This window comes from Anomaloglossus baeobatrachus, chromosome 2 (assembly GCF_048569485.1).
Source record: "Anomaloglossus baeobatrachus isolate aAnoBae1 chromosome 2, aAnoBae1.hap1, whole genome shotgun sequence".
Lineage (NCBI taxonomy): Eukaryota > Metazoa > Chordata > Amphibia > Anura > Aromobatidae > Anomaloglossus > Anomaloglossus baeobatrachus.
In genome coordinates, this window is record NC_134354.1 from 375,654,973 (window position 1) to 375,727,061 (window position 72,089).

Sequence of the window (72,089 nt, forward strand, 5' to 3'; positions counted from 1 at the left end):
CGCTACACCATTTACGAATCAGGTAATTGGTTTGATATTTTGATAGATCGCTTATTTCTGAATGCAGCAATACCAAATATGTTTATATTTTTAATTTTTTTTAACCCTTTCATTTTCAATGTGGCAAATGGGGGTGATTTGAACTTTTAGATTTTTTTTAATTTTTTAAACTTTTTTTACATTTTTAATTTATTTTACTAGTTCCATGTGACTAGTAACTACATTTGATGAAAAGTTGAAAGCTCAGAAGAGAAGGAGCGCAATGTTAGACTTCAGATTTTGCTGAAATAGTTTGCGGGTCTCATGTTACATTGGCAGAGCCCTTGAGTTACCAGAATAGCAGAAATCCTCAAGTGACCCTATTTTAGAAACATCTCCCCTCAAAGAATCAAAGAAACCACGATGAACACATTTTGGAAATTACACCCCTCTGGGAATTTATATTATCTATGGGAGTAGTAATTATTTAGTCTTTGGAAAACACCCAAGAAGTCAAACACAGAAAATGTTGCAGAATTAAAAATTGCAAATTAACCCTTGTAGTGTACGTACATATTGCTCAGCTCGTGCTTCTAGAGACAGTCATACAGTAAACTAAGCTGTCTTCCTCACTACAACAGTATTAAATGTGTATGTTAACTTTGGTTTAGACACATTGTAGGACTCAGACTGGAGGGTGGTATTTGAATTTGGGAGCGCAGATTTAGCCATTTTTTGGAGGGGATGTTACGGGGGGCTGTCTGATAATAAAACCCAAAGGAATATCAGACAGTCAGGGTCCACCGTGCAAAGACTCTGCTGCAGACTATGGCAGAGGATAAGGGGTATATAAGTGTGCCACTGTAAATAGTAATAGCACCAGTGCAGAGTGCAATACCTCTGGTAAACTCACAGAGGAATATAATTAGAAAATAAAGAAATTCCTCCCTTACTTGGAGGGTGTGTGGTATGGTCTCTGTTAATGGTCACAGAGACAAAAGCAGTGAGTGTGAAATGGCACCTACCTAGGTCCGTTCCTCTAGCGGTGCCAGGAGACGGACAACAGCATAAGCCGCACAAAGCTCCTACCTGCGTTCGCTCCACTAGTGTGCGAGGACACGAACCACTAGATATGGCACCTGCCTAGGTCCGCTCCCCTAGTGGTGCAAAAGAGACGGACAGCAGCATAAGCCGCACAAAGCTCCTACCTATGTTCGCTCCCCTAGTGTGCGAGGATACGAACAACTGCCAGACGCAGTATAAGGAACGTTACCCTAGCGGCAATGTCCACCTACGAGTAGAATCATAAGGTCCAGCCGGACCATGTGCCTCAGGCACCTGCCTATGTCCGCTCCACTAAGAGGTAAAGATACGGACCGCAGCCGAAGCTGTAAGGTATAAGAACGCTAACCTGCCGGTAGCGCTCACCTATAAGCTGAAAAATAGCCGGTAGCGCTCACCTAGCATAGACAGAGAGATGCCTAGAGGGACGTGCACAGAGCATCTACTCTCATGCATGAACCAAGAGGACTGAGCGCCGGGCGGCATGCGTCAGGTTCTTATATAGACTCTGTGCCTCATCCAAGATGGAGGACACCAGAGTCAATCCGCTGCCAGAATGACAGCAATGACGTCACGCTGGCCTATCACCGAGCAAAGCGTCACAAGCACATGACCAGCGACCAATCGGCATAGAAGGTGTCAGAGACATGTGACCACGTGTCAGCGATGATGTCACCATCACATGTGCAATGGCTCCAAGATAGGACTAAAGGCTACTTTACATGCTGCGATATCGGTCCCGATATCGCTAGCGTGGGTACCCGCCCCCATCTGTTGTGTGACACGGGCAAATCGCTGCCCGTGCCGCACAACATCGCGCAGACCCGTCACACATAGTTACCTGCCCGGCGACGTCGCTGTGACCAGCGAACCGCCTCCTTTCTAAGGGGGCACGCCGTGCGGCGTCACAGCGACGTCACTGAGCGGCCGCCCAATAGAAGCGGAGGGGCGGAGATGAGTGGCCGGAACATCCCGCCCACCTCCTTCCTTCCTCGTAGCGGCCGGGAGGCAGGTAAGGAGAGGTTCCTCGTTCCTGCGGCGTCACACATAGCGATGTGTGCTGCCGCAGGAGCGATGAACTACATCGTTACTGCTGCAGTAACGATAATCGAGAATGGACCCCCATGTCACCGATGAGCGATTTTGCACATTTTTGCAACGATGCAAAATCCCTCATCGGTGTCACACGCAGCAACATCGCTAATGCGGCCGGATGTGCGTCACAAATTCCGTGACCCCAACGACTCCGCATTAGCGATGTCGCAGCGTGTAAAGCCCCCTTTAGTCTCCAGCGCTTGCACATGTGCAGTAGAAAAAAAATCCAAACATAGTCTCCAGTGCTCGCACATGTGCAGTAGCAAGAAATCCGAACATAGTCTCCAATGCCACAGCAACCGTAACAGGGGAGCCATAGACCAGGACATTACACTACCAGCAATGTGGAAACCACGTAAATTTCTTAATTTCAGAGATTTGGACATAATCTGTACTAAAAGCAGTTGAGGAAACTGGGGAATTCATATGTGGTTGCAGGCACACCATGGATGTTTTCCGTTTGTAAACAGCTGGGTGTTTTAGAGACAATTATTTCTTTTTTTTAGAAATTCTCAGAGCACGATTGATTAGATGTTGTTTTTACCCCCATTCTGTTAAGTTTATTTTTATAATTTCATTTTCCGCTTTGAAACCCAACTCAATGGACACACAACTGAAGGGCTCTTATGCATTCTCCTACAGCAGGGGTGGGGAACCTTTTTACTGCCGGGGACCATTTGAAAAATTCTACCAACCTTCAGAGACCGCACAAAATTGTCAATGTAAAAATTATCTGACTATATGTGATCAAGCAATTAATTAACTCACCCTTACTGTGGCAGCTGGAGCGGCTTCTCTTTGGTTCGGTGGTTAATTTTCAGTGATATTGATCCTGTACTGTTGCTTTTCACAAGTACTTTTCCAGGATCATTTCTGTCTGGAGCGCAGTCAACTCTTTGTGATAATAAGATTGGTAAGTCATATATATATCACATAACAGATGCTGGGACTGCTGCATATACATCACATAGGAGATGTTGGGACTACTGTATATACATCACAGAAGACATTAGGGGCACATGCATCATGTATATGCCCCAGTTCCTCCTGTGATGTATATGCCCCAGCCCCTCCTGTGATGTATATGCCACAGCCCCTCCTGTGATGTATATGCTCCAGTCCCTCCTGTGATGTGTATGCCCCCCAGTCCCTCCAGTGATGTGTATGCCCCAGACCCTCATGTGATGTACATGCCCCCAACCACCCATGTGATGTATATGACTTGGCATCTCCTGTGATGTATATATCACGGGAAGGGCTTGGGCATACACATCACAGAAGATGCTGGGGCATACACATAAGTACTCTATGCTGCTGCTATTTATCTCCATAAGGCTGTCGTAATGGGGTTAATTCATCTTATCTTCAGTTCTGTATGATTTATATTTATTAATAAACTTCGGCATATGATCATAAAGAATAGAGGAACTATCTTCAATAAGTGAACTAAATGGTTTTATTGTATTAGCTGCAGTATAAACCAACGTTTCAAGCCATGAAATGCCCATTTACTGACTTCAATTGAGGTATGGATCAAGTTGGAGTCAAAAACCAAACTTTTTTAAGGTTTGAATGTTGGTGAGCCTAACTTCTAAAGATTTCCTCATCTCTACTCCTGGTCGTACTTTACAGGTAGAAATGGTTGTTATAGTAAAAATGAACACTGCATGGTGACAGCATATTCTGATCTGCTGGATCCATATTTATAAAAGTTGGAACCAACTACTATGAACTCAAAATCTGCATTAGAAATGAGAGACTTTGTAACATTGTATAGTTCTTCAATCTCTAGCTTATTTTGTACTAATCATTAATAATGCAGTGGAAATAACTCATCCAGTGGAAAATTCTTTTCCTACTAGTATGGATGTTTCTTATCCAGAGTGTCAAGGACAGCAGCTACTTATTCTTCAATTTTGGAGAGGGAGAGGGGCACTTTGGTACTTTTATTTCTCTTTTGGCAGATCCAGTGAAAATGATGTAGCTGGGTTCAACAAAATACTATGTTTCGTGTTAAAGTTAGAGGGGTGGAAACTCTGCATCAGGTGAGATATGCAGACATATGAGACATATTTAGTTTAATGCGGGCATCATACGAGACGATCTATCGTGTGATGGCATGAGCGATCGCACCCGCCCTCGTCGTTTGTGCGTCACGGGCAAATAGTTGCCTGTGGCGCACAAAGTTGTTAAACCCGAGTCACACGCACTTAACTGCTGAGCGACGTCGCTGTGGGCGGCGAACATCCACTTCCTGAAGGGGGTGGGACGTTCGGCATCACAGTGACGTCAAACAGTGGCCAGCCAATAGAAGCGGAGGGGCGGAGATGAGTGGGACGTAAACATCCCGACCACCTCCTTCCTTACGCATAGCCGGCGGGATGCAGGTAAGCTGTGTTCATCGTTCCTGGGGTGTCACACGGAGCAATGTGTGCTGCCCTGGGTACGATGAACAACCGGCGCAGAGATGAAGAAACGACTTTTTGAAAATGAGCGACGTGTCAACTAGCAACGATAAGGTGAGTATTTTTGCTCATTCACCGTTGCTTGTAGCTGTCACACGCTACGATATATCAAACGATGCCGGATGTGCGTCACTTACGACGTGACCCCACCGACATATCGCACGATATATCATCTCGTGTGGCGCCCGCATAAGTCTGGTTAAGAATCTCACTGACAGCATAGGAAATTATGAGTATGAAAGGGTGGTCAATTACAATATCCAAGACCTTGTCTTTAAGAGTGGCAACACCTGCTGATGTCTTAATACTAGTGGAATAGGTTCACTAAGTAAGGTAACTGGGTCAAGATTTTAAAAGTAGTATGCAATGGACCTATATTTAAACTGATTTTACTGCATAAGGACTAGAGATGAGCGAACCAGCCGTGGTTCGACTCGAGTTCGGTTCGTCGAATGGAGGTCTCGTTCAAGTTCAGTTCGGCGAACGTTCGACGAACCGAACTCGAACCGCATAGGAAACAATGGCAGGCAGTCACAAACACATAAAAACACCTAGAAAACACCCTCAAAGGTGTCCAAAAGGTGACAAAAAGCTCACAACACAAACACATGGGAAAGTGACAAGGACATATACTCATGCGAAAACAAAAGAGCTGGACAAGGAAAAAGAGGAGGAGACACAGATATAGGCATGGCACGCCCTTCTAAAATCATGTAAAACACCACAAGGTGACTCCAAGCGGAGTTCTCCCTTTTTTCCAAAAATTGGGCCACACACACACACACCCACCCCTTCAGTGCCAGCACTTGTGCCCCAGTTGTACACTTCACAGCTAGATTTGCATCAAGCACATTCAAAAATACTCCATACTTAACCATCCCCAGGATGACACCGGGGTAGGTAGCAAAGTCTTTCCTGATCCCAGCACTGTGCATCTTGGATCATTTTTAAAAACAATATAAGCAAGGGTTACTCCAAGTGGAGTCTCCCTTTTTTCCAAAAATTGGGCCACACACACACACCCACCCCTTCAGTGGCAGCACTTGTGCCCCAGTTGTACACTTCACAGCTAGATTTGCATCAAGCACATTCAAAAATACGCCATACTTAACCGTTCCCAGGATGACCCTGGGGTAGGTAGATAAAGTCTTTGCTGAACCATGACTTGTTCATCTTGGCTCCTTTTAAAAAACACAGCAAGCAAGGGTTACTCCAAGCGGAGTCTCCTTTTTTTTCCAAAAATTGGGCCCCACACACACCCACCCCATCAGTGGCAGCACTTGTGCCCCAGTTGTACACTTCTTAGGTAGATTTTTATCAAGCACATTCAAAAATACGCCATACTTAACCATCCCCAGGATGACACCGGGGTAGTTAGCTAAGTCTTTGCTGAACCATGACTTGTTCATCTTGGCTCCTTTTAAAAAACACAGCAAGCAAGGGTTACTCCAAGCGGAGTCTCCTTTTTTTCCAAAAATTGGGCCACACACACACCCCATCAGTGGCAGCACTTGTGCCCTAGTTGCAAACAGGATGTTTTGATTTGCATCAAGCACATTCCAAATCCACAAGCATTTACTCTCCCCAGGATGATACAGGGGTAGTAAATTCCTTGTGGATCCATGACTTGTTCATTTTGATGAACGTTAGTCTGTCCACATTGTCACTGGACAGACGCGTGCACTTATCTGTCAGCACACACCCAGCAGCACTGAAGACACGTTCAGAGACAACGCTGGCAGCTGGACACGACAAAATCTCCAAGACGTAAGTGGAGAGCTCTGGCCATTTTTCAAGATTTGAAGCCCAAAATGAGCAAGGCTCCATTTGTAATCTCATGGCATCGATGTTCATTTGGAGATACTCCTGTATCATCCGCTCCAGCCGTTGACTATGTGACAGCCTTGCAAAGGACGGTCTAAAAAAATTATGAAAAGATTCAATAAAATTGCTGTTACCAGCACCAGATACGGTGCTACTGGTACGGGTAGACTGTTGAAGATGACGAGACCGTCCCATATTTGTCAAGTTACAACTGGGAGATTCACTCCCTGCACCTGCACGGTTGTTTGGTGGAAAAGCCGAGCTAAGATCGAGTAACAGCTTCTGCTGATACTCCTGCATACGTGCGTCCCTTTCTATGGCTGGAATTATGCCACAAAATTTGGACTTGTACCGGGGATCTAATAGTGTGGCAAGCCAGTAGTCATCATCACTTCTAATTTTGACAATACGAGGGTCATGTTGGAAGTAGTGCAGCAAGAAGGCGCTCATGTGTCTTGCGCAGCCATGCGGACCAAGTCCACTCTGTGTTTGTGGCATAGAGGTGCTAACCGTTCTTTCTTCCTGTGACATCTCCCCCCAACCTCTTTCAACTGAAATTTGACCAAGGTCTCCCTCATCCGCTGAGTCTTCCATGTCCATGGACAGTTCGTCCTCCATTTCTTCATGTTGTCCTGCACCTTCCTCAACATTTTGCCTGCTACCATGCACCCTTGTTGATCTCTGTCCCCCATGGTCCCATGCCTGCCACGTTGGTGATGATGAACGTCTGGACCTTGGTGACGTTGTTGTGTCTTGCGCATATGAATCCTCCTGTAGTTCCTCCCCTTCCTGTTGTCCCACCCCCTGACTCCGAATAGTGTTTAGCGTGTGCTCCAGCATGTAAATGACTGAAATTGTCATGCTGATAATGGCATTGTCAGCGCTAAACATATTCGTCGCCATGTCGAAAGTGTGCAGAAGGGTGCATAGGTCCTTGATCTGAGACCACTCCATCAGGGTGATCTTCCCCACCTCTGCATCTCGTTGGCCCAGGCTATACGTCATGACATATTGCACCAGGGCTCGGCGGTGCTGCCACAGTCGCTGTAACATGTGGAGAGTCGAATTCCAGCGTGTCGGCACATCACATTTCAGGCGATAAACCGGCAGGCCGAAAAACTTCTGGAGCAATGCAAGTCGCTCAGCTGCGGCGGTTGAACGTCGGAAGTGAGCAGACAGTTTTCGTGCCCTGGTCAGAAGGCCATCTAGGCTGGGATAGTGTGTTAAAAATTGCTGGACAACAAGGTTCAACGCGTGAGCCATGCAAGGCACATGTGTCACCTTGCCCAGGTGAAGGGCCGCACCCAGGTTTGCAGCATTGTCGCACACGGCCTTACCAGGCTGCATGTTGAGTGGAGACAACCATTTAAAAAACTCAGTCTCCAGAGCTGCCCACAACTCAGCCGCTGTGTGACTCCTATTTCCAAGAAGACATGTCAAGCTAAAGACCGCCTGATGCCGTTGGGCTCTGCTGCCAGCATAGTAATGAGGGGTGCGTGATTCCTTCTGCGCAGTGAGAACGCTGGTGGCCTGACCAGGCTGGCTTGGGGCGGAGGTGGAGGACCCAGAATATGTGGAGGAGGCAGAAGGAGTGGCAGAACTTGGACAGACAGAGGATTGACACACAAGTCGTGGGGACGGCAAGACTTGTGCAGCCGACCCTTCACCATCTTTCACCATAGTTACCCAGTGCACAGTCAGCGACATGTAACGTCCCTGTCCATGCTTACTGGTCCAAGTATCGGTGGTGAAATTCACCCGTTGACACACAGAGTTTCTCAAGGAAGCGGTGATGTTGTGTGCGACATGCTGGTGTAGCGCGGGCACACCTTTCTTAGAGAAGTAGTGGCGACTGGGCATCTGGTACTGGGGCACAGCGACAGACATAAGGTCTCTAAAATCCTGTGTGTCCACCAGGCGGAAAGGCAGCATTTCGGTAGCCAAGAGCTTACAGAGGGATAAAGTCAACCTCTTAGCTTTGTCATGGGTCACAGGAAATGGCCTTTTATTTGTCCACATCTGAGGGACAGAGATCTGGCTGCTGTGTGTAGACGGTGTTGAGTAGGATGTCCCTGGAAAAATGCAGCTTTGTGAGGAAAGTGCAGGCATAGACATGATGTTGCCTTCATCCAACGTTGGTGCTATCGATGTCTGAGAGAGCTGTACACACGTACTTGTTTCCCCTTCCAAACCAACTGACGACCTACCAAGCAAACTGCCTGTTGCGGTTACAGTGGTGGAAGTTGTGCGTGGAAAACCAGGTGTGACAGCTGTCCCCACAGTCCTAGAAGATGAAGAGCGCGCAGATGCACTGGAAGGGGCAGGCGGTGGATGGTTCACTCCGCTAGGCCGCATTGCAGCACGGTGAGCTTCCCACTGGGACATATGATATTTATTCATGTGACGATTCATGGAAGAAGTTATCAAACTGCTGCCCTCTACTAACAGAATTCCGACAAATTTTACAGATCCCATAATTTGGGCGATCTTTTGCTATGTCAAAAAAGGACCAGGCTAGGCAAGGCTTAGAGGGCATGCGACCTGCTGAGCTTCCCCGACTAGTGCTCAGAGGCAGAGTGGTGGCTGAGGATGCAGTTGTAGATGTGCTACCAGTGCTCCGAATCTGTCCAGAAAGGCGCAAGGTAACTTCGTCGTCGGTTGCATCCTCCTCCACCGCCTCTGTTGACCTCCTCGAGTGCCTGACTGTGGGTTGACAGTAGGTGGGATCTAGAACTTCCTCATCAATTGTTGTGTTTGCACTCCCCTCACCCTCAGACCGAGCCTCTTCTTGCCCTGACCGAATATTTAAGTTTTCATCCCAATCTGGTATCTGCGTCTCATCGTCATCAGTATGTTCCTCAGTGTCTATAACAACAGGTGTTACAGTTTGTGAAAAAGGGTCAACATTATGCTTAGAAACTTGGTCCTCACGGCCTGAATCAGAGTCACAAAGGTTCTGGGCATCACTGCAGACCGTTTCCTGGTCTGTACTCACTGTAGCTTGGGAGCAGACTTCTGATTCCCGGGCTACAGTGTGACTGAACAGCTCGGCAGACTCAGCCATCTCAGTTCCACCATACTGTGCAGGGCGGATGGAGACTTCAGAGCTGGGAGAATGCAAGTGTGATTGGGCTGACAACTCAGAGGACTGGTGTTTTTTGGATGCGGTAGTTGAGGTGGCGGAGAGGGCACTTGTTGGACCACTTGAGATCCATTCAAGCATTTTCCTTTTTTGGCCATCATCTACCTTTGTTCCAGTTGTTCGTCTCCGTAAAAAAGGGAGCACATCGGATTGTCCACGGTAAGTAGTAGACATCTAACTTTTGCTGGAAGATGGTCTATCTTCAGCAGATGTTAATGGAGCTTTGCCACCTTCCCCACGGACAAACCCTTTTTTTCCTTTTCCAACACGCCTCTTCCCCTTTCCACCAGCATCTGTCATTTTTCCAATCATTTTGATTGCGACAAGATTGTGCACTTAAAATGTGGTAGTAAAAATTGAGAGGTGGTGTAGATTTCAGCGGTGGTCTAGCTTTATTAACAGCAGAAAAAACAACAATAATTATCCCTGACAATGCAACTACGGCCCTTAAACTGGCAGCATAGTTTGCTAGTATAATGGCTTAGTAACAATGAGTTTGAGTGTGCAATGCAGGCAGACGTGCTGCAAATATCTTTGCACTAGTGGGACAATACAGAAGTCCAACAGCCACGTTTAGGATGCCACTAAGTTTCCTCAGTGTTTGCTAGTATAATGGCTTAGTAACAATGAGTTTGAGTGTTCAATGCAGGCAGACGTGCTGCAAATATCTTTGCACTAGTGGGACAATACAGAAGTCCAACAGCCACGTTTAGGATGCCACTAAGTTTCTTCAGTGTTTGCTAGTATAATGGCTTAGTAACAATGAGTTTGAGTGTGCAATGCAGGCAGACGTGCTGCAAATATCTTTGCACTAGTGGGACAATACAGAAGTCCAACAGCCACGTTTAGGATGCCACTAAGTTTCCTCAGTGTTTGCTAGTATAATGGCTTAGTAACAATGAGTTTGAGTGTGCAATGCAGGCAGACATGCTGCAAATATCTTTGCACTAGTGGGACAATACAGAAGTCCAACAGCCACGTTTAGGATGCCACTAAGTTTCCTCAGTGTTTGCTAGTATAATGGCTTAGTAACAATGAGTTTGAGTGTGCAATGCAGGCAGACGTGCTGCAAATATCTTTGCACTAGTGGGACAATACAGAAGTCCAACAGCCACGTTTAGGATGCCACTAAGTTTCTTCAGTGTTTGCTAGTATAATGGCTTAGTAACAATGAGTTTGAGTGTGCAATGCAGGCAGACGTGCTGCAAATATCTTTGCACTAGTGGGACAATACAGAAGTCCAACAGCCACGTTTAGGATGCCACTAAGTTTCCTCAGTGTTTGCTAGTATAATGGCTTAGTAACAATGAGTTTGAGTGTGCAATGCAGGCAGACGTGCTGCAAATATCTTTGCACTAGTGGGACAATACAGAAGTCCAACAGCCACGTTTAGGATGCCACTAAGTTTCCTCAGTGTTTGCTAGTATAATGGCTTAGTAACAATGAGTTTGAGTGTGCAATTTAGGCAGACGTGCTGCAAATATCTTTGCGCTAGTGGGACAATACAGAAGTCCAACAGCCACGTTTAGGATGCTACTAAGTTTCCTCAGTGTTTGCTAGTATAATGGCTTAGTTACAATGAGTTTGAGTGTGCAATGCAGGCAGACGTGCTGCAAATATCTTTGCATTAGTGGGACAATACAGAAGTCCAAGAGCCACGTTTAGGATGCCACTAAGTTTCCTCAGTGTTTGCTAGTATAATGGCTTAGTAACAATGAGTTTGAGTGTGCAATGCAGGCAGACGTGCTGCAAATATCTTTGCACTAGTGGGACAATACAGAAGTCCAACAGCCACGTTTAGGATGCCACTAAGTTTCCTCAGTGTTTGCTAGTATAATGGCTTAGTAACAATGAGTTTGAGTGTGCAAAGGGCAGGAGGGTACAGTGGCAGGGTTGTGGGTCTGGGTAGAGGAAAGGAAGCCTCCCTTTCTATCCCTCCTAATGGGGAAATGCAGCGAGGAAATCCCTGACCTCAGCTACACAGATGCTGTCATCTTGTGTAGCTGTTAAAATCTGATTTCACGGCCCTGACTGTCACCTATGGCTCTGACCCTGCCGGTATTAGCCCTTACAAGGGCTGAAAGAAACTTCTATCCCTATTCTGTATAGCGCTGTGTATAGAGCGTACACAGCAATATCGGAGACAGAAGCTATGCCATCGGTGACTGACACCAAGACGCAGAAGGCAGATAATGGCGTGCTGGAGGAAAATGTCCGTTTTTATAATGCAGGGACATGTGACATGGACATCCTATCACACATGCTGTTGCTTCTCTGGCTAAAAGTCCACTTAGCTGGGTGTGTCTGGGATTGGCTGACATGCTGGCCCGCCCCACTACACGCACGCGCTTAGGGAAGGAAGACAAGGAAAAAAAAAAAAATCGCCATTATACTTACAGCAGTGATCTGAATGCGCTGTTCCCGCACACTATACGCTGAAATTTCATAACAGTGTGAGTCACAGAGTGACTTACACTATTACAGCGGAAAGCCAGCTAGGATTTAGCTTGTCTTTTTGCTGCTAGAACCGTTCTCGAACGTATCTAGAACTATCGAGCTTTAGCAAAAAGCTCGAGTTCTAGTTCGATCTAGAACAGCCCCCAAAATCACTCGAGCCGCGAACTGAAGAACCTCGAACCGCGAACCGCGCTCAACTCTAATAAGGACACCTTGAGTGTGCTCTGAAATTTCATGACTAGAGAATCCAATGTCTGGTATAACTGTTAAGTGCTAAGGCACATTCACTAGGAATAGCACCCTTGAAAGCCTAGAAACATTTGCACTCCTGTAAAAGGTAAAAGAGTGTTCTGGAGAGAACATCTTAGAGGGTCTAAAAAATAGAGATGCTGGAGTCTATTCTCTACAATTCCAAAGAAAGTCTAATTTTTAAGATGTTCCTCAAACTTTTGGCACTAATAAAAACTTGTGTTTGGAAAATACTTTCTATGTTATCCGGAAACAGAAGAAGCACAATCGGAGACACCTTTTCAGCCCATCTGTCCCTTGGATTAGGCGGGCTTTGCACGCTGCGACATCGGTAACAATGTGTTACCGATGCTGCAGCGATAGTCCCGCCCCTGTCGCACGTGCGATATCTAGTGAAAGCTGCCGTAGTGATTATTATCGCTACGGCAGTTTCACACGCACATACCTGCCGTGCGACGTCCCTCTGGCCGGCGACCCGCCTCCTTCCTAAGGGGGCGGGTCGTGCGGCGTCACAGCGACGTCACACGGCAGGCGGCCAATTGAAGCGGAGGAGCGGAGATGAGCAGGATGTAAACATCCCGCCCACCTCCGTCCTTCTCATTGCAGCCGGCGGCAGGTAAGGTGAAGTTCCTCGCTCCTGCGGCTTTACACACAGCGATATGCGCTGCCGCAGGAGCGAGGAACAACATCGCACCTGTCGCTGCACCGGCATTATGGAAATGTCGGAGTCTGCAGCGATGATACGATAACGACGCTTTTGCGCTCGTTCATCGTATCAAAAAGGATTTGCACGTTGCGATATCGACTGCGACGCCGGATGTGCGTTACTTTCGATTTGACCCCATCGACATCGCACGTGCAATGTCGCAACGTGCAAAGCCGCCCTTAGACCTAGAACGAAACAACCATGTAACACAGAAAAAAAGGGAACTGAATAGCAACTTGGGCACTTTTTCAGCACACTTGTCCTCCCAATTATTATGTCCACAAAGGCACAACTCTGATCTAAATGGGTAATCAGAGAAGGCAACAAAGACTCTTTTTGATCTTGCTTGTTTTCACAATTCTTCTCCATTCTTATGGCTAAAAAAGGTACCAAAAATGTTTTATCTTATCTGATCTTTATCACCCAGGCCACCTGTTAGAAAATAATGTTATTTTGCTCTATCTGCTTCCCAAGTCCTGTCAACCACACATTATTATAATTATCATTATCAAAATCATCATTAACATCATTTCTAACTCAGCTTTAGGAAATGTCTCAGTGAAGTTGTTTCTGCATGGAAGTTGTCTCATTGTGCAAAACGTCCCATGGTCCTTGCTATCCTCTTGATTCCTACCTTTTGATTTGCCTAGAGTCACTAACACCATAGCTGAGAGGGTCAACAAAACAGTACCATTGTATTTTCCATCTACTTAAGATACATTACGTCTGAGTATAAAGGCTGACTGTTAACCTCATCCAATATATTACCTGCATGAAGTTATTTTTTTTTAAATGTCTTCCTTTGCCCCTTGTGTATTGGGGCTTAGGGAAATAAGGGGCAGAAGAGATTGAAGTGTCATTGATGGAACTAAAACTTTGTAATGTAGAAAATGAACTGTTATGTTGGAGGAAGAAAAAACCTGTACAGAACATTAACTCAAGGCCATGGTGATATTTTCAGAGCTATTTCTGAGATGAGTAATGTATTCCATAATATCCTCCATTTTCTCCTTTCTGGAGGCAAAGAATGTCAATTATTACCAGTGTTTGGTAGTGTACAGTGTTTGTGGTCTTGTAGCGGTGCTAGCAGCATTATTGCTGATGGTGGTTACAACATTCTTTTTGCCAAATGCTTTTGTATGGGTCTTTTTAACTACATTACCCCATTCATTTCAAGTGCTGCTGTGAAGATCTGAGGTTGAAGGTTGAAACTAATCACATAGGCAGGTTAACAATGCAATTTTTTTATTCTTCCGTCTACAGTTTTACAGCTGCTCCGGGTTGATAGCCAAAACGAGAGAGTTCACAATATCCCAAACATGGACCTGTAGCTCCACTGCCCCCATACCAGGCAGTAACCACTGTGTCACAATTTTTGGTTGGCCCACAGATATTGTATCTCCTGCTTCTATGGTCTGCAGTCATAGCCTATACTCCCCAAGACGACTGATTCCATGACTATAACACATATAGCCATCTGTTAATAAAACACAACAATGAGATCGACGTAACTAGGACTGTATGCTAGAAAAAGTCTTCATCCCTTAGAGCAATGGTCTCCTCTCTATGTCCATTGGTCCTAAAGTCTTTAGTCCTAAGCCTCACACTCTGACCCCACTTTTTCAACAAAGTTAGCACTGGGATCCAGTTCATGAGGTTGACTATCCCCTTTCTTCTGACTAAAATTTCAGAGTTAGGGGCTTCTTCAGTTTGTCTCGATAGGCTATTAGAGTTGCTGCGGTCTCTCCCCTTTTTGTGACAAATGGAAAAGTTTAGTTGTTACAATGCCATGCTCCATCATAACAATCACCCCTTCTCCCCTGCCACCCAGTGTTGTCAGGTCAGTGGATTGTGGTCCATTAATATGGTGAACGCACTTCCATACACATAAGGTAACCACTTCTTCAGTGCATAGAATGGCCAGGCATTCTTTTTCTATGGTTCCTCTCACTCTACCAGTTTCCTTAAGACATACATCAATGAGTGTTCCTGCCCTATACCATCCACCTGACTAAGAACAACACCCAATCCACTGTGTGATGCATCAGTCTGCACCAGGAATCACTTGGTATAATCAGCTGTAGCTAGCACAGGGGCCCATGCCAGGGCTTTTTTAAGCTGAACAAAAGCCTGTTTACAGACTGTAGGTCAGTCCATTTTATCTGCCTACGGAATTTCTTTGTCATCAGGTCAGTCAGGAGCTTTTGCTATGGTGCTATACCCCAAGTTGAATTCTCAGTAACACCCTGTGGTACCCAAGAATGTTTGCATTTAGTTTTTGTTGCAGGGCTGGGGCCACTGGGTAACTGCTTCCATTTTGCCTGGGTCAGGCTTTATCCAGTCACTCCTTACTTTGTATCCTAGGTACTAGACCTCAGCCATTCCCATTTGGCACTTGCACGCTCAAATAATTACCCAGCCTTCTGAATGCACTAGAGTATCTACAAACTGCAGGTGTTCCTCTCAGGTCTTACTGAATATAGCAATATCATCCAGATAGGCCTGGGAGAACTTCTGCAAGCATGACACCCACCATTTGCTAAAAGGTAACTGGTGTATTCTTCCTCTTGAATGGCGTGAGCATAAATCAGAACATTCCAAATGGAGTGAGGATGGCTGTGAATATTCCTGGATGTCTGGTGTTAAAGGGGTCTCCAAGTAACCTTAATTAAGTTTGAGGTAAGACACAAATGTCACTCCCCTGATCTGATCTAACAGATCATCTATTTGGGCCATGGAATATGCATCAATGATGGTTATCTCATACAAGCTCTGATGTTGAATGATTGAGAACTGGGCTTTTTTTTTGGAGAAGGTCTGTGCTGGTCTCCTAATACTGCACAAGGGGACCACCGTTCCCAACTGTAATATTTCAAACACTTCCTTTCGAATCATCTGAAAAACCTCAGATACCACTGGGTACAGTGGCTTTGAATTGGACTTGGTGTCCACCCTATTTTCAGTAAGAATGATTCAGCAAGACTGGTTTGGGAAGAGTCTACATTATTAGTCTACTAAGACCCGTATTATGGGTCGTCGGTGAGACTCTTGCGGCTGAGGCTAAGTCCTGTTGTGGGGCTTCTGAGCATGTGCGAGCTTGCAAGCAGGCTTTTTGTTCTAAGTTCCCTTTTGCTCCTTCTGAGCATGCTCGCCACGTGGCAATCGTCGATTGGTCATGATCCGAGATCACATGACTATGACGTGTCGCTTCCTGATTGGCCGTGGCTGACGTCATCGATGACATGGGATCACATGACCGTGACATGCTGGCTGCTGATTGGCCGCGGCTGACGTCAGTGATGACACGAGATCACATGACTATGACGTGTCGCTTCCTGATTGGTAGCGGCTGACGTCATTGATGACGAACTCACTGGTGATTGGTGGATTGAGCCAGGAGCGCCTCCATCTTGTGGGAGGTGCTTTGTCTATATAGGACCCTACAGCACAATTCTCGGTGCTCAGATGTTCTTGGTGCATGCATGGGGTAGACGCCTCATGTGTGATGTCCAATATTGCTCGCTTCCTTGCACTTTAGTGGATCGGGTTAGGCAGGGACTCTGTACTCACTAGCATAACACCATTACCCGTTTCCTGGCACCTTAGTGGAACGGGTTAGGCAGGGACATCGCACGCACCGCCCTCAGTGTCTCTGGTCCATCTGTGTGGCTAGCATAGAGATCTCCCTGACTCCTTAGGTGTGGTTAGCACAAGAAGTTCAGGCAGGGGCTTCACTGAGCCTAGACAATACGGAAAGTACTGTCTGCACCTACACTGGTGTTGGTTAGTGGACTGCGGTTGGGGCAACCATCCGCTTTTGTTTTGTAGTTCCTGTAATTGGGCAGACACTACATGTCCACCTACCATAATATTTGCAGTAACACACTTGCTACAATCTCATTCTACACATTTCTGTGAGGTAACAGAGCTGTTAGTCTGTGGACCGCGGTTGGGGTACCCATCCGATTACGTTTTTTGTAGTTCCTGTAATTTGGCAGGAGCTACAGGTCCATCCTTATATTTCAGTTAGCATTTCTCCGTAAGGTTTCGCTGTGACTTAACAGTGAGCACCGCCTTAGGTTCTAGTGCCACTGTGAACCAATAGTGACAGTATCGCTGAGGTGGTATGGTACCCTTCCTTGCTCTCGCCAGCAGCAGATTATTCTGCACGGTGGGCCCTGACTGCTGGATAGAATACTATCCCCTATAAGTGGGCAGTCCCACAACAACCCGCAGTTTGCTGTGATGAGGTGATCCCCTATAGTGACTTGCTTCACCCCTCCTTTTTGATTAGTATACAGTAAGTTCTGGAGAGGTTCGGGTTCTGAGGACCTGGTGATGGACAGCAAATATATCTACAGCACATGTACAGTATCTCTGGTCTGGTACACCTTTAATCAGTTAATATGAATCGTCTTAGATTTGGTGTCATGGGGGTCAAACGCTACCTGACTATCCCCTTTTTGTCAACTATGGTGTAAAGACCTTCACAGATGGCCTGCTAGTTGTCATGGTGGATTGAATATAGCACCATCACTTGCTGGCTGGCATGGAACGTTTGAAGCTGGATGCCCCTATCATATCTAGTTTTTTGTTGCCCTAGTACCTCCCCTAAGTTTACCCATGTGAGCCGCCCAAGGAGTTGAATCCTCTGTCATAACTGTGTCAGGTAGCGAAGCACTGGTACAAACCAGAAGCGGACCTGTCTTTCCAGTCTTCTCGCACCAAGTCCAGCGGGCACCAAGGCCGTCAGCCATATAAAAGTTTGAATGGAGAAAAACTGGTAGAAACCTGCAGCACCTCTCAATAAGCAAGCAAGTGCTGTGGCAGAGCCTCTTCCCGGTCCCCCATCTGCCTCTGATTAACAGTTTCGGGGTCCCATTAAACCGCTCGAAGAGTCCGTTCATCTGTGGATGGTATGCGGAGATGAACACTGGTCGGCCCCTGGCCCAGCTCCACAGGGTACGCAATGCACCTAATTAATTTTGTTCCTGATCTGACACAACTTCCTTGGGGAAACTCACCTGGCGAAAAATCTTGACTAATCTGTGGGCCATCCTCTTTGCATCCATTTGATGGAGAGCTACCACATCAGGGTACCTGGCAGCAAAATCCACAACTGTTAGTATGTGTCTCTTCCTTGAGAGACTGCACTGGGGCAGGGAGACTATGAAACCCACAACCATCCATTGAAAGAGTTCTGGTATTACAGGCATGGGTTGAAAATGGGTTCTGCACAGGGGAGCTCCCATCCAATGGGAGGTGTCACTGGAGCTTACAGATTTTTTATTTCAAAGCTCACCCTGGGCAGAATAACCTTCTCATAACCCTGTGATGGGTGTCGCATTGATGCACTTGTGTGAACTTAGGACAGGATGTCCCTTATGTATTTTTCTTGCCTGATATCCTGCCCCACTGTGTCACATGTCACCCGATACATCCATTCCCTTTCCCACATAATGCAGAACCCCTCTTCTTCAGACCCTTCTTTGGCTGCTGCACTCCTCAATCCCACAAGTGATGGGTCTCCCTGTACCTTCTCATTGATGTAATTTACCTCTCCCAGGTCACGTTCTGTCATAGAAACAGGCATTGTATTTTGTGCATTACTCTCCACTGGTGGGGGGGTAGTTGTCATGATGAGATCGCTCTGTTCCCCATCAACTGACTCACTGGGAATCAGTCTTTGACTTCATGTTATGACATTGGCCCAGTGACACACCATCCCTGCTCCTACATTGTTTTTCAGCAACATGTCTACTAGTAGGTAATGCGCTTGCTCCTACATCCACCATTACTATATTCCATGACTCTGACCACAGTCGAAATGTTGTCAGGCCCTCCGGATATTCTGAGATTCTCTTCTGGCTATGTTGACTAACATATGACTGGCAGGAACAATTCATTGACCCAGTACTAGATAGTCTTTGATCAATGTGACCAAAGCTCTAGAGTAATGAAGCCCCACAGGCTCCATGTTCTTTACTAAGACCTGGTGCAGTTGCTGGTTCATGATCGCTGAGCTGTTCCACCAAGTCCAGGACACTTGTCCTTTTACAACATATTACTCTTTCAGTCAGGGTAGTGAGATGCTCTCTCATTCAGCATTCCAGCCCCATTGCAGCACAGTGTTCACCAGTTGGGGATGAGGATGATGTAAACTTAAAACTGAGCTCCCTTACCCCAATGTAGGCCGTACTTGGAGGCTTGGGAAATCACCTCTTTACGAAGTCCGAAATCCCCATGATTCCTCCTCTCACTGGTCCATTGGTCTTGCTGATCACCATCAAAGCCCCTGTCCTTACACATAGCCCTGGTCAATTGGCAGACCAATCATCTTCCTGTCTTGCAGCCTCATCCAGATGGAGTGGTTTTCTATGTGCCACCCATTCTTTTAAGTCATCTGGGAGCTTGGAAATAAATTGTTCGGTTTCCCGAGCACCCAGTCCTTCTATCTACCGAGTGCATGCTATACATAATGTGCTGGCAAACTCCCAGTGTGTGTGTGTGCACCTGCATTGTCAGTCTCTCCCAAAACGTCCTCCTGTAAGTTTTAGGCATGAAAACAAACTTAATGCGCTGTAAATAGGAGACTGCAACATTTTCTAATTCCCCTTCAAATTTCCTAAAATTTGACACAATCAAATAAAATGGATTTAGTCATCTTAAATTTTTTGTTATATGAAAAAGGCATTAGGGTTTCATTAGCAAGTTGTTATTTGTGGGCTTTATTGACTGTTCCAATACTTGTGTTTAATTTATTTATTGTATCTTTCATATTATTTTTCATGTAAAACATACCTTCTCATGTAGATTTAATCATTTTGTTTTCTTTCCATTTTTAAAAGGTCTTAATAGCAAACTGTTGGGTTGTTCCCACAGCTGCTTTGAGTCCTCTTAACACAGCAAGCTTTAGATTCCCAGGGAGCTCTGCTAATGACACATCGTTACGCCGTGCTGTTAGTAAAGTCTAATAAAACCATCCACAAATGTTCTGGTGGGGTTGCTATAACTTGTACTGCTGTGCAAGTCCCCTTTGAAGTCTAATAGCCTCACAAACCTGTGAGAGTTCCTATGAATATGTATGAATATATATATACAATACAGACCAAAAGTTTGGACACACCTCATTGAAAGAGTTTTCTTTATTTTCATGACTGTGAAAATTGTAGATTCACATTGAAGGCATCAAAACTATGAATTAACGCATGTGGAATGAAATACTTAACAAAAAAGTGTGAAACAACTGAAAATATGTGTTATATTCTAGGTTCTTCAAAGTAGCCACCTTTTGCTTTGATTACTGGTTTGCACATTTTTGGCATTCTCTTGATGAGCTTCAAGAGGTAGACATTGGAAATGGTTTTAACTTCACTGGTGTGCCCTGTCAGGTTTAATAAGTGGGATTTCTTGCCTTATAAATGGGTCTGGGACCATCAGTTGTGTTGTGCAGGAGTCTGGTGGATACACAGCTGATAGTCCTACTGAATAGACTGTTAGAATTTGTAATATGTCAAGAAAAAAGCAGCTAAGTAAAGAAAAACTTCTGGCCATCATTACTTTAAGAAATGAAAATCAGTCAGTCCAAAAAATTGGGAAAACTTTGAAAGTGTCCCCAAGTGCAGTGGCAAAAACCATCAAACGCTACAAAGAAACTGGCTCACATGAGGGCCACCCCAGGAAAGGAAGACCAAGAGTCACCTCTGCTGCGGAGGATAAGTTTATCTGACTCACCAGCCTCAGAAATCACAGGTTAACAGTAGCTCAGATAAGAGACCAGGTCAATGTCACACAGAGTTCTAGCAGCAGACACATCTCTAGAACAACTGTTAAGAGGAGACTTTGTGCAGCAGGCCTTCATGGTAAAATAGCTCCTAGGAAACCACTGCTAAGGACAGGCAACAAGCAAAAGAGATTTTGTTTGGGCCAAAGAACACAAGGAATGGACATTAGACCAGTGGAAATCTGTGCTTTGGTCTGATGAGTGCAAATTTGAGATCTTTGGATCCAACCACCATGTCTTTGTGCGATGCAGAAAAGGTGAATGGATAGATTCTACATGCCTGGTTCTCACCGTGAAGCATGGAGGGGGAGGTGTGATGGTGTGGGGGTGCTTTGCGGGTGACACTGTTGGGGATTTATTCAAAATTGAAGACATACTGAACCAGCATGGATACCACAGCATCTTGCAGCGGCATGCTATTCCATCCGGTTTGTGTTTAGTTGGACCATCATTTATTTTTCAACAGGACAATGAGCCCAAACACACCTCCAGGCTGTGTAAGGGCTATTTGACTAAGAAGGAGAGTGATGGGGTGCTACACCAGATGACCTGGCCTCCACAGTCACCAGACCTGAACCCAATCAAAATGGTTTTGGGGGGAGCTTGACCACAGAGTGAAGGCAAAAGGGCCAACAAATGCTGAGCATCTCTGGGAATTCCTTCAAGACTGTTGGAAGACCATTTCCGGTGACTATCTCTTGAAGCTCATCAAGAGAAAGCCAAGAGAGTGCAAAGCAGTAATCAAAGCAAAAGGTGGCTACTTTGAAGAACCTAGAATATAAGACATGTTTTCAGTTGTTTCACACTTTTTTGTTAAGTATTTCATTCCACATGTGTTAATTCATAGTTTTGATGCCTTCAATGTGAATCTACAATTTTCAGAGTCATGAAAACAAAGAAAACTCTTTGAATGAGAAGGTCCAAACTTTTGGTCTGTACAAAATTACACCCCTTAGATTTTTGTACATATGTTATAACTTTTTATTGGACAACAATGAAGATATGACACCTTGATGCAATGTACAGCTTGTGTAAAAGTGGAAATTTGGTATGCCCTGTAAATAACTCAACACGCAGTTATTAAAGTATAAACTGCTGGCAACAAAAGTGAGTACACCCCCAAATGAAAATAGTCAAATTGTGCCCACAGTGTAAACATTTTTTGTGGCCACCATTTTTTTTAAGCACTGCCTTAACTTTTTTAGGTATGGAGTTCACTAGAGTTTCGCATGAGCCATTGGAATCTTCTTCCTCTACTCCAGAATGACATCATGGAGCTGAGGGTTGTTTGAGCCTTGCACTCCTCCATCTTCTGTTTGCGGATGTCCCATAGATGCCCAATAGGGTTTAGGTATGGAGACATGTTTGGCCAGTCTAACATTCTCAGTTCTTTAGAAAGGCAGAGGTTATCTTGAAGATGTATTTGGGTTCATTATAATTTAAATTACTGGCCAGTGGCTCCCTTTCCAAAGGTAAGTGATCATGCTCTTCTTCAGCATGTCACAGTACATGATGGCATTTATGGCTCCCTCAATGAATTGTAGTTCCCAATAGCCAACAACACTCATTCACCCCCAAACCATGACACTCCTACCACCATGCTTGACTGTGGGAAAAACACAATTGACTTTATGCTCCTCACCTGAGCCAAATGTATCTTGGTATAATAAGACTATAGGACATGGTTGCAGTAATCCATGTCCTTAGTCTCCTTGTCTTCAACAAACTGTTTGTGGGCATCCTTGTACATCATATTTAGATCATTAGAGGAGATTTCCTTTTAGAATGAGAGTAATTTAGACCAATTTGATGCAGTGTTCAGTGTATGGTCTGAGCACTGACAGGCGAACTCCAACCCTTTAACCTATGCAGCAATACATCAAGAAATGACGCTTAGCACAACTTCTTTGGTTTAACCTGTCTTGTTAAACCGCTGTATGGTTTTGACCGCCATGCTGCAGCTCAGTTTCAGGGTGTTAGCAATTGGCAGTCAGCACCGAACAGTGAGGTCGCATTCAGTAGGAGCAGGCAGAGAAACAATCAATTCGGAGCCCGTGTTCTCGAGCTTTGAAGGCTCGATCCGGGTTCTTAGGAAGAAGGGGGATACCAGGGCTCAATGATGAAGATGAAACAAGGGTGAACATTTTAGCAAGACTATGATCACAAACACACAGCTAAGTAAATTGTCAATTGGTTTTAGGCCTCACTTCCACTTGTGATTATCACTAGAGATGAGTGAACCTTTGGAAGTTCGGTTCGCAGGGCACAGCCAAACCTTAGATTAGGTTTGGTTTGTGACCCTTACTTGATCCGAACCTCAATGGAAGTCAGTAATTGGGCAATTCATGTCTCGCTTGAGTGGTTCACAACTCACTTGAACTTCGAACCCAAACTTTGTTTTCTTGGTAGTTGTTTTCTGAACCCGAACCTCGAACCTCAGATTTGCTCATCTCTTATTATCACGGGCGTGGGCAATCCGATAAAAGATCAGATTGCACTCAAACCAGTGTTAATCAATCAGGCAGTGTCAATCTGCTATTTTTTTTCTCATACCATATGAGCATGAGAAAAGAATCGCCGCATGCTGTGGTTGGTGGCAAATCTCAACTGATATGCATCCATGTCTCGGATGTCATCGGAGTGTACTGCAATACATTCTGGGCCATGCCAAGGAGAAGAGGGGGAGATTATTCTCCTACCTCTCCTCCACAGTCGTATGACCCTCGGCTCGCGTTCACAGCAGAGCATGAGCTGAGAGTCATTAGCATATAGCATGCGCAAGTGGAGCTGCGGCCTTAGAGAAAGAAAATAAAGTTGCTTAATGGCCCAGCCAATCACCTGGCCTGGTTCCAATAGAAAATTTATGGAAGAAACTAAAGCTTAGCATTAATAAAAGGAGCCCACGAGACCTTAAAATTTGAAGAGCTTTTGTATGACAAAAATCACACCTGAGCAATGTGCGTGACTAGTTTCTTCATACAAGGGCATCTTAAAGCTATCATCACTAGGATAAGTGAATATATTAGGCACTATTTGTTACTCGCACAATATTAAAGTATTCAGAATATGCGTTACTGGTCGAATATTTTGATATTCGCCTTGTGAGATTCAAGTCCTTTCCCTGCATGTTTGGCACCTGATTTTTAGCCACTAAGAATGAGAAAATAGCCTGGTAATCACAGTAATGACTTCGCCATCTTTGATGTGCGGTCCCCTGTGGCTATTTGTGATAACCAGTGCAGCTAAACTAGACAGCTGTTAGTTTCTACCCCTAGCTATGTGCTTTGTCTTGGCTTGTTAGAAAATTGATGCTCCCCCATGACGCCTTTTTTTTTTAAATTATTTAAATCATTAATTAACAAAATGATGTGGGCTCCTTCCCATTTTTGATAACCAGCACAGATAAAACAACCAGATGGGGACTGGTATTCTCAGGCTGGGAAAATTTATGATTATTTGGCCTTTCCTGCCTAAAAAAAAGCAGCCCACAATTGATGCACCAATTGTGGCACTTTACCCAGCTAATCCCGATTGCCCTGGTGCGTTGGCAATTGGGGTAATATATTTGGCTGATGTCAGCTGTGATTTGTCAAAAATCACAGATGCCATGAACCTTTGGTTGGTAACAGAGAGGTGTCTATGAGACCCCAATTACCAACCCTGTAAGTAAAAGAAAAAAAATACAAACACACAAAAATCCTTTATTTTAATTTTTTTATAAAAAAACAGCCACTTTTACCAAATTATTAACCCCAAAACACCTCTGCAGGTCCGACGTAATTCCCACAATGTTCCACGATCATCCCAGCTCTGCTACATCCAGATGCTGCAGTAATAGAAAATGCGACCAATCACTGCAGCTCCTGAGGCCCATTGAGGGTAGCGGGGTCCTGGCTGTGAGAAGTGATAAGGTCAGTCAGGTCATCGTAATCCACACCTGGGTTCCTACGGTACCAAATGGGACCAATGGTGAACCTGCTGCCAGATTGTCAGACTGATAGATTGCACAGTAGTATTGCAATCCATCAGGTCACCAGAGTTCATAAGCGGAGGCCCCTCACTGCCATCATTGAGCTCAGTTGAACCCACTGTCAGATTGCCAGAATGCTGTTTGGCCGTGTCCCGCAATCTATCAGCGAGTTCAACTGAGTTAATTGAGAGCACCGAGGGAGTACCTAGTGTACACTCTGGTTACCTGACTGATGCGTTGCCAGACTGTCCGATTACAGGACACCTCGGCACAGCAGTCCGACATAATGGTAGCTGTGAGGCCTGGAAACCTGGGAACTCAAATAACTTTAAAAGCTCACTTTTAGGTTCCCTTAAATGAGCCTTTAAGAGAGACTTTAAGAGCTGCTTCTCACTTGCGAGTTTCTCGCAGTAGAGCAAAGCAAGAAAATCTCGCATTGGACTCGGACACATGTTAGTGAATGATTCAACTCGCATTTGCGATTTTTTTTTTTCTGTCCAAATAGGACTGAGAAAAAAATCGCAGAATGCTGCTTTTTTACGAGTTTCTCAAACCATTTTTCTCAATGATTCCCTATGGAAGCGAATTAAAAGTAGGATCACACACGCGCACCAGCGTTCACATTTGCGAGTGTGGCAGAAACTATGCTCATTAAATATTCAACAGATGAATGTGACATCACATTCCCAAAGGTAAATTAACTGACACATGTGTAATCACTTTTATCTAGTTAAGATGTTGCAGGAAACTAGCATCGCAAACGCAACACACACGCGTCGCACACGCGAGCAAAATCAATAATTTATTCAGAAAAAGCATCGCACTTGCGTTGTACTCGGACCTAACGTGAACTAAAATCAGCTGAGTTTTTTTCAGCCCAGTCAGACTGATTTTACTCGCATAGATGTGTTTCTAGCCTAAGGTTCCTGGAATTCTCAGCTCTGGGAATGTCTGGAGGCTGTGAACTCTGGTAAGAGTTCACAGCCTCCAGCTGTCCCAGTAGCTGGGAACTATACAGAAACCTTAAAGGCTTCATTAAAGTTACTGGGTTGAAAGCTGTCACTAAACCCTGTAGCTATGAGGCGCAAAAACCTTAAAGAAGCCTTTAAGAAAGTCCCGGGGCACTTTCCGGTTTTGCGTTTTTGTTTTTTGCTCCCCTTCTTCCGTGAGCCGTAACTTTTTTATTTTTCCGTCAATCTTGCCATATGAGGGCTTGTTTTTTGAAGGATAAGTTGTACTTTTAAAAGAAACCATAAGTTTTACCATATAGTGTACTGGAAGACAGCAATAAAATTCCAAGTGTGGAAAAACTGCAAAAAAAGTGTGATGGCACAATAGTTTTTGGGATGTTTTATTCACGGTGTTCACTATATGGTAAAACTGATAAATGGGTATGATGCCTGAGCTCGGTGCGAATTTGTAGACACCAAACATGTATAGGTTTACTTGTACCTAAGGGGTTAAAAAAAATTCACAAGCTTGTCCAATAAAAGTGGCGTGGTTTTGCGCCATTTTTCGAAACCCGTAGAGTTTTCATTTTATGGGATCTATGGCTCATTAACAAATTATTTTTTGCATCTTGAGCTGGCGTTGCTAATGGTACCATTTTTGCACAGATGCTACATTTTGTTCGCCTGTTATTGCATTTTGCGTAAAACTTGCGGCAACCAAAAAATGTAATTTTGACGTTTGGAATTTTTTTGCGACTACGCCGTTTACCAATCAGATTAATTGATTTTCTATTTTGATAGATCGGGCATTTCTGAACGCGGCGATACCAAATATGTGTATATTTATTTATTTTTTAACCCTTTAATTTTCAATGGGGGGAAAGGGTGGTGATTTGAACTTTTAGTTTTTGTTTTTTTTTATTTTTTAAAACTTTTTTTTTACTTTTTTTTTAATTTTACTAGTCCCCCTAGGGGCTATAGCAATCAGCAATCCGATCGCTCTTATCTATCTGCTGATCACCGGCTCCGGGCGGGGCGAAAACAAAAGTGAAACGTTATAGCTGCAGACGTCATCACATGACCCTGTGCTACGATGGCAACCACCAAAAGTTACATGATCACTCACGTGACTTCCGGTGGGGGCGGCGGTAAGTGAAAATCTTCACCGCACGTATATACATCTCGCTGCCAGACTTTGGCAGCGAGATGTAAGGGGTTAATGTTACGGGTGGAATGCGATTCCACTTGTAACATGCAGGCACACATGTCAGCTGTTGAAAACTATATTTTTATAGCATATATTTTATGGCATATATTTCATCTGAAACTTATAGTGGATAGCACTAGTAAGAGCCATTTGGATGAGATCAGAGCCATATCTAATTTATATGGAGATTTGTATGAGTGGAATGTAAGGATCCCTGTTAAAGTGGCCTTGCATTTGAACCATTGTACTAAAGTTGACTAAAGGTCACACCTGGACGCAAGTCTAAATAATGGCAGGACATAGGTCATGTGTCCATACACCGGTGAGGAGACCTGTGAGTAAAGTGAAATGGGGAGGTCCCTTAGGAATGCATGTATGGTGAAGGTCGCGGTGAAGAGGAAGGCAGTGAAGTTCGACAGCAGAGTCCTCAGGTGAACTTAGTGCAAGACTGCGCTGTCACCATAACATGCAGTCGTACAGTTCATGAGTAAGTTTACTTGAGGTCACTCCTGGCGGTTCACATAGTCTCCTTTGTGTTAGCTGCCAGCTTTGAGCTCAGGTGAACACTGTGCTGCCACCACGTCAAGCAGTCCGATATTCCGGTACTGAGTTCACCTCATGTCACTTCCACGCAGCTCTCAGTGTGGCTTGGAGGCTGCAGAGAGGGGTCACATGTTCTAATGTCAACACTCAAATTGTTCTCCAGATGTAGCAGAGTCGGGTTTTTCGTTGGACGTCATGTCGACCATGTCGATCTGCAGGGATGGTTTTAAGGTTAATAAATTGATGAAAGGGTGTTTTTTTTAATTAGTTAAAATAAAAGATTTTTGTGTTTGTATTTTTTTCTTTTTACTTACAGGGTTACTTACAGGGTTTTCTCAAAGGAAACTCTCTATTACCAAACCAGGGCTTGATTGCAGCTTTGACTTTTGACAAATCATAGCTGACATCTACCCCATATAATATACCGATTGCCACACACCAAAGCAATTAGGGAGCCAGGTAAAGCGTCACAATTAGAGCATCTAATGGATGTGCCAATTATGGGATGGCTGTGGGCTGCTACCTTTAGGCTGGGAAAGGCCTATTAACCATACACCTTCCAAGACTGGGAATACCAGTCCCCAACTGTCTGTTTTATCTGTTCTGGTTATCAAAAATGGGCAAAAGCCAACATTGTTTTTTACTTATTTATATAAATAATAAAAAAATATGTCTTGGGGGAACCTCTATTTTTGATAACCAGCCAAGACTAAGCCCACAGCTAGGGGCTGAAGCCCACAGCTGTGTACTTTACCTGTGCTGCTTATCACAAATAGGTGGGTGAATAACACATTCAGCCTATATCTATCTGTCTGTCTGTCTGTCTGTCTGTCTGACTGTCGAGATATATATATATATATATACTGTATATATATATATATATATATATATATATATATATATATATAGTTGACACCAGATGTTTACATACACTATCTAAAAAGACACATATGAATGTTTTTTTCACTATCTGACATGAAATCAGAATAACCCTTTCCCGTTATAGGTCAATTAGGATTACCAAAATTATTTATATTTGCCAAATGCCAGAATGAGAGAGAAAATGTTTTAAGGCATCTTTATTACTTTCTGCAAAGTCAAAAGTTTACATATATTTCATTAGTATTTAAAGGGAACCTGTCAGGCTCAATATGCATCCAGAACCACGAGCAGTTCTGGGTGCATATTGCTAATCCCTGCCTAAGGGCCGCTTTACATGCTACGATATCGTTGCCGATATCGCTAGCGTGCGTACCTGCCCCCATCGTTTGTGTGACACCGGCAAATCCCTGCCCGTGGTGCACAAAATTACGCGCACCCGTCACACTACTTACCTGCCTAGCAACGTCGCTATGACCGGCGAACCGCCTCCTTTGTAAGGGGGCGGTTTGTTCGGCGTCACAGCGACGTCACTAAGTGGCCGCCCAATGAAAGCGGAGGGGCGGACATGAGCGGGACGTAACATCCCGCCCACCTCCTTCCTTCCGCATTGCTGGCGGCCACATGTAAGGTGAGGTTCCTCGTTCCTGCATTGTCACACGTAGCGATGTGTGCTGCCGCAGGAACGATGAACTACATCGTCTAAGCAGCAACGATAATTGGGTATAGGGGGTGATCTCACCGATGAGCGATTTTTAACGTTTTTGCGACGATTCAAAATCACTCATAGGTGTCACACACAACGACATTGCTAAAGTGGCCGGATGGGCGTCACAAGTTCCGTGACCCCAAAGAGATCGCTTTAGCGATATTGTAGCGTGTAAAGCCACCTTTACCGTCCCTGTATACACTAGCATAGATAAAGGGATCTTTAGAAAAAGTATTTCTAAAGTTTTTTTATCGTATGCTAATGAGCGCAGGGACTAGTCCCTTGGGCATTAGTTCCCCTTGCTAGTCAGCTCCATTAGCATGTTAGTACGTCCCTGTGGGCGTGCTAACATGCTAATGAATTTGCAGCATCAGAGGATGATCTCAGTCACCTCTCCACCACCATCACGTCCGACGCTGGATGTTGGCTCAGTGCGCATGACCCCGGAGATTTGGTAATGCGCACTATAAAGCCGGGTGTACGTGTCCTGGCTTAAAACTGAAGTAGTGCGCATGACTGAACTTCCGGGGACATCGTCGGACGCGATGACGGCAGAGACATGAGTGAGATCATCCTCTGACGCTGCACATTCATTAGCATGTTAGCACACAGGGGCATACTAACATGCTAATAGAGCCGACTAGCCAGGGGACTAGTCTCCTCGCTCATTAGCATATGGTTAAAGATCTTTAGAAATACTTTTTCTAAAGATCTCTTTATTTATGCTACTAGATACAGGGACTGTAAGGGAGGGATTAGCAATATACACTCAGAACTGCTCGTGGTTCTGGGTGCATATTGGACCTTACAGGTTCCATTTAAACTGTATGAATTAGGTCAATTGTTTTGGATATCCTTCCACAAGCTTCTCACAAAAATTGGTATGAAATTGGGTCCATTACCCCTTACAGAACTGATAAAATTGAGTCATGTTTGTAGTTTGTCTTGCTCGCACCTTATCAGCCTTTTCAGCTTTGCCCATAAATTTTGAATAAGATTGAGATCAGGGCTTAGTGATGGCCACTTCAAAACATTGAATTTCTTATCCTTAGGCCACTTTGTAACGAGCTTGGCAGCATGCTTTAGGTCATTGTCCATTGTCTGAGTTAAAAGGGAGGGAGATTCAGATCAGGTCAGGAGCAGGGCCAAAAATAGACTCAGGCATCTCCACCATCAGGAGTATCCCTGAGATTTGGGATAGCATAGAGTCCCCTAGTTTGAGGGACAGCTTAATTCCCTGCTATCCCATAGTCACTGTGACACTAAGGGGTACTTTGCACTTTGCGATATCGCTGACGTAGGTTAGCGATGCTGAGCGCGATAGTACCCGCCCTCGTTGCACATGCGATATCTTGTGATAGCTGCTGTAGCGAACATTATCGCTACGGCAGCTTCACACGCACTTAGCTGCCCTGCAACGTGGCTCTGTCCGGCGACCCACCTCCTTCCTAAGGGGGTGGGTCATGCAGCGTTACAGCGACGTCACACAGCAGGGGTCCAATAGAAGTGGAGGGGCGAAGATGAGCGGAACGTAAACATCCCGCCCACCTCCTTCCTTCCGCTTAGCCGGTGGAGGCAGGTAAGGAGATGTTCCTCACTCCTGCGGCTTCACACACAGCGATGTGTGCTGCCGCAGGAATGAGGGACAACATTGTATCTCCTATTGGTGCGACATCATGAAAATGACCGACACTACACAGATCACCGATTTTCGACGCTTTTGCGATCGTTTATCGGCGCATCTAGGCTTTACATGTTGCGACGTTACCGGCACTGGATGTGCGTCACTTTCGATTTGACCCCGACGATATCGCAGTAGCGATGCCGCAGCGTGCAAAGTACTCCTTAGCCATTTCAGACTATGCAATGTCTTTCTCTTAAAAGAATCATGGGATGCTTTTGCAGTATACTTTGTTTAGTTTTCCATCTCTAGTGTGAAACGTACTAAATTTACTTTCATATTATGAGGTAAAAAAAAATGTTCTATGAAACTCAGTCTTGTCTAAATTTTGGAAATTGTCCTTGTGTTACGTAATGCTTTGATTAAAATCATTTTATTCAAAGGAGGTGTTGGAATTTATGTTGAGCACTGTAAGACAAGATGGAACAGAAACAACTTCGGACAGATTGGAGGAATACATGACCAAGGTAGAAGCAGACACCACAACTAGAGTTGAGCGCGGTTCGTGGTTCGTGGTTCTCCAGTTCGCGGCTCGAGTGATTTTGGGGCATGTTCTAGATCGAACTAGAACTCGAGCTTTTTGCAAAAGCTCGATAGTTCTAGAAACGTTCGAGAACGGTTCTAGCAGCCAAAAAACAGCTAAATCCTAGCTTGGTTTCTGCTGTAATAGTGTAAGTCACTCTGTGAATCAAACTATTATCACATTTCAGTGTATAGTGTGCGTGAACAGCGCCTTCAGATCACTGCTGTTTCTATAATGGCGATCGCCATTTTTTTTTTTTTTTCTTGTCTTCCTTCCCTAAGCGCGCGCATCTTGTGGGGCGGGCCAGCATGTCAGCCAATCACAGACACACACACACCTAAGTGGACTTTGAGCCAGAGAAGCAACGGCATGTGTGATAGGATCTGCATGTCACATGTCCCTGCATTATAAAACCGGACATTTTCTTCACGAACGCCATTATCTGCCTTCTGCGTCTTTGCTGTCAGACATCAGTGTCGCAGCTCCGTCCTCCTGAGTCCTATAGCCGATACAGCTGTATGCGCTGCATACACAGCGTTAGACAGCTTAGGGAGAGCACTTTATAGCAGTCCTTTTAAGGGCTCAAAGCGGCAGGGTCAGAGAGCCATAAGTGACAGGTCCTGCAAACAGCAACAGCGTCTGTGTAGCCCAGGTCAGGGATTTCCTCCCTGCATTTCACCATTAGGAGGGAATAGAAAGGCAGGCTTCCATTCCTCTACCCAGAGCACCACAATCCTGCCACTGTACCCTCTTGTCCTCTGCACACTCCAACTCATTCTAAGTAAGCCATTATACTAGCAAACATTCAGTGTACCTAGTGGCATCCTATACGTGGCTATTGGACTTTGCTATAGTCCCACTAGTGCAAAGACATTTGCAGAGCACGTCTGCCTGCATTGCACACTACAACTTTTTTAAACTAAGCAATTTTACTAGCAAACACTCAGTGTACCTAGTGGCATCCTATACGTGGCTATTGGACTTTGCTATAGTCCCACTAGTGCCAAGACATTTGCAGAGCGCATCTGCCTGCGTTGCACACTCCAACGAATTATAACTAAGCCATTATACTAGCACACACTCAGTGTACCTAGTGGCATCCTATACGTGGCTATTGGACTTTGCTATAGTCCCACTAGTGCAAAGACATTAGCAGAGCACATCTGCCTGCATTGCACACTCCAAGTTTTTTAAACTAAGCAATTTTACTAGCAAACACTCAGTGTACCTAGTGGCATCCTATACGTGGCTATTGGACTTTGCTATAGTCCCACTAGTGCAAAGACATTTGCAGAGCACGTCTGCCTGCATTGCACACTACAACTTTTTTAAACTAAGCAATTTTACTAGCAAACACTCAGTGTACCTAGTGGCATCCTATACGTGGCTATTGGACTTTGCTATAGTCCCACTAGTGCCAAGACATTTGCAGAACGCATCTGCCTGCGTTGCACACTCCAACTAATTATAACTAAGCCATTATACTTGCACACACTAAGTGTTTTTTAGTGGCATCCTATACGTGGCTATTGGACTTTGCTATAGTCCTACTAGTGCCAAGACATTTGCAGAGCGCATCTGCCTGCGTTGCACACTCCAACTAATTATAACTAAGCCATTATACTAGCACACACTCAGTGTACCTAGTGGCATCCTATACGTGGCTATTGGACTTTGCTATAGTCCCACTAGTGCCAAGACATTTGCAGCACGTCTGCCTGCGTTGCACACTCCAACTAATTATAACTAAGCCATTATACTAGCACACACTCAGTGTACCTAGTGGCATCCTATACGTGGCTATTGGACTTTGCTATAGTCCCACTAGTGCCAAGACATTTGCAGCACGTCTGCCTGCGTTGCACACTCCAACTAATTATAACTAAGCCATTATACTAGCACACACTCAGTGTACCTAGTGGCATCCTATACGTGGCTATTGGACTTTGCTATAGTCCCACTAGTGCCAAGACATTTGCAGCACGTCTGCCTGCGTTGCACACTCCAACTAATTATAACTAAGCCATTATACTAGCACACACTCAGTGTACCTAGTGGCATCCTATACGTGGCTATTGGACTTTGCTATAGTCCCACTAGTGCCAAGACATTTGCAGCACGTCTGCCTGCGTTGCACACTCCAACTAATTATAACTAAGCCATTATACTAGCACACACTCAGTGTACCTAGTGGCATCCTATACGTGGCTATTGGACTTTGCTATAGTCCCACTAGTGCCAAGACATTTGCAGCACGTCTGCCTGCGTTGCACACTCCAACTAATTATAACTAAGCCATTATACTAGCACACACTCAGTGTACCTAGTGGCATCCTATACGTGGCTATTGGACTTTGCTATAGTCCCACTAGTGCCAAGACATTTGCAGCACGTCTGCCTGCGTTGCACACTCCAACTAATTATAACTAAGCCATTATACTAGCACACACTCAGTGTACCTAGTGGCATCCTATACGTGGCTATTGGACTTTGCTATAGTCCCACTAGTGCCAAGACATTTGCAGCACGTCTGCCTGCGTTGCACACTCCAACTAATTATAACTAAGCCATTATACTAGCACACACTCAGTGTACCTAGTGGCATCCTATACGTGGCTATTGGACTTTGCTATAGTCCCACTAGTGCCAAGACATTTGCAGCACGTCTGCCTGCGTTGCACACTCCAACTAATTATAACTAAGCCATTATACTAGCACACACTCAGTGTACCTAGTGGCATCCTATACGTGGCTATTGGACTTTGCTATAGTCCCACTAGTGCCAAGACATTTGCAGCACGTCTGCCTGCGTTGCACACTCCAACTAATTATAACTAAGCCATTATACTAGCACACACTCAGTGTACCTAGTGGCATCCTATACGTGGCTATTGGACTTTGCTATAGTCCCACTAGTGCCAAGACATTTGCAGCACGTCTGCCTGCGTTGCACACTCCAACTAATTATAACTAAGCCATTATACTAGCACACACTCAGTGTACCTAGTGGCATCCTATACGTGGCTATTGGACTTTGCTATAGTCCCACTAGTGCCAAGACATTTGCAGCACGTCTGCCTGCGTTGCACACTCCAACTAATTATAACTAAGCCATTATACTAGCACACACTCAGTGTACCTAGTGGCATCCTATACGTGGCTATTGGACTTTGCTATAGTCCCACTAGTGCCAAGACATTTGCAGCACGTCTGCCTGCGTTGCACACTCCAACTAATTATAACTAAGCCATTATACTAGCACACACTCAGTGTACCTAGTGGCATCCTATACGTGGCTATTGGACTTTGCTATAGTCCCACTAGTGCCAAGATATTTGCAGCACGTCTGCCTGCGTTGCACACTCCAACTAATTATAACTAAGCCATTATACTAGCACACACTCAGTGTACCTAGTGGCATCCTATACGTGGCTATTGGACTTTGCTATAGTCCTACTAGTGCCAAGACATTTGCAGAGCGCATCTGCCTGCGTTGCACACTCCAACTAATTATAACTAAGCCATTATACTAGCACACACTCAGTGAACCTAGTGGCATCCTATACGTGGATATTGGACTTTGCTATAGTCCCACTAGTGCCAAGACATTTGCAGCACGTCTGCCTGCGTTGCACACTCCAACTAATTATAACTAAGCCATTATACTAGCACACACTCAGTGTACCTAGTGGCATCCTATACGTGGCTATTGGACTTTGCTATAGTCCCACTAGTGCCAAGACATTTGCAGCACGTCTGCCTGCGTTGCACACTCCAACTAATTATAACTAAGCCATTATACTAGCACACACTCAGTGTACCTAGTGGCATCCTATACGTGGCTATTGGACTTTGCTATAGTCCCACTAGTGCCAAGACATTTGCAGCACGTCTGCCTGCGTTGCACACTCCAACTAATTATAACTAAGCCATTATACTAGCACACACTCAGTGTACCTAGTGGCATCCTATACGTGGCTATTGGACTTTGCTATAGTCCCACTAGTGCCAAGACATTTGCAGCACGTCTGCCTGCGTTGCACACTCCAACTAATTATAACTAAGCCATTATACTAGCACACACTCAGTGTACCTAGTGGCATCCTATACGTGGCTATTGGACTTTGCTATAGTCCCACTAGTGCCAAGACATTTGCAGCACGTCTGCCTGCGTTGCACACTCCAACTAATTATAACTAAGCCATTATACTAGCACACACTCAGTGTACCTAGTGGCATCCTATACGTGGCTATTGGACTTTGCTATAGTCCCACTAGTGCCAAGACATTTGCAGCACGTCTGCCTGCGCTGCACACTCCAACTAATTATAACTAAGCGATTATACTAGCACACACTCAGTGTACCTAGTGGCATCCTATACGTGGCTATTGGACTTTGCTATAGTCCCACTAGTGCCAAGACATTTGCAGCACGTCTGCCTGCGTTGCACACTCCAACTAATTATAACTAAGCCATTATACTAGCACACACTCAGTGTACCTAGTGGCATCCTATACGTGGCTATTGGACTTTGCTATAGTCCCACTAGTGCCAAGACATTTGCAGCACGTCTGCCTGCGTTGCACACTCCAACTAATTATAACTAAGCCATTATACTAGCACACACTCAGTGTACCTAGTGGCATCCTATACGTGGCTATTGGACTTTGCTATAGTCCCACTAGTGCCAAGACATTTGCAGCACGTCTGCCTGCGTTGCACACTCCAACTAATTATAACTAAGCCATTATACTAGCACACACTCAGTGTACCTAGTGGCATCCTATACGTGGCTATTGGACTTTGCTATAGTCCCACTAGTGCCAAGACATTTGCAGCACGTCTGCCTGCGTTGCACACTCCAACTAATTATAACTAAGCCATTATACTAGCACACACTCAGTGTACCTAGTGGCATCCTATACGTGGCTATTGGACTTTGCTATAGTCCCACTAGTGCCAAGACATTTGCAGCACGTCTGCCTGCGTTGCACACTCCAACTAATTATAACTAAGCCATTATACTAGCACACACTCAGTGTACCTAGTGGCATCCTATACGTGGCTATTGGACTTTGCTATAGTCCCACTAGTGCCAAGACATTTGCAGCACGTCTGCCTGCGTTGCACACTCCAACTAATTATAACTAAGCCATTATACTAGCACACACTCAGTGAACCTAGTGGCATCCTATACGTGGATATTGGACTTTGCTATAGTCCCACTAGTGCCAAGACATTTGCAGCACGTCTGCCTGCGTTGCACACTCCAACTAATTATAACTAAGCCATTATACTAGCACACACTCAGTGTACCTAGTGGCATCCTATACGTGGCTATTGGACTTTGCTATAGTCCCACTAGTGCCAAGACATTTGCAGCACGTCTGCCTGCGTTGCACACTCCAACTAATTATAACTAAGCCATTATACTAGCACACACTCAGTGTACCTAGTGGCATCCTATACGTGGCTATTGGACTTTGCTATAGTCCCACTAGTGCCAAGACATTTGCAGCACGTCTGCCTGCGTTGCACACTCCAACTAATTATAACTAAGCCATTATACTAGCACACACTCAGTGTACCTAGTGGCATCCTATACGTGGCTATTGGACTTTGCTATAGTCCCACTAGTGCCAAGACATTTGCAGCACGTCTGCCTGCGTTGCACACTCCAACTAATTATAACTAAGCCATTATACTAGCACACACTCAGTGTACCTAGTGGCATCCTATACGTGGCTATTGGACTTTGCTATAGTCCTACTAGTGCCAAGACATTTGCAGAGCGCATCTGCCTGCGTTGCACACTCCAACTAATTATAACTAAGCCATTATACTAGCACACACTCAGTGAACCTAGTGGCATCCTATACGTGGATATTGGACTTTGCTATAGTCCCACTAGTGCCAAGACATTTGCAGCACGTCTGCCTGCGTTGCACACTCCAACTAATTATAACTAAGCCATTATACTAGCACACACTCAGTGTACCTAGTGGCATCCTATACGTGGCTATTGGACTTTGCTATAGTCCCACTAGTGCCAAGACATTTGCAGCACGTCTGCCTGCGTTGCACACTCCAACTAATTATAACTAAGCCATTATACTAGCACACACTCAGTGTACCTAGTGGCATCCTATACGTGGCTATTGGACTTTGCTATAGTCCCACTAGTGCCAAGACATTTGCAGCACGTCTGCCTGCGTTGCACACTCCAACTAATTATAACTAAGCCATTATACTAGCACACACTCAGTGTACCTAGTGGCATCCTATACGTGGCTATTGGACTTTGCTATAGTCCCACTAGTGCCAAGACATTTGCAGCACGTCTGCCTGCGTTGCACACTCCAACTAATTATAACTAAGCCATTATACTAGCACACACTCAGTGTACCTAGTGGCATCCTATACGTGGCTATTGGACTTTGCTATAGTCCTACTAGTGCCAAGACATTTGCAGAGCGCATCTGCCTGCGTTGCACACTCCAACTAATTATAACTAAGCCATTATACTAGCACACACTCAGTGAACCTAGTGGCATCCTATACGTGGATATTGGACTTTGCTATAGTCCCACTAGTGCCAAGACATTTGCAGCACGTCTGCCTGCGTTGCACACTCCAACTAATTATAACTAAGCCATTATACTAGCACACACTCAGTGTACCTAGTGGCATCCTATACGTGGCTATTGGACTTTGCTATAGTCCCACTAGTGCCAAGACATTTGCAGCACGTCTGCCTGCGTTGCACACTCCAACTAATTATAACTAAGCCGTTATACTAGCACACACTCAGTGTACCTAGTGGCATCCTATACGTGGCTATTGGACTTTGCTATAGTCCCACTAGTGCCAAGACATTTGCAGCACGTCTGCCTGCGTTGCACACTCCAACTAATTATAACTAAGCCATTATACTAGCACACACTCAGTGTACCTAGTGGCATCCTATACGTGGCTATTGGACTTTGCTATAGTCCTACTAGTGCCAAGACATTTGCAGAGCGCATCTGCCTGCGTTGCACACGCCAACTAATTATAACTAAGCCATTATACTAGCACACACTCAGTGAACCTAGTGGCATCCTATACGTGGATATTGGACTTTGCTATAGTCCCACTAGTGCCAAGACATTTGCAGCACGTCTGCCTGCGTTGCACACTCCAACTAATTATAACTAAGCCATTATACTAGCACACACTCAGCGTACCTAGTGGCATCCTATACGTGGCTATTGGACTTTGCTATAGTCCCACTAGTGCCAAGACATTTGCAGCACGTCTGCCTGCGTTGCACACTCCAACTAATTATAACTAAGCCATTATACTAGCACACACTCAGTGTACCTAGTGGCATCCTATACGTGGCTATTGGACTTTGCTATAGTCCCACTAGTGCCAAGACATTTGCAGCACGTCTGCCTGCGTTGCACACTCCAACTAATTATAACTAAGCCATTATACTAGCACACACTCAGTGTACCTAGTGGCATCCTATACGTGGCTATTGGACTTTGCTATAGTCCCACTAGTGCCAAGACATTTGCAGCACGTCTGCCTGCGTTGCACACTCCAACGAATTATAACTAAGCCATTATACTAGCACACACTCAGTGTACCTAGTGGCATCCTATACGTGGCTATTGGACTTTGCTATAGTCCCACTAGTGCCAAGACATTTGCAGCACGTCTGCCTGCGTTGCACACTCCAACTAATTATAACTAAGCCATTATACTAGCACACACTCAGTGTACCTAGTGGCATCCTATACGTGGCTATTGGACTTTGCTATAGTCCCACTAGTGCCAAGACATTTGCAGCACGTCTGCCTGCGTTGCACACTCCAACTAATTATAACTAAGCCATTATACTAGCACACACTCAGTGTACCTAGTGGCATCCTATACGTGGCTATTGGACTTTGCTATAGTCCCACTAGTGCCAAGACATTTGCAGCACGTCTGCCTGCGTTGCACACTCCAACTAATTATAACTAAGCCATTATACTAGCACACACTCAGTGTACCTAGTGGCATCCTATACGTGGCTATTGGACTTTGCTATAGTCCCACTAGTGCCAAGACATTTGCAGCACGTCTGCCTGCGTTGCACACTCCAACTAATTATAACTAAGCCATTATACTAGCACACACTCAGTGAACCTAGTGGCATCCTATACGTGGATATTGGACTTTGCTATAGTCCCACTAGTGCCAAGACATTTGCAGCACGTCTGCCTGCGTTGCACACTCCAACTAATTATAACTAAGCCATTATACTAGCACACACTCAGTGTACCTAGTGGCATCCTATACGTGGCTATTGGACTTTGCTATAGTCCCACTAGTGCCAAGACATTTGCAGCACGTCTGCCTGCGTTGCACACTCCAACTAATTATAACTAAGCCATTATACTAGCACACACTCAGTGTACCTAGTGGCATCCTATACGTGGCTATTGGACTTTGCTATAGTCCCACTAGTGCCAAGACATGTGCAGCACGTCTGCCTGCGTTGCACACTCCAACTAATTATAACTAAGCCATTATACTAGCACACACTCAGTGTACCTAGTGGCATCCTATACGTGGCTATTGGACTTTGCTATAGTCCCACTAGTGCCAAGACATTTGCAGCACGTCTGCCTGCGTTGCACACTCCAACTAATTATAACTAAGCCATTATACTAGCACACACTCAGTGTACCTAGTGGCATCCTATACGTGGCTATTGGACTTTGCTATAGTCCTACTAGTGCCAAGACATTTGCAGAGCGCATCTGCCTGCGTTGCACACTCCAACTAATTATAACTAAGCCATTATACTAGCACACACTCAGTGAACCTAGTGGCATCCTATACGTGGATATTGGACTTTGCTATAGTCCCACTAGTGCCAAGACATTTGCAGCACGTCTGCCTGCGTTGCACACTCCAACTAATTATAACTAAGCCATTATACTAGCACACACTCAGTGTACCTAGTGGCATCCTATACGTGGCTATTGGACTTTGCTATAGTCCCACTAGTGCCAAGACATTTGCAGCACGTCTGCCTGCGTTGCACACTCCAACTAATTATAACTAAGCCATTATACTAGCACACACTCAGTGTACCTAGTGGCATCCTATACGTGGCTATTGGACTTTGCTATAGTCCCACTAGTGCCAAGACATTTGCAGCACGTCTGCCTGCGTTGCACACTCCAACTAATTATAACTAAGCCATTATACTAGCACACACTCAGTGTACCTAGTGGCATCCTATACGTGGCTATTGGACTTTGCTATAGTCCCACTAGTGCCAAGACATTTGCAGCACGTCTGCCTGCGTTGCACACTCCAACTAATTATAATTAAGCCATTATACTAGCACACACTCAGTGTACCTAGTGGCATCCTATACGTGGCTATTGGACTTTGCTATAGTCCCACTAGTGCCAAGACATTTGCAGCACGTCTGCCTGCGTTGCACACTCCAACTAATTATAACTAAGCCATTATACTAGCACACACTCAGTGTACCTAGTGGCATCCTATACGTGGCTATTGGACTTTGCTATAGTCCCACTAGTGCCAAGACATTTGCAGCACGTCTGCCTGCGTTGCACACTCCAACTAATTATAACTAAGCCATTATACTAGCACACACTCAGTGTACCTAGTGGCATCCTATACGTGGCTATTGGACTTTGCTATAGTCCTACTAGTGCCAAGACATTTGCAGAGCGCATCTGCCTGCGTTGCACACTCCAACTAATTATAACTAAGCCATTATACTAGCACACACTCAGTGAACCTAGTGGCATCCTATACGTGGATATTGGACTTTGCTATAGTCCCACTAGTGCCAAGACATTTGCAGCACGTCTGCCTGCGTTGCACACTCCAACTAATTATAACTAAGCCATTATACTAGCACACACTCAGTGTACCTAGTGGCATCCTATACGTGGCTATTGGACTTTGCTATAGTCCCACTAGTGCCAAGACATTTGCAGCACGTCTGCCTGCGTTGCACACTCCAACTAATTATAACTAAGCCATTATACTAGCACACACTCAGTGTACCTAGTGGCATCCTATACGTGGCTATTGGACTTTGCTATAGTCCCACTAGTGCCAAGACATTTGCAGCACGTCTGCCTGCGTTGCACACTCCAACTAATTATAACTAAGCCATTATACTAGCACACACTCAGTGTACCTAGTGGCATCCTATACGTGGCTATTGGACTTTGCTATAGTCCCACTAGTGCCAAGACATTTGCAGCACGTCTGCCTGCGTTGCACACTCCAACTAATTATAACTAAGCCATTATACTAGCACACACTCAGTGTACCTAGTGGCATCCTATACGTGGCTATTGGACTTTGCTATAGTCCTACTAGTGCCAAGACATTTGCAGAGCGCATCTGCCTGCGTTGCACACTCCAACTAATTATAACTAAGCCATTATACTAGCACACACTCAGTGAACCTAGTGGCATCCTATACGTGGATATTGGACTTTGCTATAGTCCCACTAGTGCCAAGACATTTGCAGCACGTCTGCCTGCGTTGCACACTCCAACTAATTATAACTAAGCCATTATACTAGCACACAATCAGTGTACCTAGTGGCATCCTATACGTGGCTATTGGACTTTGCTATAGTCCCACTAGTGCCAAGACATTTGCAGCACGTCTGCCTGCGTTGCACACTCCAACTAATTATAACTAAGCCGTTATACTAGCACACACTCAGTGTACCTAGTGGCATCCTATACGTGGCTATTGGACTTTGCTATAGTCCCACTAGTGCCAAGACATTTGCAGCACGTCTGCCTGCGTTGCACACTCCAACTAATTATAACTAAGCCATTATACTAGCACACACTCAGTGTACCTAGTGGCATCCTATACGTGGCTATTGGACTTTGCTATAGTCCTACTAGTGCCAAGACATTTGCAGAGCGCATCTGCCTGCGTTGCACACGCCAACTAATTATAACTAAGCCATTATACTAGCACACACTCAGTGAACCTAGTGGCATCCTATACGTGGATATTGGACTTTGCTATAGTCCCACTAGTGCCAAGACATTTGCAGCACGTCTGCCTGCGTTGCACACTCCAACTAATTATAACTAAGCCATTATACTAGCACACACTCAGCGTACCTAGTGGCATCCTATACGTGGCTATTGGACTTTGCTATAGTCCCACTAGTGCCAAGACATTTGCAGCACGTCTGCCTGCGTTGCACACTCCAACTAATTATAACTAAGCCATTATACTAGCACACACTCAGTGTACCTAGTGGCATCCTATACGTGGCTATTGGACTTTGCTATAGTCCCACTAGTGCCAAGACATTTGCAGCACGTCTGCCTGCGTTGCACACTCCAATCAATTATAACTAAGCCATTATACTAGCACACACTCAGTGTACCTAGTGGCATCCTATACGTGGCTATTGGACTTTGCTATAGTCCCACTAGTGCCAAGACATTTGCAGCACGTCTGCCTGCGTTGCACACTCCAACGAATTATAACTAAGCCATTATACTAGCACACACTCAGTGTACCGAGTGGCATCCTATACGTGGCTATTGGACTTTGCTATAGTCCCACTAGTGCCAAGACATTTGCAGCACGTCTGCCTGCGTTGCACACTCCAACTAATTATAACTAAGCCATTATACTAGCACACACTCAGTGTACCTAGTGGCATCCTATACGTGGCTATTGGACTTTGCTATAGTCCCACTAGTGCCAAGACATTTGCAGCACGTCTGCCTGCGTTGCACACTCCAACTAATTATAACTAAGCCATTATACTAGCACACACTCAGTGTACCTAGTGGCATCCTATACGTGGCTATTGGACTTTGCTATAGTCCCACTAGTGCCAAGACATTTGCAGCACGTCTGCCTGCGTTGCACACTCCAACTAATTATAACTAAGCCATTATACTAGCACACACTCAGTGTACCTAGTGGCATCCTATACGTGGCTATTGGACTTTGCTATAGTCCCACTAGTGCCAAGACATTTGCAGCACGTCTGCCTGCGTTGCACACTCCAACTAATTATAACTAAGCCATTATACTAGCACACACTCAGTGAACCTAGTGGCATCCTATACGTGGATATTGGACTTTGCTATAGTCCCACTAGTGCCAAGACATTTGCAGCACGTCTGCCTGCGTTGCACACTCCAACTAATTATAACTAAGCCATTATACTAGCACACACTCAGTGTACCTAGTGGCATCCTATACGTGGCTATTGGACTTTGCTATAGTCCCACTAGTGCCAAGACATTTGCAGCACGTCTGCCTGCGTTGCACACTCCAACTAATTATAACTAAGCCATTATACTAGCACACACTCAGTGTACCTAGTGGCATCCTATACGTGGCTATTGGACTTTTCTATAGTCCCACTAGTGCCAAGACATGTGCAGCACGTCTGCCTGCGTTGCACACTCCAACTAATTATAACTAAGCCATTATACTAGCACACACTCAGTGTACCTAGTGGCATCCTATACGTGGCTATTGGACTTTGCTATAGTCCCACTAGTGCCAAGACATTTGCAGCACGTCTGCCTGCGTTGCACACTCCAACTAATTATAACTAAGCCATTATACTAGCACACACTCAGTGTACCTAGTGGCATCCTATACGTGGCTATTGGACTTTGCTATAGTCCTACTAGTGCCAAGACATTTGCAGAGCGCATCTGCCTACGTTGCACACTCCAACTAATTATAACTAAGCCATTATACTAGCACACACTCAGTGAACCTAGTGGCATCCTATACGTGGATATTGGACTTTGCTATAGTCCCACTAGTGCCAAGACATTTGCAGCACGTCTGCCTGCGTTGCACACTCCAACTAATTATAACTAAGCCATTATACTAGCACACACTCAGTGTACCTAGTGGCATCCTATACGTGGCTATTGGACTTTGCTATAGTCCCACTAGTGCCAAGACATTTGCAGCACGTCTGCCTGCGTTGCACACTCCAACTAATTATAACTAAGCCATTATACTAGCACACACTCAGTGTACCTAGTGGCATCCTATACGTGGCTATTGGACTTTGCTATAGTCCCACTAGTGCCAAGACATTTGCAGCACGTCTGCCTGCGTTGCACACTCCAACTAATTATAACTAAGCCATTATACTAGCACACACTCAGTGTACCTAGTGGCATCCTATACGTGGCTATTGGACTTTGCTATAGTCCCACTAGTGCCAAGACATTTGCAGCACGTCTGCCTGCGTTGCACACTCCAACTAATTATAACTAAGCCATTATACTAGCACACACTCAGTGTACCTAGTGGCATCCTATACGTGGCTATTGGACTTTGCTATAGTCCTACTAGTGCCAAGACATTTGCAGAGCGCATCTGCCTGCGTTGCACACTCCAACTAATTATAACTAAGCCATTATACTAGCACACACTCAGTGAACCTAGTGGCATCCTATACGTGGATATTGGACTTTGCTATAGTCCCACTAGTGCCAAGACATTTGCAGCACGTCTGCCTGCGTTGCACACTCCAACTAATTATAACTAAGCCATTATACTAGCACACACTCAGTGTACCTAGTGGCATCTTATACGTGGCTATTGGACTTTGCTATAGTCCCACTAGTGCCAAGACATTTGCAGCACGTCTGCCTGCGTTGCACACTCCAACTAATTATAACTAAGCCATTATACTAGCACACACTCAGTGTACCTAGTGGCATCCTATACGTGGCTATTGGACTTTGCTATAGTCCCACTAGTGCCAAGACATTTGCAGCACGTCTGCCTGCGTTGCACACTCCAACTAATTATAACTAAGCCATTATACTAGCACACACTCAGTGTACCTAGTGGCATCCTATACGTGGCTATTGGACTTTGCTATAGTCCCACTAGTGCCAAGACATTTGCAGCACGTCTGCCTGCGTTGCACACTCCAACTAATTATAACTAAGCCATTATACTAGCACACACTCAGTGTACCTAGTGGCATCCTATACGTGGCTATTGGACTTTGCTATAGTCCTACTAGTGCCAAGACATTTGCAGAGCGCATCTGCCTGCGTTGCACACTCCAACTAATTATAACTAAGCCATTATACTAGCACACACTCAGTGAACCTAGTGGCATCCTATACGTGGATATTGGACTTTGCTATAGTCCCACTAGTGCCAAGACATTTGCAGCACGTCTGCCTGCGTTGCACACTCCAACTAATTATAACTAAGCCATTATACTAGCACACACTCAGTGTACCTAGTGGCATCCTATACGTGGCTATTGGACTTTGCTATAGTCCCACTAGTGCCAAGACATTTGCAGCACGTCTGCCTGCGTTGCACACTCCAACTAATTATAACTAAGCCATTATACTAGCACACACTCAGTGTACCTAGTGGCATCCTATACGTGGCTATTGGACTTTGCTATAGTCCCACTAGTGCCAAGACATTTGCAGCACGTCTGCCTGCGTTGCACACTCCAACTAATTATAACTAAGCCATTATACTAGCACACACTCAGTGTACCTAGTGGCATCCTATACGTGGCTATTGGACTTTGCTATAGTCCTACTAGTGCCAAGACATTTGCAGAGCGCATCTGCCTGCGTTGCACACTCCAACTAATTATAACTAAGCCATTATACTAGCACACACTCAGTGAACCTAGTGGCATCCTATACGTGGATATTGGACTTTGCTATAGTCCCACTAGTGCCAAGACATTTGCAGCACGTCTGCCTGCGTTGCACACTCCAACTAATTATAACTAAGCCATTATACTAGCACACACTCAGTGTACCTAGTGGCATCCTATACGTGGCTATTGGACTTTGCTATAGTCCCACTAGTGCCAAGACATTTGCAGCACGTCTGCCTGCGTTGCACACTCCAACTAATTATAACTAAGCCATTATACTAGCACACACTCAGTGTACCTAGTGGCATCCTATACGTGGCTATTGGACTTTGCTATAGTCCCACTAGTGCCAAGACATTTGCAGCACGTCTGCCTGCGTTGCACACTCCAACTAATTATAACTAAGCCATTATACTAGCACACACTCAGTGTACCTAGTGGCATCCTATACGTGGCTATTGGACTTTGCTATAGTCCCACTAGTGCCAAGACATTTGCAGCACGTCTGCCTGCGTTGCACACTCCAACTAATTATAACTAAGCCATTATACTAGCACACACTCAGTGTACCTAGTGGCATCCTATACGTGGCTATTGGACTTTGCTATAGTCCTACTAGTGCCAAGACATTTGCAGAGCGCATCTGCCTGCGTTGCACACTCCAACTAATTATAACTAAGCCATTATACTAGCACACACTCAGTGAACCTAGTGGCATCCTATACGTGGATATTGGACTTTGCTATAGTCCCACTAGTGCCAAGACATTTGCAGCACGTCTGCCTGCGTTGCACACTCCAACTAATTATAACTAAGCCATTATACTAGCACACACTCAGTGTACCTAGTGGCATCCTATACGTGGCTATTGGACTTTGCTATAGTCCCACTAGTGGCAAGACATTTGCAGCACGTCTGCCTGCGTTGCACACTCCAACTAATTATAACTAAGCCATTATACTAGCACACACTCAGTGTACCTAGTGGCATCCTATACGTGGCTATTGGACTTTGCTATAGTCCCACTAGTGCCAAGACATTTGCAGCACGTCTGCCTGCGTTGCACACTCCAACTAATTATAACTAAGCCATTATACTAGCACACACTCAGTGTACCTAGTGGCATCCTATACGTGGCTATTGGACTTTGCTATAGTCCTACTAGTGCCAAGACATTTGCAGAGCGCATCTGCCTGCGTTGCACACTCCAACTAATTATAACTAAGCCATTATACTAGCACACACTCAGTGAACCTAGTGGCATCCTATACGTGGATATTGGACTTTGCTATAGTCCCACTAGTGCCAAGACATTTGCAGCACGTCTGCCTGCGTTGCACACTCCAACTAATTATAACTAAGCCATTATACTAGCACACACTCAGTGTACCTAGTGGCATCCTATACGTGGCTATTGGACTTTGCTATAGTCCCACTAGTGCCAAGACATTTGCAGCACGTCTGCCTGCGTTGCACACTCCAACTAATTATAACTAAGCCATTATACTAGCACACACTCAGTGTACCTAGTGGCATCCTATACGTGGCTATTGGACTTTGCTATAGTCCCACTAGTGCCAAGACATTTGCAGCACGTCTGCCTGCGTTGCACACTCCAACTAATTATAACTAAGCCATTATACTAGCACACACTCAGTGTACCTAGTGGCATCCTATACGTGGCTATTGGACTTTGCTATAGTCCCACTAGTGCCAAGACATTTGCAGCACGTCTGCCTGCGTTGCACACTCCAACGAATTATAACTAAGTTACATTGTCAGGGATATTTATTCTTTATTATTCTGCTGTTAATAAAGCTAGACCACCACTGCAATCTTCACCACCTCTCAATTTTTACTACCACATTTTCAGTCCACAATCTTGTCGCAATCAACATGAGTGGCAAAATGACAGATGCTGGTGGAAAGGGGAAGAGGCGTGGTGGAAAAGGCAAAAAAGGTTTTGTCAGTGGGGAAGGTGCCAAAGCTCCATTATCATCTGCTGAAGATAGACCATCTACTAGCAAAAGTAAGATGTCTACTACTTATTGTGGACAATCCGATGTGCTCCCTTTTTTACGGACACGAACAAGAGGAACAAAGGTAGATGATGGGCAAAAAAGGAAAATGCTTGAATGGATCTCAAGTGGTCCAACAAGTGCCCTCTCAGCCACTTCAAGTACCGCATCCAAAAAACACCATTCCTCTGAGTTGTCATCCCAATCACACTTGATTTCTCCCAGCTCTGAAGTCTCCATCAGCCCTGCACAGTATGGTGGAACTGAGATGGCTGAGTCTGCAGAGCTGTTCAGTCACACTATAGCCTGGGAATCAGAGGTCTGCTCCCAAGCTACAGTGAGTACAGAACAGGAAATGGTCTGCAGTGATGCCCAGAACCTTTGTGACTCAGATTCAGGCCGTGAGGACCAAGTTTCTGAGCATAATGTTGACCCTTTGTCACAAACTGTAACACCTGTGGTTATAGACAATGAGGAACATACTGATGAAGATGAGACGCAGATACCCGATTGGGATGACAACTTAAATATTCGGTCAGGGCAAGAAGAGGCTCGGTCTGAGGGGGAGGGGAGTGCGAACACAACAATTGATGATGACGTTCTAGATCCCACCTACTGTCAACCCCCAGTCAGGCACTCGAGGAGGTCAACAGAGGCGGTGGAGGAGGATGCAACCGACGACGAAGTTACCTTGCGCCTTCCTGGACAGAGTCGGAGCACTGGTAGCACGTCTACAACTGCATCCTCAGCCACCACTCTGCCTATGAGCATTATTCGGGGTGGATCAACAGGTCGCATGGCCTCTAAGCCTTGCCTAGCCTGGGCCTTTTTTCACATCGAAAAAGATCGCCCAACTCATGTGATATGTAACATTTGTCATGATTCTGTTAGTAGAGGTCAAAACCTCAGCAGTTTGACAACTTCTTCCATGAATCGTCACATGAATAAATATCATAAGTCCCGGTGGGAAGCTCACCGTGCTGCAATGCCGGCTAGCGGAGCGAACCATCCACCGCCCGCCCCTTCCAGTGCATCCGCGCGCTCTTCATCTTCTAGGACTGTGGGGACAGCTGTCACACCTGTTTTTCCACGCAAAACTTCCACCACTGTAACCGCAACAGGCAGTTTGCTTGTAAGGTCGTCAGTTGGTTTGGAAGGGGAAACAAGTGAGTGTGTACAGCTCTCTCAGACATCGATAGCACCAACGTTGGATGAAGGCAACATCATGTCTCCGCCTGCACTTTCCTCACAAACCTGCATTTTTCCAGGGACACCCTACTCAACACCGTCTACACACAGCAGCCAGATCTCTGTCCCTCAGATGTGGTCAAATAAAAGGCCACTTCCTCCGACCCATGACAAAGCTAAGAGGTTGACTCTATCCCTCTGTAAGCTGTTGGCTACCGAAATGCTGCCTTTCCGCCTAGTGGACACACAGGATTTTAGAGACCTTATGTCTGTCGCTGTGCCCCAGTACCAGATGCCTAGTCGCCACTACTTCTCTAAGAAAGGTGTGCCCGCGCTACACCAGCATGTCGCACACAACATCACCGCTTCCTTGAGAAACTCTGTGTGTGAACGGGTGCATTTCACCACCGATACTTGGACCAGTAAGCATGGACAGGGACGTTACATGTCGCTGACTGGGCACTGGGTAACTATGGTGATAGATGGTGAAGGGTCTGCTGCACAAGTCTTGCCGAACCCACGACTTGTGTGTCAATCCTCTGTCTGTCCAAGTTCCGCCACAGCTTCTGCATCCTCCACCTCATCTGGGTCCTCCACCTCCGCCCCAAGCCTGCCTGGTCAGGCCACCAGCGTTCTCACTGCGCAGAAGGAATCACGCACGCCTCATTACTATGCTGGCAGCCGAGCGCAACGGCATCAGGCGGTCTTTAGCTTGACATGTCTTGGTAATAAGAGTCACACAGCTGAGGAGTTGTGGTCAGCTCTGCGGTCCGAGTTTAATAAATGGTTGTCTCCACTCAACCTGCAGCCTGGTAAGGCCGTGTGCGACAATGCTGCAAACCTGGGTGCGGCCCTTCGCCTGGGCAAGGTGACACACGTACCTTGTATGGCTCACGTGTTGAACCTTGTCGTGCAGCAATTTTTAACACACTATCCCGGCCTAGATGGCCTTCTGAACAGGGCACGAAAACTGTCTGCTCACTTCCGGCGTTCAAGCGCCGCAGCTGAGCGACTTGCATCGCTACAGAAGTCTTTCGGCCTGCCGGTTCATCGCCTGAAATGCGATGTGGCGACACGCTGGAATTCAACTCTCCACATGTTACAGCGACTGTGGCAGCACCGCAGAGCCCTGGTGCAATACGTCATGACGTATAGCCTGGGCCAACGAGATGCAGAGGTGGGGCAGATCACCCTGATGGAGTGGTCTCAGATCAAGGACCTATGCACCCTTCTGCACAGTTTCGACATGGCGACGAATATGTTTAGCTCTGACAATGCCATTATCAGCATGACGATTCCAGTCATTTACATGCTGGAGCACACGCTAAACACTATTCGGAGTCAGGGGGTGGGACAACATGAAGGGGAGGAACTACAGGAGGATTCATATGTGCAAGGGACAACAACATCACCAAGGTCCAGACGTTCATCATCACCAACGCAGCAGACATGGGACCATGGGGAACAGGGATCGACAAGGGCGCATAGTAGCAGGCGAAATGTTGAGCAAGGTGCAGGAGAACATGAAGAAATGGAGGACGAACTGTCCATGGACATGGAAGACTCAGCGGATGAGGGAGACCTTGGTCAAATTTCAGTTGAAAGAGGTTGGGGGGAGATGTCAGAGGAAGAAAGAACGGGTAGCACCTCTATGCCACAAACACAGCGTGGACTTGGTCCGCATGGCTGCGCAAGACACATGAGTGCCTTTTTGTTGCACTACCTCCAACATGACAGTCGTATTGTCAAAATTAGAAGTGATGATGACTACTGGATTGCCACACTATTAGATCCCCGGTACAAGTCCAAATTTTGTGACATAATTCCAGCCATAGAAAGGGACGCACGTATGCAGGAGTATCAGCAGAAGCTGTTACTCGATCTTAGCTCGGCTTTTCCACCAAACAACCGTGCAGGTGCAGGGAGGGAATCTCCCAGTTGTAACTTGACAAACATGGGACGGTCTCGTCATCTTCACCAGTCTTCCCGTACCAGTAGGACCGTATCTGGTGCCGGTAACAGCAATTTTATGGAATCTTTTCATAATTTTTTTAGACCCTCTTTTGCAAGGCCACCAGAGACAACAAGTCTGACACATACTCAACGGCTGGAGAGGATGATACAGGAGTATCTCCAAATGAACATCGATGCCATGACTGTGCAACTGGAGCCTTGCTCCTTTTGGGCTTCAAACATAGAAAAATGGCCAGAGCTCTCCAGTTACGCCTTGGAGATTTTGTCGTGTCCAGCTGCCAGCGTTGTCTCTGAACGTGTATTCAGTGCTGCTGGGTGTGTGCTGACAGATAAGCGCACGCGTCTGTCCAGTGACAATGTGGACAGACTGACGTTCATCAAAATGAACAAGTCATGGATCCAGAAGGAATTTACTACCCCTGTGTCATCCTGGGGAGAGTAAATGCTTGTGGATTTGGAATGTGCTTGATGCAAATCAAAACATCCTGTTTGCAACTAGGGCCCAAGTGCTGCCACTGATGGGGTGGGTGTCTGTGTGGCCCAATTTTTGGAAAAAAAGGGAGACTCCGCTTGGAGTAACCCTTGCTTGATGTGTTTTTAAAAGAAGCCAAGATGAACAGAGCTGGGATCAGCAAAGACTTTGCTACCTACCCCGGTGTCATCCTGGGGACGGATAAGAATGGCGTATTTTTGAATGTGCTTGATGCAAATCAAAACATCCTGTTTGCAACTAGGGCCCAAGTGCTGCCACTGATGGGGTGGGTGTCTGTGTGGCCCAATTTTTGGAAAAAAAGGGAGACTCCGCTTGGAGTAACCCTTGCTTGATGTGTTTTTAAAAGAAGCCAAGATGAACAGAGCTGGGATCAGCAAAGACTTTGCTACCTACCCCGGTGTTATCCTGGGGACGGATAAGAATGGCGTATTTTTGAATGTGCTTGATGCAAATCAAAACATCCTGTTTGCAACTAGGGCCCAAGTGCTGCCACTGATGGGGTGGGTGTCTGTGTGGCCCAATTTTTGGACAAAAAGGGAGACTCCGCTTGGAGTAACCCTTGCTTGATGTGTTTTTAAAAGAAGCCAAGATGAACAGAGCTGGGATCAGGAAAGACTTTGCTACCTACCCCGGTGTCATCCTGGGGACGGATAAGAATGGCGTATTTTTGAATGTGCTTGATGCAAATCAAAACATCCTGTTTGCAACTAGGGCCCAAGTGCTGCCACTGATGGGGTGGGTGTCTGTGTGGCCCAATTTTTGGAAAAAAAGGGAGACTCCGCTTGGAGTAACCCTTGCTTGATGTGTTTTTAAAAGAAGCCAAGATGAACAGAGCTGGGATCAGCAAAGACTTTGCTACCTACCCCGGTGTCATCCTGGGGACGGATAAGAATGGCGTATTTTTGAATGTGCTTGATGCAAATCAAAACATCCTGTTTGCAACTAGGGCCCAAGTGCTGCCACTGATGGGGTGGGTGTCTGTGTGGCCCAATTTTTGGAAAAAAAGGGAGACTCCGCTTGGAGTAACCCTTGCTTGATATGTTTTTAAAAGAAGCCAAGATGAACAGAGCTGGGATCAGCAAAGACTTTGCTACCTACCCCGGTGTCATCCTGGGGACGGATAAGAATGGCGTATTTTTGAATGTGCTTGATACAAATCAAAACATCCTGTTTGCAACTAGGGCCCAAGTGCTGCCACTGATGGGGTGGGTGTCTGTGTGGCCCAATTTTTGGAAAAAAAGGGAGACTCCGCTTGGAGTAACCCTTGCTTGATGTGTTTTTAAAAGAAGCCAAGATGAACAGAGCTGGGATCAGCAAAGACTTTGCTACCTACCCCGGTGTCATCCTGGGGACGGATAAGAATGGCGTATTTTTGAATGTGCTTGATGCAAATCAAAACATCCTGTTTGCAACTAGGGCCCAAGTGCTGCCACTGATGGGGTGGGTGTCTGTGTGGCCCAATTTTTGGAAAAAAAGGGAGACTCCGCTTGGAGTAACCCTTGCTTGATGTGTTTTTAAAAGAAGCCAAGATGAACAGAGCTGGGATCAGCAAAGACTTTGCTACCTACCCCGGTGTCATCCTGGGGACGGATAAGAATGGCGTATTTTTGAATGTGCTTGATGCAAATCAAAACATCCTGTTTGCAACTAGGGCCCAAGTGCTGCCACTGATGGGGTGGGTGTCTGTGTGGCCCAATTTTTGGAAAAAAAGGGAGACTCCGCTTGGAGTAACCCTTGCTTGATGTGTTTTTAAAAGAAGCCAAGATGAACAGAGCTGGGATCAGCAAAGACTTTGCTACCTACCCCGGTGTCATCCTGGGGACGGATAAGAATGGCGTATTTTTGAATGTGCTTGATGCAAATCAAAACATCCTGTTTGCAACTAGGGCCCAAGTGCTGCCACTGATGGGGTGGGTATCTGTGTGGCCCAATTTTTGGAAAAAAAAGGGAGACTCCGCTTGGAGTAACCCTTGCTTGATGTGTTTTTAAAAGAAGCCAAGATGAACAGAGCTGGGATCAGGAAAGACTTTGCTACCTACCCCGGTGTCATCCTGGGGACGGATAAGAATGGCGTATTTTTGAATGTGCTTGATGCAAATCAAAACATCCTGTTTGCAACTAGGGCCCAAGTGCTGCCACTGATGGGGTGGGTGTCTGTGTGGCCCAATTTTTGGAAAAAAAGGGAGACTCCGCTTGGAGTAACCCTTGCTTGATGTGTTTTTAAAAGAAGCCAAGATGAACAGAGCTGGGATCAGGAAAGACTTTGCTACCTACCCCGGTGTCATCCTGGGGACGGATAAGAATGGCGTATTTTTGAATGTGCTTGATGCAAATCAAAACATCCTGTTTGCAACTAGGGCCCAAGTGCTGCCACTGATGGGGTGGGTGTCTGTGTGGCCCAATTTTTGGAAAAAAGGGAGACTCCGCTTGGAGTAACCCTTGCTTACATTGTTTTTAAAAGAAGCCAAGATGAACAAGTCATGGGTCAGCAAAGACTTTGCTACCTACCCCGGTGTCATCCTGGGGATGGATAAGAATGGCGTATTTTTGAATGTGCTTGATGCAAATGTAGCTGTGAAGTGTACAACTGGGGCACAACTGCTGCCACTGAAGGGGTGGGTGTGTGTGTGGCCCAATTTTTGGAAAAAAATGGAGACTCCGCTTGGAGTCACCTTGCGGTGTTTTACATGATTTTAGAAGGGCGTGCCATGCCTATATCTGTGTGTCCTCCTCTTTTTCCTTGTCCAGCTGTTTTGTTTTCGCATGAGTATATGTCCTTGTCACTTTTCAATGTGTTTGAGTTGTTTGTCACCTTTAGGACACCTTTGAGGGTGTTTTCTAGGTGTTTTTCTGTGTTTGTGATTGCCTGCCATTGTTTCCTATGCAGTTCGAGTTCGGTTCGTCGAACGTTCGACGAACCGAACTCGAACGGGAGGTCCGTTCGGCGAACCAACCTCGAGCCGAACCGCGACCGGTTCGCTCATCTCTAACCACAACCAAACGTACAATGCAGAAAATCAAACTAGTCAGTGTCTCCTAATAAGTTACAGCAGGTTTTGTTTGTTCGTTAGCTGCTAACAGTGATTTTGCATTGTACTATTATCAAATTAAGTGACTCCTTCATTTATCCTTTTGCAGACTTAACACAAATTTGCATTAAGAATATCAGTAGCCATGGATCGTATGGCCGCCAAACAGAGAAGTTTTTTTTATGACAATGAATTAAATTAGGCACAGTATTTTAAAGTGGATTCCAAATGTGATATAACTAATCAGATATGCTGTGGCACATTAAATTAAACACAGTGAATTTAATATTAGTGAACATCCACATCCATTTTAATTTGTGAAATCATTAGCCAATAAATTACTTTTTAACTACAGCCAGATTCATAGCCACAATTTATTCCATGTAGTTAGTTAGCTGTGAATTATAGACAATGCTGGAGTGGTGTTCTCTATTTTCTTTGAATCATAGGGAAACACTTTTCACTATTGCCCCTATCTAACTTTACTGCTCAAAGCGTATATATATTTTTACACAGTAACATAGTTACATAGCTTTAAAAAAAGACTTAGATCCATCAAGTTCAAAACTTTCTGCACCGTTATATATTTTTTATAGAGAAGTAACAATACACTGGGATCACAGGATTTTATCTCTCTTTTAATACATACTAAAATCTTTTTTTGCTTTTGTTGCTGCTGCTTGAGTACTGCTGCTAAGCTTACCTAAATTCCACATCAACATGACTAAATTGTCATAACCATATAAAAAAAATAATTAAAATATCAAAGGCCATTGAGAGTAGCATACAACTCTATGTAATAATAATAAACAGGAGGAAAAAGAGTATAGCACCACAAAAAGAGGATGAATCAATTTAGTGAAAAATTACAAAAACGTTTATTCATTAAAAATACAAACAATCAACACTAAATTGTTGATCCATGAAAATGACCACATTCGGGAGTAAATGGAATAAGACAATGCTGTACATCAATTTATATCCATGAAGTGCTGGAAAAGACAAACCATTGAAAATCAGGGGATGTATAACACGCAAAAAATGGTAGTAGTAAGTGCCTCACAAGGCCTATATAATCTGATTACTGGTCAAGCGAAGGTCTAACAATAGCACAGATAAATATGTAACCAAAACTGTAGGGTACATCAGGAGATCACGTTACTATAAAAGAAATTGTTAAATGTACATAACAGAAGTAACGGTTCTATATAATGTGCTTATCTGTGTAAACTGACCAGGAATCAGAAAATAAAAAAAAGTCAGGCATTATTGAGGCCTACTCACATTGTGCAAGGTGGCAATACCGAGAGGTCACAAAAAGACCAAGAAAGGACCTAACGTACCTTTCGCATACACATATTTAAAAAGTATGTAGCTTTATCAGAGGTCATGACACTCACTCACAGACCAGGGCTTTTATAATGGAGTGTGAGGATCATGTGACTGGAGTCCGGGCACGTGACCACTACAACAGGAAATTATGAAACAACTGTTTTGAAAGTCATGAGTCAAATGGAGAACCATGTGACCGCGATGCCGATCACATGATCGCTACAATAGGAAATTATGAAACAACTGTTTTGGGAGTCATGGGTCACATGGAGAACCATGCGACCGTGATGCCGGTCACATGACCGCTCAATTGGCACATGCGCAGTCGCTGCAAACCCACGTGATGCCAGCAACACCCAACAGTCAACACTTCCACACAGACACGCGAGAGCAGCCAGCCAAAACTCTCGCACATGCGCGGTAAGGCAATGAAGATATCAGGAACCACAGGAAGTGGGCTACACCGTGCATGCATACCATGGTCATACAAGCGGCACGCAAAAATAGACAAGAATCAAAACATATATAGTGATAAGATGATATGCAGATTACATAGTAGATTTATATATGTCATACAAATATATCGAATTGCAATAATTAAAATAATGCAATATGTGACGACAGCAAGAGTGATGCATTCCTTCCTCTCCATAACACATGAAAATCCACAAAGGAGCTGTAAGATGTATGTTCCAAATCCCATTGAAAATAGAAACACTTGTTACTGATCCATGATGTGAGCTCTGAGAAAATAATGAAGCTAGATTAAATAAAAATGAATTAAAAAAGGAAGCAAAAAACCCAAGAAAATAAAAAAAGAGAAAAGAAAAAGAAATTCAAATGGTAGGCAGTCACAAAAATGACGAGAAGCTTAAGATTTCATTTAAACCTCGAGGGACGAGCGTATTAAGGGTCACTATCCACGTCATCTTGCATTGAACGATTTGTCGCTTCAAATTACCCCCCCCCCCTGATCCCACCGTGGATCACATCGATCCAACGGATTTCCAGGGATCTGGGGTCACAGCCATGGTGTGATTTAAAGTGGCGAGGAGGTGTCTTAAGTAAGGATACATCCCCTACATCTTTCATAGCCCTAATGTCCCTTACATGCTCCCTGACCCTAACACAGAGCTGTACACTTGTATCCGACATGAGGACGAAGTCGAGGCGATCCGTTTCTTCCTTCCTCCCTTCCTTTTTGGTGATGACGGGTTGGTTGCGCTACATTGATGATGTTTTATTTTTGTGGAAGGGCACTGCGGAGCAGCTTGAGAACTTCATGTCTGAATTGAACCAGAATAAATACAACATCAAACTCACATATAACTTTAGCCCCCAAGTCTTTGACTTTTTGGACATACTTATTCATGTTGGTGAGGACCGTTCAATTCCGACTGACGTTTTCTGGAAGATCACGGCTACCAATTCATATCTACATGCTACCTAGTGTTGCCCATTCAGACATTTTATCCAGATCACTTTGTAATATTGTACTATCAAGGTCCATTTTAAATATTGTACATAGTTTGGTGTCATCAGTGTGGATAAGCAAGCCCAAACTCTAAAGTTTGGGGTTCGTACTGAAGACCATGTCTGAGTCCAAGTTCGGGTACTATTCGCATGCTAATAAAATTTGTTTAAAAACTGCAGCACAGCCAATAAACAAGCTTTATTACATGTGAAAGTTGCCTGTACGCTCCTGGGAAAAATAAAATAAAAAAAATTACATTGGTTCCAGTCTATTTTTGATAAATAGCGCATGTAAAGCAGAAATATGTGGGCTGGAATCCTGAGCTGTCAGCTTTACTGTGACTGGTTGTCAAAAATACAAGTGAAAAAGGAAGGGTGGGAAAATGTTTTTTTTTGGGTCTGCCGCTGACCGACAGTGACCTATTGATCCTCTTTCTAGTAAGATTCTCATTGACATCACCGTTTTTGAAAATTTCTGGTCTGCTAAGAGGCTACAGAGGCGACTGCCCATCTGCGGAATATAAGGATTTTCTAATGCCCGTGAGAAACTCCGTGCTGCCGCTGACCAGCAATAACCTATGAAGCAGCATTCTGAGAAAGTTCTCAGAACAATGCTCTCTAGGAATTGATGGATGTCGTGGGACATTACATTTTGGATTATGTAGGAACTTCCAGGATTATTATTTAGTTAATAATTAATTTTGTATGAGTGACTGTGGGGGAGTGTTTACTTTCCAATTAAATTTGATTGTAAAGTCAAAGATTTTTAAATTAATAAATTTGCAGGGGAGAGTGTTTTTTCAAATAAACTTTTTTCTTTGTCTTTTTTTTATTAACTCTATGCTTGTTGCGTTAGAAATGGTGGTGTCTAATAGACGCCTACCTAACCCCTAGACTTGATGCCAGCTGTCAAGTCACAGATGACATCAACCCCAAAAGTATTACTCTGATTGCCACTGCACCAGGGCCATCGGAGAGAGTGGGTCAAAGTGACAGAATTGCTGCATCTAATGGGTGTGTCATTTCTGGGGCAGCTTCACCCTGCTATTTTCAGACTGGGAGTGATCACATAACCATCAGCCCTCCCATACTGGTAATACTAGTGTTATTTGCACAATACTGCACATGTACAAAATAACATAAAATGAGGTCTAACTCAAAACTACTACACCTAACCCACATGGTTAGCGTATAGACTAGAGGTCCCAGCTGCGCATTCCCTAAAGACCCCTGCACAGACTGAAGCAACCGTAACTGAATGACTAAGATTACCACTGAGACCTTTGTTTCCTAAGAGGCCATCAATGATATTATGTACCTGCTTAAGAATCTCAGGGAAGGTGCAGAGTGAAAAAAATGAATACCAAAGATAACAATCTACCTGGAAAACACTTTGCTGACAGACTGTAATTCAAAGCATTGTTCACGTCAGAAATTTCACCAGCAGGAAATGCAAGCCTGGGGAGTCTTTAATTAGTTACACCCTCCGGGTGATAGGGCAGGCTGGTTTACAGCATTGGAAATACTTGTTGGCAGAAAGGCAATGAACAGAAACAAAGTGATAAAAGCCAGGATAGTGACTGAACCAGACTGTGGCTCAGTGGAGAGGAAAATGTACCACAGCACAGGAGGCATGACAGCAGAGGCATGACAGCCAGCCCTCAGTTGTCTGCTTTACCTTGGCTGGTTATCAAAAATATGGAGAAGCCAACACTGATTTTAAATTATGTATTTAAATAATTAAAACATCCCAGATAGGATAGGATCTCTTCTAGTTTTGAAAAACAGCTAAGGTAAAGCTGACAAAGGTACATACACACAAACACACACACACACAAACACAAACACAAACACACACATACATACACTCAGCGATGATTAGTTATGCAGATTATTGTGAGGTCACTGCATTGTTACTGTTTTGGTCCTTAAAATCTGAATTTAAATTTTTATGTTTTTGTTAGAATTATGTAAATCCACCCTTTGCATTTAAAACTGCCTTAATTATTCTAGGTATGCTCTTGATCAGATTCAAGCATGTCTTTACCGAAATGTGATCCTAGGTCTCTTCTACTTGTTCCCAATGTTGGTGCATGCTTATCAACTCATTTGGGAATGTGTACAGCTTTTTCTTTAACTTTACTCCCAAGTATTTGATTGTTTTGACATCTTACAACTGTGTGGGCAAAACCAGCAACTCTACTTTACAATCATTGAATTATTTCTTTGACAATCTTGAGGTATGCTTTGGCTTTTTGTCCTGCTGGAACACTATGTCGTCCTTTTCATACCCAATGTACTCAAGCACTGAAGCTAATTTACCTTTTTTTCGGGCCACCATTCCAGATTATGTAACTTGAGTTGCATGGTGTTTGCATGGACGTCTGTGATCTCACAGTTATGAAGAATGCGAGCCACCTCCACTGTCGTATTTGTAGCACAAGAACTGATAGACCTTGTTGACACTTATATTTTTCCTGAATGCTCACCTCTTGGCTTTTGAATGGACACTCTTCATTTCATATTCTTTCAACTGTCATAGCATTCACATGATGTAGTTTGGTAATTTTCTTTGCCGTGAGATCGCTATGTATGAGCTGGATGATGTTGTTTCTCTTTTCTTGGGAAATCTTCTTCGAATCAAATCAGTTTTTTTGCTTGGACATCAACCTAAGAACTAGAGTTGAGCGCGGTTCGCGGTTCGAGGTTCTCCAGTTCTAGGCTCGAGTGATTTTGGGGCCTGTTCTAGATCGAACTAGAACTCGAGCTTTTTGCAAAAGCTCGATAGTTCTAGAAACGTTCGAGAACGGTTCTAGCAGCAAAAAAACAGCTAATTCCTAGCTGGCTTTCCGCTGTAATAGTGTCACTCTGTGACTCACACTATTATGACATTTCGGTGTATAGTGTGCGTGAACAGCGCCTTCAGATCACTGCTGTTTGTATGATTGCCATTTTTTTTTTTTTTTCCTTGTCTTCCTTCCCTAAGCGCGCGCGTCTTGTGGGGCGGGCCAGCATGTCAGCCAATCCCAGACACACACACAGCTAAGTGGACTTTTAGCCAGAGAAGCAACGGCATGTGTGATAGGATGTCCATGTCACATGTCCCTGCATTATAAAACCGGACATTATCCTCCAGGATGCCATTATCTCTTCTGCGTCTTTGGTGTCAGACATCACTGTCGCAGCTCCGTCCTTTGTCCTATCGCTGATACAGCTATATGCGCTCCATACACAGCGCTGGACAGCTTAGGGAGAGCACTTTCTATCAGTCCTTTTAAGGGCTCAAACCGGCAGGGTCAGAGCCATAGGTGACAGGTCCTGAAAACAGCGACAGCGTCTGTGTAGCAAAGGTCAGGGATTTCCTCCCTGCATTTCCCTATTAGGAGGGAATAGAAAGGCAGGCTTCCTTTCCTCTACCCAGAGCCCCACAATCCTGGCACTGTACCCTCCTGTCCTCTGCACACTCCAACTCATTAGAACTAAGCCATTATACTAGCAAACACTCAGTGTACCTAGTGGCATCCTATACGTGGCTATTGGACATTTGTCTAGTCCCACTAGTGCAAAGACATTTGCAGCACCTCTGCCTGCAATGCACACTCCAACTCATTATAACTAAGCCATTATACTAGCAAACACTCAGTGTACCTAGTGGCATCCTAAACGTGGCTATTGGACATTTGTCTAGTCACACTAGTGCAAAGACATTTGCAGCACCTCTGCCTGCATTGCACACTCCAACTCATTATAACTAAGCCATTATACTAGCAAACACTCAGTGTACCTAGTGGCATCCTAAACGTGGCAATTGGACTTTGCTGTAGTCCCACTAGTGCAAAGACATTTGCAGCACCTCTGCCTGCATTGCACACTCCAACTCATTATAACTAAGCCATTATACTAGCAAACACTCAGTGTACCTAGTGGCATCCTAAACGTGGCTATTGGACATTTGTCTAGTCACACTAGTGCAAAGACATTTGCAGCACCTCTGCCTGCATTGCACACTCCAACTCATTATAACTAAGCCATTATACTAGCAAACACTCAGTGTACCTAGTGGCATCCTAAACGTGGCTATTGGACATTTGTCTAGTCACACTAGTGCAAAGACATTTGCAGCACCTCTGCCTGCATTGCACACTCCAACTCATTATAACTAAGCCATTATACTAGCAAACACTCAGTGTACCTAGTGGCATCCTAAACGTGGCTATTGGACATTTGTCTAGTCACACTAGTGCAAAGACATTTGCAGCACCTCTGCCTGCATTGCACACTCCAACTCATTATAACTAAGCCATTATACTAGCAAACACTCAGTGTACCTAGTGGCATCCTAAACGTGGCTATTGGACATTTGTCTAGTCACACTAGTGCAAAGACATTTGCAGCACCTCTGCCTGCATTGCACACTCCAACTCATTATAACTAAGCCATTATACTAGCAAACACTCAGTGTACCTAGTGGCATCCTAAACGTGGCTATTGGACATTTGTCTAGTCACACTAGTGCAAAGACATTTGCAGCACGTCTGCCTGCATTGCACACTCCAACTCATTATAACTAAGCCATTATACTAGCAAACACTCAGTGTACCTAGTGGCATCCTAAACGTGGCTATTGGACATTTGTCTAGTCACACTAGTGCAAAGACATTTGCAGCACCTCTGCCTGCATTGCACACTCCAACTCATTATAACTAAGCCATTATACTAGCAAACACTCAGTGTACCTAGTGGCATCCTAAACGTGGCTATTGGACATTTGTCTAGTCCCACTAGTGCAAAGACATTTGCAGCACCTCTGCCTGCATTGCACACTCCAACTCATTATAACTAAGCCATTATACTAGCAAACACTCAGTGTACCTAGTGGCATCCTAAACGTGGCTATTGGACATTTGTCTAGTCACACTAGTGCAAAGACATTTGCAGCACCTCTGCCTGCATTGCACACTCCAACTCATTATAACTAAGCCATTATACTAGCAAACACTCAGTGTACCTAGTGGCATCCTAAACGTGGCTATTGGACATTTGTCTAGTCCCACTAGTGCAAAGACATTTGCAGCACCTCTGCCTGCATTGCACACTCCAACTCATTATAACTAAGCCATTATACTAGCAAACACTCAGTGTACCTAGTGGCATCCTAAACGTGGCTATTGGACATTTGTCTAGTCACACTAGTGCAATGACATTTGCAGCACCTCTGCCTGCATTGCACACTCCAACTCATTATAACTAAGCCATTATACTAGCAAACACTCAGTGTACCTAGTGGCATCCTAAACGTGGCTATTGGACATTTGTCTAGTCACACTAGTGCAAAGACATTTGCAGCACGTCTGAATGCATTGCACACTCCAACTCATTATAACTAAGCCATTATACTAGCAAACACTCAGTGTACCTAGTGGCATCCTAAACGTGGCTATTGGACATTTGTCTAGTCACACTAGTGCAAAGACATTTGCAGCACCTCTGCCTGCATTGCACACTCCAACTCATTATAACTAAGCCATTATACTAGCAAACACTCAGTGTACCTAGTGGCATCCTAAACGTGGCAATTGGACTTTGCTGTAGTCCCACTAGTGCAAAGACATTTGCAGCACCTCTGCCTGCATTGCACACTCCAACTCATTATAACTAAGCCATTATACTAGCAAACACTCAGTGTACCTAGTGGCATCCTAAACGTGGCTATTGGACATTTGTCTAGTCACACTAGTGCAAAGACATTTGCAGCACCTCTGCCTGCATTGCACACTCCAACTCATTATAACTAAGCCATTATACTAGCAAACACTCAGTGTACCTAGTGGCCTCCTAAACGTGGCTATTGGACATTTGTCTAGTCACACTAGTGCAAAGACATTTGCAGCACCTCTGCCTGCATTGCACACTCCAACTCATTATAACTAAGCCATTATACTAGCAAACACTCAGTGTACCTAGTGGCATCCTAAACGTGGCTATTGGACATTTGTCTAGTCCCACTAGTGCAAAGACATTTGCAGCACCTCTGCCTGCATTGCACACTCCAACTCATTATAACTAAGCCATTATACTAGCAAACACTCAGTGTACCTAGTGGCATCCTAAACGTGGCTATTGGACATTTGTCTAGTCACACTAGTGCAAAGACATTTGCAGCACCTCTGCCTGCATTGCACACTCCAACTCATTATAACTAAGCCATTATACTAGCAAACACTCAGTGTACCTAGTGGCATCCTAAACGTGGCTATTGGACATTTGTCTAGTCACACTAGTGCAAAGACATTTGCAGCACCTCTGCCTGCATTGCACACTCCAACTCATTATAACTAAGCCATTATACTAGCAAACACTCAGTGTACCTAGTGGCATCCTAAACGTGGCTATTGGACATTTGTTTTAGTCACACTAGTGCAAAGACATTTGCAGCACCTCTGCCTGCATTGCACACTCCAACTCATTATAACTAAGCCATTATACTAGCAAACACTCAGTGTACCTAGTGGCATCCTAAACGTGGCTATTGGACATTTGTCTAGTCACACTAGTGCAAAGACATTTGCAGCACCTCTGCCTGCATTGCACACTCCAACTCATTATAACTAAGCCATTATACTAGCAAACACTCAGTGTACCTAGTGGCATCCTAAACGTGGCTATTGGACATTTGTTTTAGTCACACTAGTGCAAAGACATTTGCAGCACCTCTGCCTGCATTGCACACTCCAACTCATTATAACTAAGCCATTATACTAGCAAACACTCAGTGTACCTAGTGGCATCCTAAACGTGGCAATTGGACTTTGCTATAGTCCCACTAGTGCAAAGACATTTGCAGCACCTCTGCCTGCATTGCACACTCCAACTCATTATAACTAAGCCATTATACTAGCAAACACTCAGTGTACCTAGTGGCATCCTAAACGTGGCTATTGGACATTTGTCTAGTCCCACTAGCAGGGTGGATAAAAATCTTGATTTTTTTAAAAAAATCAAAAAAATCAGATTTTTTTGATTTAAATCAGATTTTTTTTATTTAAATCATTTGATTTAAATCAGATTTTTTAATCAAGTTGTACACAAGCAAAACTTTGTCTTTTTGCAAATCTAATTGTTTTACACAAATAAAAATATTAAAACAGTTGATTATGAAACCTAATAATTTTTATTTGCACTATTAAACACTCAGAATTGAACTACAGAGAGTAAGTACTTTTTAACAATAGCCTATCTCTAACGTTTGAAGTAAGCAAACATCTTCAGTTAATACATCAGTCCTTTAAGCCTACTGTTTATTTAGGACTTTTAATAGGAAAACCAGTTGTCCTGCTTTAGCAGTTCCTAAGCGGTTTCGGACTGTTGTGTGCACAAAACCAAATGAAGAAAACAATCTCTCTACTCCTGCGGATGAAGCCGATGCAGTCAGTAGCTGAGTAGCTAGATTTATTATCTTTGCTGGAAGAACAAGTGATTGCGACTTCCACCAGTCCAGTGGTTTTAGTTCATTAACGACGTTATCTGCAAACATGTATTTTTGAAATGGTGCAGATTCACACTTCAATTTCAGCACAGTTGCCACAATGTCATGGTTAGTATTGGCGAGCCACTCCATTGCAGAGTTGATTTCCGCCTCAGATAATTTTTTCCCTCTGTAGATGGGATGCAAGATATTGGCTAAATAGTGTTCTTCTTTTAATGCTTGGTCCTTGCGGTGCTGTATTGCAACCTTTACATTGTTTGAGAGGTTCAAGAGATCTAGAGAACCTTCTAAATCTTTCCAAACTTCTGTGGCATCAGCTATGGTTGCAGTATCTTTCTGCATTTTATCCAACGCAATCGATATTGGCTTTAACCTTTCCAAAAGGTCCTCGGCATTTCTCTTCACACCAAGATTTAATACTTTGCTTCGTATATTAGCATCAATTTTATCCCGATGTGTTTCGCAAATGGACAGTAATTTTGACCAGTTGTTAATAAACAGTTCCAAGCAGTCAGCCAAGGTATTCCATCTAACATCTTGTGGTAGAACCAACTTCAGTCCTCCCATTTCCTTGTAGGTTGCATGTGCAAAATGATTATTGCGGAAATATTTAACAATTTCTACAACATGTTCCTTGACACCCAAAATATGCAGGTCTTTTGCCAAAAGATGCAACAAATGGGCAGAACAACCGTATGTAATGACATTTGTGTCATCCTGTGCCAGTTCCGCTCGCATTTTTGCCACATTGCTTGCGTTATCAGTAACTAAGCTCCTTACTTTACATCCAAACTGTTCTTGGCATTGGTGAATTGAGTTCTTAGCAATTTCAAGTAAATATTCAGCAGTATGTGAATTTCCAGATGTGTCGATTGTGTCTGTAAGGTAAGTTTCACCATCTTCTGTTGTGACACAAGTGCAAATTATGGGGTCGTTGTGGATGTTGCTCCAACCATCCAAGCTCATGTTAACAACCTTGTCTTTCAAATATTTTGTACAAGCCGCTCTTTCTTTGTCGTATACAGCCTGAAGATGTTTTCCTGAGATATCAAATCTACTTGGTGGTTTGTAGCCTGGTCTAATTCCTTCGATCATTTGTACAAACAATGGGTGCTCAACTAGTCGGAAAGAAGAATTGGTTGCAAATATGAATTTAGCAATTAATTCATCAAAATGTTCTTTCTGGCTCGTCGTAGTCTTTAAGATGAATTTTTCTACACTTTGTTGCACGCAAAGTTTTTTTTTGGGCTGCTTTGTTGAAGTTGTACCCAGATATTGATTGTCACGTGAAGCACAAGCCATATTTGACCCTGAAAGCACAGAAATTAAAAATATAAATCGACTGCGTATTTGAAGAAATATAACGAAAATATTGAAACAAACTTTTTGAACAATGTAATGGTCCTCGTCCTATAAGGGCTGTCTCAAAAGTTATGCTACTCAAGTTTTCCGGTGAGGTTGCTGTAATACTGGTAACTAATATCAGAGCCTCAGCAACTGAAAAAAATTATGTCACAAAAGTTTTAAAAATGTTTTTTTTTTAAAATGGTCAATTTGGCAGACTTCAAAAGTGAATTGCAGCCTACAATAAAAAAAAAAATAAGCGTATACACACTTTATTTTTACTTAAAGGACATGTGCACCATTATTTTTTAAGGTGCAGCCAGTCACAGTGTGCACATGTCCTCCCCCCGCAGCTCTCTTACCTCCGATGTCAGCGCTGCGGGGATCCGTGGCTTCGTTCTGCCCGTCCGCGAGCGCGCCTCCATTCATTTCAATGGAGCGTGCGGCCCGCTGACGTCACGCCGCTGGATCACTGCGAGTAGGCCGCAACCGGAGGACGGGAGGCGGACGGTCAAAACGAAGCCACGGATCTCAGCGCTGCGGGGATCGGAGGTAAGAGCGCTGCGGGGGGGGGGACATGTGCACCTTAAAAAAATAAAGGTGCACATGTCCTTTAGCGTTAATTTTCTGTGAAATATTGCCTTAACATAAATTTAAATTCTATACTCCAGAACTACCAGTGCTAGAAATTTTTCTTTTCATAGACTTTAACCATCCCAGTAAAATGTCTGTTAAAAAAATAGGTTGTAAATTAATTGCCAGACTTACCACTAGTACTAGGCTCCTGGTGCATAAGAAGCTGTGGGGGTTCATTGACATTAGTTGTATCACTATCAACATCTTCATTTCCCTTCTGGTTGCAGTTTTCATAATGTGATTTCAAACGGCAAACAAGTCCTTGGATATCCTTTTGACAGTATTTGCACTTTGCTCTTGCACCTTTCTTTCCAAGATCTGCTGCTGGCATCTCAACAAAATGAACCCAAATAGGGTCTCTCTTACGACCTGCTGCCATGGCTCACACAGATCACTTATGAAGTTTGATTGTTACTACAGCCTGAGCCAAGCACTGCTGATGTTACTACAGCCTGAGCCAAGTACTGCTGACTATCCAACAAGTTTGGGCATGTCAACTGAATGCAGGGAAAAAGAAACTAAACCAAAACTGAAACCAAGCTAGAAGTGTGGAATTAAAGGGGCAGTATGAACAAAATGTGGAGGCTATTAATAGTTTATACAATTAAGACATGCTGCTTTTAAACACCTACCTATTGCCATATAGTAAAACAAAAAAGATTTTTACTTACTTTGGGGTCCCCCCCTCACCCTGGCGTTAGATCGTTGCCCCTAGTTTCGTCCGTGTAACTATGGGCGCACATGCACACTGCTCTCACTTCTCATTTTAATCGTGATTTATATTAAAAAAAAACCTTTTGATTTAAATCAGTGATTTAAATCATGATTAAAATCATGATTTAAATCGATCCGATTTAAATAGAAAAAAATCTTTTGATTTAAATCGTGATTTAAATCATGATTTAAATCGGCGTGATTTAAATCAATCCACCCTGCCCACTAGTGCAAAGACATTTGCAGCACCTTTGCCTGCATTGCACACTCCAACTCATTATAACTAAGCCATTATACTAGCAAACACTCATTGTACCTAGTGGCATCCTAATCGTGGCTATTGGACTTTGCTATAGTCCCACTAGTGCAAAGACATTTGCAGCACCTCTGCCTGCATTGCACACTCCAACTCATTATAACTAAGCCATTATACTAGCAAACACTCAGTGTACCTAGTGGCATCCTAAACGTGGCAATTGGACTTTGCTATAGTCCCACTAGTGCAAAGACATTTGCAGCACCTGTGCCTGCATTGCACACTCCAACTCATTATAACTAAGCCATTATACTAGCAAACACTCAGTGTACCTAGTGGCATCCTAAACGTGGCTATTGGACATTTGTCTAGTCACACTAGTGCAAAGACATTTGCATCACCTCTGCCTGCATTGCACACTCCAACTCATTATAACTAAGCCATTATACTAGCAAACACTCCGTGTACCTAGTGGCATCCTAAACGTGGCTATTGGACATTTGTCTAGTCACACTAGTGCAAAGACATTTGCAGCACCTCTGCCTGCATTGCACACTCCAACTCATTATAACTAAGCCATTATACTAGCAAACACTCAGTGTACCTAGTGGCATCCTAAATGTGGCTATTGGACATTTGTCTAGTCACACTAGTGCAAAGACATTTGCAGCACCTCTGCCTGCATTGCACACTCCAACTCATTATAACTAAGCCATTATACTAGCAAACACTCAGTGTACCTAGTGGCATCCTAAACGTGGCAATTGGACTTTGCTGTAGTCCCACTAGTGCAAAGACATTTGCAGCACCTCTGCCTGCATTGCACACTCCAACTCATTATAACTAAGCCATTATACTAGCAAACACTCAGTGTACCTAGTGGCATCCTAAACGTGGCTATTGGACATTTGTCTAGTCACACTAGTGCAAAGACATTTGCAGCACCTCTGCCTGCATTGCACACTCCAACTCATTATAAACAAGCCATTATACTAGCAAACACTCAGTGTACCTAGTGGCATCCTAAACGTGGCTATTGGACATTTGTCTAGTCACACTAGTGCAAAGACATTTGCAGCACCTCTGCCTGCATTGCACACTCCAACTCATTATAACTAAGCCATTATACTAGCAAACACTCAGTGTACCTAGTGGCATCCTAAACGTGGCTATTGGACATTTGTCTAGTCCCACTAGTGCAAAGACATTTGCAGCACCTCTGCCTGCATTGCACACTCCAACTCATTATAACTAAGCCATTATACTAGCAAACACTCAGTGTACCTAGTGGCATCCTAAACGTGGCTATTGGACATTTGTCTAGTCACACTAGTGCAAAGACATTTGCAGCACCTCTGCCTGCATTGCACACTCCAACTCATTATAACTAAGCCATTATACTAGCAAACACTCAGTGTACCTAGTGGCATCCTAAACGTGGCTATTGGACATTTGTCTAGTCACACTAGTGCAAAGACATTTGCAGCACCTCTGCCTGCATTGCACACTCCAACTCATTATAACTAAGCCATTATACTAGCAAACACTCAGTGTACCTAGTGGCATCCTAAACGTGGCTATTGGACATTTGTTTTAGTCACACTAGTGCAAAGACATTTGCAGCACCTCTGCCTGCATTGCACACTCCAACTCATTATAACTAAGCCATTATACTAGCAAACACTCAGTGTACCTAGTGGCATCCTAAACGTGGCAATTGGACTTTGCTATAGTCCCACTAGTGCAAAGACATTTGCAGCACCTCTGCCTGCATTGCACACTCCAACTCATTATAACTAAGCCATTATACTAGCAAACACTCAGTGTACCTAGTGGCATCCTAAACGTGGCTATTGGACATTTGTCTAGTCCCACTAGCAGGGTGGATAAAAATCTTGATTTTTTTAAAAAAATCAAAAAAATCAGATTTTTTTGATTTAAATCAGATTTTTTTTATTTAAATCATTTGATTTAAATCAGATTTTTTAATCAAGTTGTACACAAGCAAAACTTTGTCTTTTTGCAAATCTAATTGTTTTACACAAATAAAAATATTAAAACAGTTGATTATGAAACCTAATAATTTTTATTTGCACTATTAAACACTCAGAATTGAACTACAGAGAGTAAGTACTTTTTAACAATAGCCTATCTCTAACGTTTAAAGTAAGCAAACATCTTCAGTTAATACATCAGTCCTTTAAGCCTACTGTTTATTTAGGACTTTTAATAGGAAAACCAGTTGTCCTGCTTTAGCAGTTCCTAAGTGGTTTCGGACTGTTGTGTGCACAAAACCAAATGAAGAAAACAATCTCTCTACTCCTGCGGATGAAGCCGATGCAGTCAGTAGCTGAGTAGCTAGATTTATTATCTTTGCTGGAAGAACAAGTGATTGCGACTTCCACCAGTCCAGTAGTTTTAGTTCATTAACGACGTTATCTGCAAACATGTATTTTTGAAATGGTGCAGATTCACACTTCAATTTCAGCACAGTTGCCACAATGTCATGGTTAGTATTGGCGAGCTACTCCATTGCAGAGTTGATTTCCGCCTCAGATAATTTTTTCCCTCTGTAGATGGGATGCAAGATATTGGCTAAATAGTGTTCTTCTTTTAATGCTTGGTCCTTGCGGTGCTGTATTGCAACCTTTACATTGTTTGAGAGGTTCAAGAGATCTAGAGAACCTTCTAAATCTTTCCAAACTTCTGTGGCATCAGCTATGGTTGCAGTATCTTTCTGCATTTTATCCAACGCAATCGATATTGGCTTTAACCTTTCCAAAAGGTCCTCGGCATTTCTCTTCACACCAAGATTTAATACTTTGCTTCGTATATTAGCATCAATTTTATCCCGATGTGTTTCGCAAATGGACAGTAATTTTGACCAGTTGTTAATAAACAGTTCCAAGCAGTCAGCCAAGGTATTCCATCTAACATCTTGTGGTAGAACCAACTTCAGTCCTCCCATTTCCTTGTAGGTTGCATGTGCAAAATGATTATTGCGGAAATATTTAACAATTTCTACAACATGTTCCTTGACACCCAAAATATGCAGGTCTTTTGCCAAAAGATGCAACAAATGGGCAGAACAACCGTATGTAATGACATTTGTGTCATCCTGTGCCAGTTCCGCTCGCATTTTTGCCACATTGCTTGCGTTATCAGTAACTAAGCTCCTTACTTTACATCCAAACTGTTCTTGGCATTGGTGAATTGAGTTCTTAGCAATTTCAAGTAAATATTCAGCAGTATGTGAATTTCCAGATGTGTCGATTGTGTCTGTAAGGTAAGTTTCACCATCTTCTGTTGTGACACAAGTGCAAATTATGGGGTCGTTGTGGATGTTGCTCCAACCATCCAAGCTCATGTTAACAACCTTGTCTTTCAAATATTTTGTACAAGCCGCTCTTTCTTTGTCGTATACAGCCTGAAGATGTTTTCCTGAGATATCAAATCTACTTGGTGGTTTGTAGCCTGGTCTAATTCCTTCGATCATTTGTACAAACAATGGGTGCTCAACTAGTCGGAAAGAAGAATTGGTTGCAAATATGAATTTAGCAATTAATTCATCAAAATGTTCTTTCTGGCTCGTCGTAGTCTTTAAGATGAATTTTTCTACACTTTGTTGCACGCAAAGTTTTTTTTTGGGCTGCTTTGTTGAAGTTGTACCCAGATATTGATTGTCACGTGCAGCACAAGCCATATTTGACCCTGAAAGAACAGAAATTAAAAATATAAATCGACTGCGTATTTGAAGAAATATAACGAAAATATTGAAACAAACTTTTTGAACAATGTAATGGTCCTCGTCCTATAAGGGCTGTCTCAAAAGTTATGCTACTCAAGTTTTCCGGTGAGGTTGCTGTAATACTGGTAACTAATATCAGAGCCTCAGCAACTGAAAAAAATTATGTCACAAAAGTTTTAAAAATGTTTTTTTTTTAAAATGGTCAATTTGGCAGACTTCAAAAGTGAATTGCAGCCTACAATAAAAAAAAAATAAGCGTATACACACTTTATTTTTACTTAAAGGACATGTGCACCATTATTTTTTAAGGTGCAGCCAGTCACAGTGTGCACATGTCCTCCCCCCGCAGCTCTCTTACCTCCGATGTCAGCGCTGCGGGGATCCGTGGCTTCGTTCTGCCCGTCCGCGAGTGCGCCTCCATTCATTTCAATGGAGCGTGCGGCCCGCTGACGTCACGCCGCTGGATCACTGCGAGTA